Source organism: Phragmites australis, chromosome 11 (assembly GCF_958298935.1).
Source record: "Phragmites australis chromosome 11, lpPhrAust1.1, whole genome shotgun sequence".
In the NCBI taxonomy this organism is placed as follows: Eukaryota; Viridiplantae; Streptophyta; class Magnoliopsida; order Poales; family Poaceae; genus Phragmites; species Phragmites australis.
The window spans coordinates 9,559,389-9,631,477 of NC_084931.1; the positions used below are offsets into that span (position 1 = coordinate 9,559,389).

The following is a 72,089-nucleotide window of genomic DNA, read 5'->3' on the forward strand; positions in this document are numbered from 1 at the left end:
GATCACCGCCCATGAGATGACAATAAACATGGAGGTGAAAGCTCCTACCTCATCCAACACCAAGAATCTTGCCCTCATAGGTAAGCAAGCTCAATGCTCACACATAAAGGCAAAGATGAGTAGGCAAGAGCAAGAGTCAAGATCAAACAAAGATGATGGTGATTGAGATCAAGAGAGCGATGAAGAGAATGATCAAAGCACATCAAGTGATGAAGAAATTGATTCCAAGATGGCCAAGCTCTTCCCAAAGATAGAGAAGAATATGAAGAGGATCAATGGCAAGATTGATCATCCTATCTCCATTGAAGATTTGGTTAACACAATTGATCATATCAAGAAGGAGAAAAACACCAAGAACAAGAGGGAGATGGGGGAAGAGCCAAGGCATTTGCAAGCATAGGAGGATGGGTGAGCGACGATGAAAGCTTCACCATCCTCCCTTTCAAGAAGAGCTCTTCCTCAAGGTCATTATCATGCAAGTCGACACGCAAGCTATCTCAGAAGTGACTTATGGCCAAAGGTATGGATAGCAATATATGTGATGATGAATCCGATGAGGATTCTCCCTCCTATGATGAACTCCTTCATTTGATAAATGAGCAACAAAGGGCTCTTACGAAATAATCAAAAGAGCTTAAGAAATACAATGCACTTAATGACATTCATGCTACCTTTGTTTCTAATTATGAACAATTATTGAGCAAATTCAATTTGCTAAACAAGGAGCATGATGAGCTTAAGGTTAAATTTTAGTGCATTGAATCTCAAACTAAGGTCCCTTTGAAGCAATCCACCTCTCTATTTAATTTCAAGCCTAAGTTAGATGCTTATACTTCTTGCAATGATTTAATTGATATATCATGCTCACCCCTTTGCAATGAGAGATGCATTAAGAATATTTTTGTAGAACCATCTAATGACCTCATTGCGCAAGAAAATAATAAGTGCAAGAAGGACTTGGCAAGACTAAAGGGCAAGAATCATATCCAACCTCCTTAAGATAATCATTCAACCATGGTGAACAAGTTTGCGGAGGGGTCCACCATGACATGCTTAGAGTGCCACCAAGAAGGTCACAAGTCTTTCCAATACAAGCAAGTCAAGAAGGAGACCAAGGAGAAGAAGAAGACAACGAACATCTCCAACAAGAGCTCCAACCTCTACACCAAGCCCAACTACAAGGTCAAGACCAAGAGCAACCACTAGAAGCTCAAGAAGAAGGAAAATGGCAAGGTGTTTGCACACATGATTGGGAGAAAGTATCGGAGGTGGAACCAACCCATTTGGGTGCCCAAGGAAGTCGTCACCAACATGAAGGGACCCCAATCGGTTTGGGTTCCAAAGACGACTTGAAGTCCAAAGCGGCTATGGGGATTTGGAGGCTTGGCTTACAAAATGAAGTGAAGATTCAAGAAAAGAAGCCAAGTATACAAGATGGGCACATTGATGAAGATTATGATCATCACATATCAAAATCCCCATCCAAAGGTAAAGAAAAGTAAGTGTAGCTAGATTCTTGTTCATGTATTTTATTTTGCTTCTAGCTCATTTGCCTTGTCTAGGATTGCATATTCTTATTTCAATCTAGTGCAATGCCTAGTGTAGGTTTTCATATGGTAGGTTGCTTGTGTTTATCTCTAACCCATGAACAACCTTCATGGTTTATTATTTTAGATCCCTTACATGGCACTAGTTTTACATTTGGTATCTTTTATGTGCCATGATCCAATCTATAGGATAAATCCCCATTGTTATCAATAACAAGTGTATATGTCTCGCAAGTATTCAATACTTGTATGCACACATTCAGAGGGAGTATATCCTATAGGTTGTGATTTTGAGACTAGCATGTATTGCAAGTTATATCTTTTATAGTTTCATGGAGCAATCTACAAGTCTCTGGAGGTATGCAATGCATAAAGGCTTCAATTGGTATCATTCTCAAATCATTATGTTCATTTAAGCTAGTTCAATGCATAATATAGCTTAAACTTCCTATCTTGACATATTGTCTAGTTGTGCATATGTTTCTTTCTTATCATGTGTATGAACACATATAGGGGGAGTTTAGACTATATTATGCGAGTTTTCATGAATTGTGATCTATGTTCTTTTCATTTCAATTAGTATCATTACAATTGGTATTATTTTTATTGGATCATGATTTATGAAGCTCTCTCCCATTTGCTCTAATGTTTTTCCTTGAGTTCAACATGTGCTTATAACCATTTTGGGAGATTGTTGACAAAGGAGGAGAATTTTGACGATCAAAGCAAGATGAACAATGTGGGGGAGATTGTAGCAACAAGCAAGATGCCTAGGAATGCTGAAGTTGAAAAAGGGGGCGAAGAAGAAGATGCTAGAAACAACATAAGGTGCCTAGATTAACAAAAGAGAAGCTCTTGCATAGGTCGATCAAGGGAGATAGTGGCATTGGACAAAGGGGGAGCCACAACAAAAGGGGACTATACGGTAAGAACATGCATCCAAGAAATGTGGTAAGACTTTGTGCTCTTTTATGATCTTGTCAATTGGTATCATTTATCATTTTCCACTTGCTTTGGTTGTGTTGTCATCAATTACCAAAAAGGGGAAGATTTTATGAAAATAGCCCTATTAGGCCATGATTGTGATTTTGGTGATTAATGACAACATAGTCAATGAGACTAACATGTTTGTCATGAATATATATTCGTAGGTCTCATGGATGCAATACATGAAGAAGCCACCATAGGCGCGACAAAGTTTGATTGAATTGGAGATGTCCTAGGAGATTTGCCTCACCAGACGGTTTGATGCAAAGGAGTTTGCACTCACCGGAGCATTATGTCCAGAGGCTGTTAGCCTCATCGGATAGTCCGGTGCTCAGCGTGTTGCACTCACTAGAGCATTTCCTGCAAAGAAGCCTGTAGTTATTAAAGATTGAAGAGCAACCCACCGCATGGTCCAGTGATTTTCTTGTGCGCACCGGAGGATCACACCGAAGCATTTCTACCAAAGAAGTTGCAGACGTTGAAGCAAATGGATGAAATGACCGTATAGTCTGGTGATTACAGAGATAGTTACATCGGAGCATTTCCAGGGAAAAAAGAGAAGATCCTACTGCCGGATAGTCCGGTGATGAGGAAGAACAACACACCGGAGAATTTCTTGCAGAGGCGTTTCCGAGTGCTGAAGGATGAAGAACAACGGATCAGATAGTCTGATGATCATATTGTGTACACCAAAGCCCTATCACTGGAACAATTCTTGAGAAGATGTGAGCTGTTGAAGTTTAAAGCTCAACCCACCAGATGTTCCAGTGATGTAGTTGAAGAATACATCGGAGTATCTGATGTTCAGGATGACTTTGAGTGGAATCCAATGGCTAGTTTCTAATGAAGTACTCATCGGATTGTCCAGTGTTGTACTACTATTCTCACCGGACAATCCGGTGTTGACAACTTTTTTGAGCTGTTGGAAAAACGACTAGATGATTGGTTTGAAGATATAAATACCCCTCTACTCAGTCATTTGAAGTGGGGGCATGTTGCTGGAGTTCAGAGAATCCCATATACACTTGAGAAAACATCCAAGCCACCAAAGTTCTTAAAGTGATCATCCAAGGTGATTAAGCAAAAGATTAGTAGGTGATTAGTGCTTATCGGCCTAGAGAGAGTGTTTCTAGGTGATTACTACCTAGCGAGTGGATCAAGAAGTGATCCAATCGTGTACCGAGAGGTACACCAGCACCTTGGAGTCTTGGTGACTCACCGGTAACTTGTTGACACTCCAACTCGGTGTGGAGCGGCGGCAAGACACGTGTATGGGGATGCGGAGACCCTTGGCTTGGTGGCTCAAGCTCCGAAGTTATAACGGCAGCAGGAGACCGAAAGAGATGTTTGCGGTGAGGACTTGCCTTGGTGGCTTGGTGCCTCATCCGGGTTGAGACCTTGTCTTTGTGACTTGGTGGTTCAATAGCCGTGACCGGGTGACGACTGGGAGCATATCCTTGGTAGAACTCCAACATGGACTAGGGGTAGCATTCATGCCATCAATACCACGGGAAAAAAATTCTTGTGCCAAGTTTTCTCTCTCTACCTTATTTACATTTCCACATTTACTTACTTGCAATTTAACTTCTTAGATAGGTTGCACATACTTTGATCAGTAGAGTAGACATACTAGATAAACTTAGAGCATATTTAGCTAGAAATTGATATAGGTTTATCTTGTGTTATTTTCGGAACCGAATAGTTTCTAAGTGTCCTAATTCACCCCATGTTAGGACGTCACCGATCCTCACAGCAATCTCAGCCGAATGGCTGGAGGTGTGGGATGGTGCGGCTGCAGGAGGAAGAGGGGAGCCAGAGAGGGTGATCGGACGGTGTGAGAGGAGATGGCTGGCCCAGCTCAACCTGGGTAGCATGCAAGCGGGCCTGCAGTTGGCCAGCTGAGCGGCGCGGCGCGGTGATAGTGGCCAGGACGACATGCATGCTAGCGGGACAACAACATGCGCACAGCAGAGAGAAGTAGAGCATTGCAGGGATGCGCAGGAGGCCACAGGACTGTTGGTTTGGCGGCGCAGCCTGAGCACAGAACACGATGGCACGGCATGGTGCGTAGTCGAGCTGCAGCGCGGTGATGAACAGAGGCGGGGGCAAGAAGGGGGCAGTGGAAGGGGAGAACAACGCTTACCAAGGATGGACATCAATGGCACACATGATGACAGAGTGCAAGGTGATAGGTGCACGGCTGCGCACACGGAGGTTGTGCTGGCAGTTGCTTGCGCATGGCGACAGTGCATAGTGCACGACTGAGCTGCTGGTGTGCATAAAGGGGTGTGAAGAGGAGCATTGGGTGGCACTGGTGCTGCTGCTGTGTATGCCAAGCTGTGGATGCTTGTGTGTTTGGTTGTGTATGTGTAGGTGAAGGAGATAAGAAAAATGGGATGGACTCGCCAGTGCCAGGACATCTGTGCTATTGTATGCATGGCGTGGGGAGGTTGGTTTTTGCAAGCGGAGTGAAGAGAGAGGAACAGAGGAGAAGAAGATGTGATGCGCGTTTGCTCGATCTTCCGAAGGTAATATGATAAGTTGATTAGTGGAGTTTCGATGTTGATGATCCAAAGGATCCGATCAGAATAGATCAATAACTTTCGCAACCAGTACACCACTACTCTGTGGTTATCAACCGTGCCAAGACATGGTTGACCTCGCCAAGAAGGCTTTTTCTGCAAGCGAGTCGAGAACACAAGCAAGAACAGGTAGATGCAATCTGAATATTGCTAATTACCAATGAAGCACTTGAGTTTGGGGTTCAACAAACCGATAAATGGTGAAACTGTATTAAACAGAATAATCTAAGCTAAACCCAAGCCTAAACTACGATGGCTACTGTGTATATATAGGGTGGCATGAGGAGGTCGAACTAGGTTGTGCAACCGTGGAGAGAGGTGTGCACAACCTGGACTCTGACTCTGACACGATTACAAAACCCAGCAAGGTTCAAAACGGTGATGCATCAACTTATTCCTTCGACTCTGACTAAACCATAAGGAATATTTGGTTGAGCTCATATCCATTGGAAAGGGCTCGTTGTAAGCTTTCCAGAATGTCCAATATTGCCTAAAACGGACTTTGTATGAGAGAGTTATGTCTGTTTTACTGACGTGCTGTCCTGGAACTCGACTTTGACCATGACCACGACTTTGACCACGACCACGAGTAGAGCTCAGCCTTAAGTCTGAGTAGACTTGGTCTTCAAGGAGTAACATCCGAGTAAGGTTGTGGTGTTTCTCCCACGTTAATTTGTAATAAAACATCACAATAATTTAATAGTAATCCATCCAAGGAAACATGAATAGCAAAGAACGAGTTCACCAGGTGGTCTAATTATCGTGCATGTGCTCTTGTAATTGGATCTTGTATGATTTGAGGATTATTGGTGGTATTGATCATATCTGAAGGAGCCATGGGCTCATCATCCTCCCTCTCTTGAATTGGAGTCGTCCTCGACTCAAGCTCATCTTCTTCTCCCAAATATGGCTTGAAATCTAGAATGTTAAATGTAGGACTAACCCCAAAATCTGCAGGTAGGTCCATTTTGTATGCATTATCATTGATTTTCTCAATTATCTTAAATGGTCCATCAGCTCTAGACATCAACTTTGATTTTCTTAGTTCTGGAAACCTATCCTTCCTCAAATGCAACCAAACTAAATCACCCGGTTCAAATTTTATTTCCTTCCTACCTTTACTTCCAGCAATCTTATACTTTTCAGTCATGCTCTATATATTCTTTTTAGTTGTGTCATGCAACTTAAGAATAAACTCAGCACGCTTCTTAGTATCTAAATTAAGTCTTTGAGAAGTAGGCAAAGGTAGTAAATCAATAGGAGCACGAGGATTAAATTTATACACTACCTGAAACAGACTTACCTTGGTGGTGGAGTGTACCAACCTATTATAAGCAAATTCAATATGTGGTAAACACTCTTCCCACATCTTAAAATTCTTCTTTAGAACTACCCGCAACATGGTCGATAATGTGCTGTTGACTACCTCTGTTTGACCATCAGTTTGGGGATGACATATAGTAGAAAATAGCAGCATTGTCCCCAATTTATTCCAAAGTGATCTCCAAAAGTGACTCAAAAATTTTGTGTCACGATCCGAGATGATAGTATTCGGCACTCCATATAGTCGAATGATTTCCCTGAAAAACAAATCAGCTATGTTTGTAGCATCATCGCTTTTGTGACAAGGTATAACATGTGCCATTTTAGAGAATCGATCCACAACTACAAATATGATATCCCCCCCCCCTCATTTTCTTAGGCAATCCTAAAATAAAATCCATAGAAATATCCTCCTAAGGTACACTAGGAACAGCCATGTGGATTTAAGCGAGACTTAGCTTTATTGCAAGTGGTGCGATGCGACACGTAGCGCTCGACATCACATCTCATCTTTTGCCAAAAGAAATAAGCAGCCAGTACATCTTCAGTCGTCTTTGCTCCAAAATGTGTCATCAATCCTCCTCCATGCGCCTCCTACAACAACAAAAGAAGAACGGAGCTAGCTAGAATGCATAACTTGTTAGCACGATAGAGCAATCTGTCATTCTACACATATTTATTCCATGCTTTTCCTTTCTTATGTTTTATGACATATGAAAATGTCTCGATAAATTCTATCCATTTAGCATGTCGTTTATTCATTTTAGCTTGACTTCTAATATGTTTTAGCGATTCATGATTCAGAATGTATAACAAATTCTTTGGGCCATAGATAATGTTGCCAAGTTTTAAGAACACGAACTAAAGTATACAATTCTTTATCATAAGCGGAATAATTCAGACTTAGCCCACTTAATTTCTCACTAAAATAAGCAACAGGTTTACCTTCTTGAATTAGCACACCTCCAATTCCAATCCCACTAGCATCACATTCTAGTTCAAAGGTCTTACCAAAATCAGGGAGTTGGAGCAATGCATGGGTAAGTTTCTCTTTCAACAGCTTGAATGCTTTTTCTTGTGCAGGTCCCCATTTGAAAATTACTCCTTTCTTTGTCAACTCGTTTAATGGAGCAGCAATGGTGCTGAAATCCCGCACAAATCATCGAAAGAAACCCGCAAGACCATGAAAGCTTCTTTCTTGAGTACAATCTCAGGGGTGGGCCAACTCTTTATGGCTTCGATTTTTGCTTCATCCACCTCTATTCGTTCTGGAGTAACAACATAGCTAAGAAAAAGAAACTCGATCCGTGCAAAAGGTGCACTTTTCGAGGTTGCTGAACAAACGTTCATCTCTCAAAGTATTAAAAATAGCACATAAATGATCAAAGTGGTGTTCTTGTGACTTGCTATAAATCAAGATATCATCAAAATAAACCACCACAAATCTTCTAATGAAACCACGTAAAACTTCATTCATCAATCGCATGAAAGTACTAGATGCATTAGTTAACCCAAAAGGCATTACTAACTATTCATACAAACCAAACTTAGTTTTAAATGTAGTCTTCCATTCATCTCCAAGTTTCATTCTACTCTGGTCGTATCCGCTTCGCAAGTCAACTTTAGTGAAAATTATAGAACCACTCAATTCATCAAGCATGTCATCTAACCTAGGGATAAGGTGACGATATCTGATAGTAATATTATTGATGCCTCTACAATCAAGACACATAAGCCAACTACCATCTTTCTTAGGAACCAAAAGAACGGGAATAGCACAAGGGCAAAGACTTTCTCGTACATACCCGTGGTCCAAAAGGTCTTGGACTTGTCGCTGAATTTCCTTATTCTCTTCCGGATTGATCCTATATGCAGCACGGTTTGGCAAAGCTGTTCCCGGAATCAAATCAATTTGATGCTCAATCCCTCGAATAGGTGGTAATCCCAGGGGTACCTCAGCTGGAAATACATCCACAAACTCCTTCTAAAGGTTAGCAACAACATGAGGCAAAGAGGTAGATATATCCTCAAGTGAAACTAAATCATCTTTGTATATCAAAGCATAGCATGGTAGCTCATTATCAAAAATTTCAGCAAGGTCAGATTTAGTGGCAAGCATAACACACCCTTTCAGTTTAATTTCATTAGACTTAGAAGTTGTTGTTGCTTTCTCCTTTTTGAGTGGAAGAACTTTTTTCGCTACTTGCTGATTTTCATATTCATTCTCAAGCTCTTTTCTCTTATTTTCAGCTATCACTTGTTCACATTTCACAATTTTAACAGAGGTTAAAGGTAGAAAAGTTATTTTCTTTCCTTTATGCATAAGAGTGTACTTATTACTTCTACCATGATGTGTTGCATCAGTACCAAACTCCCATGGTCATCCTAGCAAAAGAGAGCATACTTGCATGGAACTACATCGAAATCAGCACACTCATGGTATGAACCAATAGAAAAATGCACCTCTGTTTGCATTACCTTCACCTTACCGCTATTGTTGAACTATTGAATGTGGTATGGATGACGATGTATTCATATCGGTAAGGAAAGTTTCTTGATCAAATCTGAACTTACTAAATTATTACAGCTTCCTCCATCAATAATGACTCGAACATGAAAGTCCTTGACTTTGAGGAACATCTGAAATAGATTATGGCGTTGTAACTGTTCCGCTTGCTCCATTTGAGTACTTAACATTTGCTGCACAATGAGTGTCCTATAATTCTCCGTAGCAGCTGCACTCAATTCTTCCTCATGATTATTATCCATCTCGAGTTCATGCTCTTTACCTGCAAGGTTAGCTGCAAGAGCATATTCATCCTCAACATCATTAGCACTTACATATCCACCATCCTCTGTTGCAATGTATGCTCGCTGACTTGGGCAATCCTTCATGATGTGGCCCATTCCCTTGCATCGGTGGCATACAATCCCGGTCAATCGGCCTATAGAGGCAACCAAAGAAGAGCTCTTGGTTGGACCCTACACACTTACAGATTTGCTTACCTCAGGAGTGTGTGACGGTGTTGAGGGTACTGCTGAATGCGCCCTACTTGAGAAGGGGGCAGTAGACCGTGAAGCTAAATGTGGGGTGTTTTATCCTGACCTGGCATTGATTTTGAAGAAGTCGAGCTTCCAAAATTGTTCCTCGGCCTCTGTTGCTATCCCTGCAATTCTTTTTCTGCCAAACACGAAAGTTGGAACAATCTAGGAACACTATCATATTCTTTGTAATCAACTGTGTCCTGAATTTCATGCCTTAACCCTCCATAAAAGTGTGCCATTGTAGCCTCTTCATCCTCAATAATATCACAACGCAATATACTAATTTGTAACTCCTAATAAGATTCTTCTACGGATCTATCACCTTGGTTTAAGCGCTGCAATTTCTTACACAAATCACATTTAAAAGAGGGTGGAACAAATCTGTTACGCATAGCAACCTTTAAAGCATTTCATGTCGTAGGCACTAATCCATCGATGCAAACTCTATTCCACCAGGTGATTGCAAAATCTTTAAATTCACTAGTGGCTTGCCTAACTCTATGCACTTCAGGAATCAAATGAGCATTAAACTTCTGTTTGACCGTCATCTCCTAATCTAAATACTTTTTAGCATCATAAGCACCCATAAAAGATAGTATAGTAAATTTAAATTTAGCAAATGGATCATCATTAATACGTGGGTTATGTTGCTGAAAATCATTACCTCTCATACCTTGATGGCTGAAGTTCAATCAATGCCATTGTCGTGCATCACAGGCTTCACGTTCTTGCCTCAAAATTTCTTCATCCACAACGGACTCCTCTTGTTCATGAGCTGCAACATGAGGATCCAATCGACCATTGTTCGGTGGCAAATTAACCAATCGATCAAAGCGTGTATTGAGTATTGCAATGCTTTCATTGAGTCATTGCAATGCGGTATTGGTTTCCGCAAGCTTCTTGTCAATGTCATCACTAATAGTTTGCTGACGATCATCCAACAACATGGTGAGTTCTTCTCTCAAAACACACTCTTTCGCGTTCGATGTTTCATCTACCATGGTTAGTAGTAGACAGAAGATAACAAAAGATATTATCCCTATCGACTACTTGGTGGTGGAGGTGGAGTCACACTCTCAAGCATCTTACCACACTCTTGCAAGTGTTCTTAACATACACAGTCGTTGGCACAACTAGTGGCTGGTTCATGATACCGTATTGTGTGCGAGTGAGGTAGTTGCAAGGGGAGAAACCGTTCTAATCGAGAGAAGGTGTAGCTTGGATAGAAAATATTTAGTAGCAAGGAATAGCAATAATTGAAATCAGTTTAGCAAAGCTGAATAAAAGTCTACAATACTCGTCACAGTTGCTGGCCCGAACACGTTCCTAGAACTAGCTCAAGCAAGCCGAAAACTGTAACAGACACCAGCACAATGGAACAAAATTCGTAATGCAAACTGATTCCTTTATTTTTAATTCTCTCTCTTTTTTGGCACTCTTTTCTTCTTCTCTTTTTTTTCTTTGCTTCTTGCTTTCTTTTCTTTTCTTTCTTTTTTTTGCGAATGTGACATAAACTCAAAACTCTTCTACTGTCTTTTCTAAGACCAGTGAGGTATGTGGGTCACAAATTTTTTTTTTGAGAGTAGGGGTATAAAGGTAATAAAAAGACACTGACTAAGTGGTGGGTCTCCCTCTAAACCCTGGCTACCTCTGTTTTGGCTATGATGGTCAGATCCAAGAATGTGGACGGCTCTGACTAAGTGATCGGATCCGAGAAGGTCGACGGAGTTACTGGTCGGACAATGAGTGGATGGTCGGAGTGACTGGTCGGACCCCGAGTGGTTGGTCGGAGTGACTTGTGGGTGGTCGGAGTGATTGGTCGGGACCTCGAGTGAGTGGTCAGAGTGAGTGGTAGGGACCTGAGGGGTGGTCAGAGTGACTGGTCGAAGTGAGTGGTCAGGACCCGAGGGGTGGTCGGAGTGACTGGTCGGGACCCTGAGTGGGACACAAACTCGGCTATAGCAAACTAGGCAAGTCGAGTAACTCGACAACTAAATTAGCAAAGACTCGACGCTAGAAACTAGAACACGATGACTCGACCAGCAACAAGGCACCGACAATGGACTCAAACTCAACAACGCAAAAAATGAAAACAAAATTGTGAAAGGCACAAAGTGGTTTGGACAACGGAAAACTAAGATCTAAATCCTTTTTTGTGGGGTAATTTTCTGGACTCTGGGTAAAGGAACTCGACGAAACAAAAGGAATAACTGAGATTAGCTAACGGGCAACTGAGGCTCTGATACCAGTTGATGCACGTTTGCCCGATCTTCTGAAGGTAATATGATAAGTCGATTAGCGGAGTTTCGACGTTGATGATCCAAAGGCTCCGATCAGAACAGATTAAGAACTCTCGTAACCACTACACCACTACTCCGTGGTTATCAATCATGCTAAGACACGGTTGACCTCACTAAGAAAGCTTTTCCTGCAAGTGAATGGATAACACAAGCAAGAATAGGTAGATGCAATCTGAATATTGCTAATTACCAATGAAGCACTCGAGTTTGGAGTTCAACAAACCGATAAACGGTGATACTGTATTAAACAGAATAATCTAAGCTAAACCCAAGCATAAACTACGATGTCTACTATGTATATATAGGGGGGCGTGAGGAGGTTGACCTAGGGTTGTGCAATCATGGAGAGAGGCGTGGACAACCTGGACTCCGACTCCGACGCGATTACAAAACCCAGCAGGGTTCAAAATGGTGATACAACACCTTATTCCTTTGACTCTGACTAAACTATAATGAATATTTGTTCGAGCTCATATCCATTGGAAAGGGATCATCGTAAGCTTTCCAGAATGTTCAAGATTTCCTAAAACGGACTCTGTATGAGAGAATTATGCCCATTTTACTGACGTGTTGTCTTAGAACTCAACTTCGACCACGACCACGACCACGACTAGAGCTCAGCCTTAAGTCTGAGTAGAGTTGGCCTTCGAGGAGTGACGTCCGAGTAAGATTGTGGTGCTTCTCCCACGTTCCTATGCAATAAAACATCACAACAATTTAGTAGTAATCCATCCAAGGAAACATGAACAGCAAGGAACGAGTTCACCTGGTGGTCTAATTGCCGTGCAGTGCTCTTGTAATTAGACCTTGTATGATTTGAGGATTATTGGTGGTATTAATCGTATCCAAAGGAACCATGGGCTCATCAAGATGGGTTTTCTCTTCCCGGTAAAAAGAGCAGAGGGAGGGAGATGATGGCCGGTGCTGTTTCTATGGTGTGAATGGGAGGTAGAGTGTTAGCGGTGGCAGGAGGTGGTCGGCTGCTTTCTTTTTGCTGAGAGAGAGGGAGAGAGATGAAATATTTGAATGACTCTTCAAATGTATGTAATCAAATTTGAACTGGATTTGTAATGATTCAATTTGAATAAATTGCATTTGAATTCAAAATGGATTCATGATAATTCAAATTAAATAACTTGAATTTGAATTGGAATTTGACATTATTTAGAAAAGAGGATTCAAATTATGGGATTTGAATTTGAACCAAAATTTGACTTGAATTGAATTGGATTCATGAAGCGATTGAACTGGAATTATTTGAATATATCTCGAGCAAATTGAATTCGCATTAGAATATGAAATCGACGAAGATATTTATGAATCTAGATTTGGATAGGATTTGAGATTGATTCAAAAAGAATATTTGATGCTGGATTTGAAATTGAGTTTGGCATTAATGTAAATAAGGGTATTTGAATTAGGAAAAAGATTTGAACTTGAAGCCTCACGATTTGAGGGATGTTTGAATTTAAAAGGAATTGAATTTGATTGGATTTCCGCTGAATTGAATATAGGAAATAGATTTGAATTCGAGAGACATTCAAATTCAAAACTCAACTCAAAGAACCATGAAAACAAAATAAACCAAAAAGCATATGATTCAAATTATTGTAGTGATTAAATTATAAATTAATTTGGTGCTCTCTGGAACACTTTCCAAATAATATATTAGGATATATACATACAAGCTAGTATATATATATATTCAAATATATATTTCCTTGATTTTATGTTATTTTATATAATTAATTTTTTTAAAAAAGGAGTGAATTTTGGCTATTTTCTAAATGCTAAAACTCGAGATGTTACATCGGCCAAGCTGCCTTAGCCTGCGAAGCTAGTCGGCCCGACCCTAGTGGGTCGGCCACTGTGCAACCCACTATTCAGAGAGGGTTAAGTAAGTTGCCAGATATCCAGAAAAACTTCATAGTCTATTGTGATGCATCCCGCTAAGCGTTAGGCTGTGTTCTGATGCTAGACGGCAAGGTTGTGGCTTATGCATCCATGCAACTGAAACAACATGAACAAAATTATCCAACCCATGATCTTGAATTAGCAGCAGTTGTGCATGCACTTAAGATGTGGAGACACTATCTTATTGGAAATAAATACGAAATCTATACATATCACAAGAACCTTAAGTATATATATTCACTCAATAAGATTTGAATTTGAGGCAACGAAGATGGATAGAATTGATAAAGGATTACAATCTAAGTATCCAATATCACTTGGGCAAGGCTAACATTGTAGCTGATGGCCTGAGCAGGAAAAGTCACTTCCATAATCTACAGGTCCAGGAATCAAGGCCAGAAATATTTGCAGAAATGCAACAATAGAACTTGCACCTGGAAGCACAAGGACAAGTTCACACTCTAGTGGTAAATCCAACACTAGAGGATAAAATCCGTGAAGCCCAGTTAGAGGACCACGAGATTCAAGAAATCAAGGAGAAACTCAGTTTAGATAAAGCACCATAGTTTAAAACAGATCCGCAAAGAACTGTGTGGTACAAGGATCGGTTATGTGTACCGGATCGGGAGAATATAATGGAATTAATCATGGATGAAGCCCATCACTCACTCTATTCTATTCATCCCGTATGTACTAAGATGTTCACATATCTAAGGACCAAATATTGGTGGTTAGGAATGAAGGTTGACATAGTAGGATTTGTCACTCGATGTGACACTTGTCAAAAGGGTCTTACACGTGGTTTGTAACATTCTGAGTTTTAGCATTTTGATTTTAATAAATTCACTCCTTTTTCAAAAAATTATAATTATTAAAACAACTTAAAATCAAGGAAATATATAATTGATTATATATACTTGTATGTATATATTCAAATATATTATTTTGGCTAAGTATTCCAAAGAGCACCAAATTAATTTTTAAATCTAAACTTGCAATAATTTGAATCATATGTATTTTGGTTTAATTGTTCTTATGGTTCTTTGAGTGGAGATTTCAATTTGAATGTCTCTCAAATTCAAATATATTCTTAGATTCAATTCAGCTGAAATCCAATTTAATTCAAATATTTTGAATTCAAACCACCCTCAAATTCCAATGCTTCAAATTCGAAACCTTTGTCCTAATTCAAATAAATGCCAAATTGAAATTCAATTCGAAATCCAAATTTAAATTTCCCAATTGAATTTAATCCCAAAACCATTTGCTTTTTCTTTTCTCTCCCAGGCCCATTACTTTTCTCCCCTGGGCCTAGCCTCTCTCTTCTCACCTATGCGCAGCCCAGCCGTCCTAGCGTCTTTCCCTCCCATTGCACACACATAGGCAACCGCGACTCGCCCTGGCCTAGCACCCGCGCTTGCCTGGACCAACAACCGTGTGCTCGCGTTAGCTCGTAGTAGCGCACGCTAGCTCGCTCGTGCTCGCCCTCGTTGGCATGCGGTTCCTGTAACACCCTAATTTTTCAAATTTTGCCAATTTATAAAATTTGCTTAAATTTACATAAAAAGAGAAAATGCTATTTTCATAAAAAGAGAATCTAATTTTGACATAGGAAATATTTGCCTAAGTGCATTCATGCTGTTATTAGGCATTTAGGGTTTATTTGGTTTGTTTGGATTTGATTTTGTGGCTTGAATTTGAATCTCTCTGCTTTGGATTTGAATTCAAAAGGCTTTTAGAAAAGAAATGAAAAGGAAAATCCTAAAACCTCCTGCGCCAACCCGCATCCCCACACCAGCCGCTCTGTTGGGCCGCGCCCTCGCACCGAGTTGGCCCACCCTACCCACGCGCCTCGGTCCATGCTGCCGCCGCCGCCGCCTGCTCCTAAAGATGCCCCAGCGCTTTGCCATTTCCACCGAGTGTCACCGCCGTGTGAGGCCTGCTCATCAGAGCCATCTTCTCCGACTCCAAGCTGGACCGCGCCGCCGGAGTTCCGAGAGCCTTCGCCTGCCTATATAGGTCCGCCTCCACCCCTTGATTTCCCCATCAAGCCAACCCGTCGAGTGCTGATCCCAATCTCGCCGAGTTCAAGCTCCCTGTCGCCATTAGCGCCACTGCTCGGTTGCCCTCGCCGTCGAGCCATCCTAGCTCCGTTGAGCTTCATCCAAGCTGCCTAATAGAACCACCGCCACCTGCCGAAGCTCCTCCCGTCGTCGCCTTGGTTCCCCAGCCACTGGAGACCCCTTCCCGATGAGATCCCGAGTCCTCGGCCGCCCCTTCCATCGTCGAGCCCCTTCCAGTGCCGCCCTGCTCAAGGTAAGCTCCAAATCGGACTCGCCATTTTCTCCTCTTCGAGATCCGCTGCTCACCATTGTTGCCAACTAGCTAGAACGCCGTCCGGCGTTTTCTCCGATCGTGCACCGTTGTGTTTCCACCAGGCGCCGCCAACTCGTTCCCTTCCGGCCACCCGATCTCCTCTGAGCCGTCGAATCCGAAACCAGTGGCCCAGATTAGATTAGAGGATACCCCTTCAGCAGCCTATAGCAAGTTGCCATGTGTCGCTCCTTAATCCGAGTTAGCAATCCTTTGCCATGTCACTTGCCAACTTAGCGCCACATCAACAGTTTCGCTTACATGTCAAATCCAGTCAGCGACTACGCATTAACTCAAGGTTTTTTAGTATAAAAATAATTCAAGAATTCCCAGAAATTGGTAACTTTGCAATCTAGCCCCTAAACTTCTCTGTAATTACAAAAAGAGCCCTATCTTTTTAAACTTAGGTCCCTAAACTTTTCTAAAATTACATATAGGTCCTTTTATTTTTATAAAAAGGTCCCTAGGCTTTCTGTTATTTACAAATAGGTCCTTTTCTTTTTAAGATAAACCCTAATCTTGTTTTTAGCATATCTTTTTCGTCGTAGCTCCGTTTTAAGCGATTCTCGTGTCGTTAGATTCATTTTTTAGAGCTCTATCTTCCTAGATAGGTTTTATCTTATTGTTCTTTTGTTTTGTGTTTTATTCTTAGTGTATTTTGTTTGCGTGCTTTACCGGTATTTGTGTGATTAGTCGACAATGCCCCGGATCAATTTGAGGAACATCAAGACCAGGAGCAAGAATACACTGAGCAGCAGCAAAGAGAAGGCTAGTGTCTTTGATCATCTTGTACCTATGTTTTTAAATGTTTTATTTTACAAATAGTATGCCATGTCAGTCAATATGATGGGTAGTAACCTATGTTAGGGTTTTCCTTAGTTTTCCCTTACCATCCTTTGAAACCTAGATAGGTTATGGTTATGTGTCCTTTATGGGTAGATTTGCTTAGTCATGCTTTTCAGATGTTGGGAAGTGTCATATACCTGATTAATGGACTTATGCAATGGTGATAATGAACTTGAAATAGTAACATGGAACCCTACGACTTGGGTAAAGAGTTGGTTTGATGATGGTGGTTTATGTGGTGGGCTTGTGGATATGTTCCAAGCAGTGGTGTTAAGTTTTTTTGGTTGGTTATTTTCCCCTATTGGATAGTCTTTGCCCAAGTATCACCTATAAGGACCGGTTCATGGAGCGACAACCCAAGAAATACCGTACCAAACACGAGGCTGATATGGGTAAGGCTTAGCATATTGGTTAGACACCTGGTTGGCATTTGTTGGAGTAGCAGGACCTAATCAATAGATAATGCTTCGTAGTGATCTCCTGGCGGCACATCACTGGCATGTGTTAAGTGTGTCATGAACACGGTAACATGGAAATCACGACTCATGACTAAAAGTTGGACAACCTCTACAGAGTATAAAACTATTATAATAGCCGTGCTCACGATTATGAGAGACTTAGATCCTCACATGATTAGTGGGTTGTGGTTATGAGTTTGGTTCTGGTACAGGGAGTACTAGATGGTTGTGGTTTTGGTTATAATACAGGGAGTACTAGACAATTATGGTATGCAAGGTGAGGAGCCTTGTATGCTGGGTGTTAGACTGTATGGGTTACTTTCACTTAATAATTGTTTAATGCTTTTTTAGCCCAAATATGTTTTTATTACTCAAAAACCGTCTGTGATAGTGTTTAACAACCGTCTGTAATAACCCGTTTTGAGGGAGTGTAATAATTTCGAATATGTTGGCTAATGCTATCAAATCGTATGTTGATGTCATTTTTTGTGTCACGACTATTGCTATGAGATTGTATATCATTTATGTCCTTTGGGATGATTCACTTATATTTATTTCACTTACTGGCTGATTATAAACAGGTCATCATAGGCTCCATCAAATCCTATTGCAAAATATTTCAATATTTGTACTCCAAATGCAAACATACTTTCTGCTGAAAATAAACTTGTAGTGCGCTATAGCCCGTGACATTGGGTTTCTTGAAATGTTCTTTCTTGTTCTCATCAAGTTTCTTGGCCATGGATGGTATAAGACACATATGTTGGACAATATATGTTTCTACAACATTATTTATGATATGTGAACTCATTTTCCCGGTCAGCATTTATTGTTAAACTTCTCGTTTATTTCTATGCTTAAGAACTACCACTACTGCTAAAAGGCATAATAGTGCCGGTTGAAAAATGGCTTCAGTTCCGGTTGAAAAACCGACTCTCTTTACTCGGTACTAATACTCGGCTAGTATCAGTGCCGGGTTTGGAACCGGCACTAAAAATTCTTTTCAATGCCGGTTCATGCCCACAACTGGCACTAAAATTGGTTCTTGAGCCAAAAAAATAAACGAGCCAGCTCGAAAGAGTTGGCTTGGCTGCCGCTCCTGCCGCCACCACCATCGCCATGCTCTTGCCGCCACCACTGCCGTCGTATGCTCAAATCGACTCATCCCATCCATACAAACTGTGAGGACCCGTCCAAACAGTATTCAAATTAATCATCAGGTGGATCATTATTCATAATCCAACCTCGACGATTAACCCGAATACCATTCCGGCAGTCCCAGCACGTGTTTTGTGCCCAAGGATCGGAACACATGCCTCCAACATAGTGCATCACAACATAGCTTAATAAAGAGCAAGTAATAAACATTTGTATTACAAAAGTTAAGCATGCAACTGATTTCAACAGTTTTACAACAAAAGCGAGCTAGGAGACAAAACCCCTCAACTCCTAACCAACAAAAGACCTACGCAGTAAACTATACAACAAAAGGATATGGAGCCACATGCCCTTAGGCTCTATACTAAGAGCACCGAGTCCGGAGTAGAATGTGCTACTCCTGCCCGTCACCCTGATCGGCAGACACAAAGTAGCCAAACACCGCCTCTTCCTCACCGACCTGTGAACCTGCATCAACTTAAGGGCAGCACCCTGAGTACGAAGGTACTCGCAAGTCTTACACAATATAGGTATATAATATCCCGACTCCAAGGATTATGCATTGAGCTGTTAGCAAGAGTAGGCCACAAGGTTAAGTAAAACATATGCGGTAAGCAACCTAGACATATGTGTGAGCAACTAACTTAACCAACATATATGAAATTACCCTGCAACTACCAACTGATCATATGAAACTGAAACCACATTAGTATCAATGTATAACGAGTACCATCTCGACCACCTCTCACATATTCGAACCACAAACCACATATCCGAACCATACAACCGAACCAACCACGAGAACTCTACGACCAGGTGCAAATGAAACAATAGCATGCTCATGATCGAGAGCGCGGCAGTTCGAACTGTTTATACACCCTGCAGGGGAATACTCCTAGACCCATACGACTCGGGGACCATACGGCTTGTGCCACCCGCTAAAGTGCACACAAGGGGGTACCCATGTCAACCTTTCCCAACCAGCCCCAACCGTGTGCGACATGCAACACTCGGCATGGCGGTACCAGAACTACTCCCAGAGCAAACTAGTACCGCTTACAAGCCCGCCCGCTCACACCGTCGTTGTTCAAGCCCCACAAAGCCACAGTTGCGAAGGTATTCGGCTCGCCTTACCATTAGATCGGCATGTGGTGAGTAAGGTAAGTGCTAAAGCCAACTACCCCGACGATCGGCCTTAAACGATGCAAGCGGTCTACGGTGTTCGGTCTTCCTCTACCGGCCTACCTAGGGGAACTCCACATCTGGGCAGGACAAAACACCATCCTAGCACTGCCCACATCTCGTCTCATACTCACCACTCATACAACCAACACCAACAACCCAACATTGTAATCATTGTGAAGGTAATTAACCTACAGCTCGCGAACGATGGGACGTTCCACCGCTCGACTTCTACCGAGGACCTATGCATTGCTAAGCATCTCGCATTACTTTTAAGTTAGACCTTAACATGATTAAACCCAGGCTACAAGGATATGGATCAACAATACATCAAGGTAGAGACAATGCAATTCAACATAGGATCTACCCATCAAAACCAACATTGACTTCCTATACATGCAAACCTATACATAAGCATAATTTATCAATATTTAGACTCCATTCAACTGATAGGGTTCAATATGATAGATGCTTGCCTTGATACACTGGTTCACAAAGGTGCGGTGCCTCAGGATCGACCTTGCTTGCCGGGATCGTTGGTTCGGCGATCTCTAAAAAGAATAACGCGTGCAATACAATGAGTATGAATGAAGTGCAAATATATGCCACAATATGCATATAATAGATGAAAACATTTTTCCTAGATATAACAAGTCATAAGGAAACTAGCAAAATTGGATTCATCAATTTTAGACTTATGATGAATTAACGGTGAATTAATGAATCTTTAACCTAATTAATTAATCTCAGAAATTTAATTCATTATTTCATGGCTGAGGATATTTTTAATAGGTAGAGTAGGTTATTATGAAACCAACAAAATTTGTTTCATAATTTTTGGAGCTGCAGAGAATTTATTATGAATTTTACAAGTTTCAGCAAGCAGTAACTGTGCTGTCTGGGTATACAGCGGTCAGACCGAGGTATACTGGCGGTCAGACCGCCAAGACTCACGGTTAGACCACCGAAAACGCGGTAAGACCGCCCCCGTACAATGAGTTTTGGCCCCTGACGGTTTGACCGACCTTGGGGTGGTGGTCTAACCGCTGGGGGTCGCCGGAGGCACTTTGGGAGCTCACCGGTGACGATTCCAGCGACATTTGGAGTGGGGACTTGGACCTAGAGCATCACATTGACTTCCTCTACCGCAAAGGATAACATGCATACGCCGAAATCGACCAAAACTCGACTATTGCTTCCAATTCATCAAGAACTCATGAACTTCAAACCCATAGCTCAAAATTTGAAATCCAACCATCCAAAAGGTGGATTCTTGCCATGGGAGTTTAGTGGACTCACCCAAAGTCCTTTACCAAGGTTGTGGACCGTCGATTGAAGGAGGAAACGGAGGGAAAAGCTCGGGAGACGAAGAAATCCGGTGTTCTTCACATTTCAACCCTAACACCAAAAGACACCAAATCCGGCTCAAATCCTCCGGGAAAACGAAAATAAATTGGGGGAATGGATAGCTCATGAGCTTGTGATCGCAATGGTACCACATACTCACCTCAAATCCCTCTCTTGAGCTCGGATTTTGGAAGAAAAGAGAGAGGAAGTGAGAGGGAGAGGGAGAGGGGAGGGGAGCACGGGTGGGGCGTGGGGGAGAGTGAGGAGGGAGCAGGTGAGCTGCTGCCCACATGAGAGAGAGGATGGGTGAGGAGTGGGTCCACATGTGGGGCCCACAGGTAAGTGAAAAGGGTTCATTTTTGCTGCGAAAACAATCCTTTTCTCTCCCGAATTTCTTTCTCTCATCCAAATGATCTCAAACGAATTCCATTAGTAATCCGAATTATAATTATGCAAATTTAAACATAATGTTTAAAAGCATGATTATGCTTAATTGCGTGATTAAGAATTTGGGACGTGACACAAACACATCTCACAATCAAATCGACTCATCTCAGACTCAAATCTTCTCATCTCATCCATACGAACAAATCAACTCAAGAACACAACACAAGAACAAATCAATTTCATGTTATTTTGAACATTTCAGTACTCTATCTCATGCATTAGAACAAATCAACACAAGAACTGGACGTCTCTGTCTCCAAATCGGGCCCAACCCCCTCGAACGTATCTCCAGTGACGCCTTCTGCCACACAGCCCTCCTCTGCACCTCCCCGTGCCCCCTTCTTCCCTACTCGTTGAACAAGAAGAAGAATCCACTCACAGGAAGTAGTTGTCCGCGCGCTAGTGTTGCGCCTGCAACACCATCCACGCATAAACACACATGCGCGTTGCCCATCAAGAATCCATCAAAAAACAAGCCGAGAAAAGATCTAAATGGAACACAGCAACCTTGTGGGAAAAAAATCAAGGGAACTCAAGACACTTTGTACATTCATCTGGTGTGATACCTTGAGCTGCTGAAACAAGGAAACTCGAGACGAAGATGGCCAGAACCACCAGCCCGTGCCAAAGACAGCGCCAGCCACGCTTGGCCTGAGGATCCCCCACAGCAACGCTAGGTTGTCATGGCCGCTACCTCTCCTCCCCAAATCCACCCACCAAGCAATCTCCTCACTTGCTCCCGTCTCCCTTTAGGAGCAGCAGCAGTGAGGCAAGAGTGAGGGAGGGAGAGAGAGAGAGGAAGAGATAAGGTGAAGAGAGATGAGGACTGAGGAGTGAGGACGCGAGGTGAGAGACCGAAAGAATAAGGCCAAGTCCAGCCGTGACCAAACCGAGCAGACGCCACGATCCAAAATTCTATTGCGTAGAAATTTCGGGTCCGAACACATCTATGCCGGTTGTGCTTGGAACCGGCACTGAAAATTAACTATCAATGCCGGTTCTTAGCGCCTCAGCCATTGTTCGCACGTGGGGTTTAAACAACCAGCACTAATACATCTCCAGTCGCGGTTTCTGCATAACCGGCACTGATAGGGTGTTATTTATGGTCTGTTCTATAGTAGTGTACTGTAATGTGTTTGTATACGTTGAAATATTTTAAGATTTGAGACATCATATATGTTTGTGATTTTCTTATAGGCCTGTAATCATACGACAAGTATGGTTAACACTCAATTCCACGGTGCGAACAAATAAAAACTTGGCCATCGAGAAAGGGGATTGTCACATATCTACCAGCTCAGGGAACACGCCATCGCCATCCATTAGGGTGTTAGGATAAAAAAAATCTCCAAGAGAAATATAGGCTGGTCAATTCAATCATTTTATTCTAGGGGAAATGACTTTGATGCCCTTACTTTATGCAATATACAAATGCACAAAGCTGGGATAGAATTCTCCTCTCCTCCTCTTCTAGGAATGGACACCATAGGAGTACAAAGAGATCATGATCTCCCTTATTTTTGGTACACACTTTCTCTCACGTGTGCTCTCTAGCTACTTTTTCTCTCTACAACTCATTTTGTAGCAAGCCTCGAAGAGCACTCACAGGGGTGAGCACACTGTCCCTTCTGTTAGTTGACAGTCATTCTGCAATAACACAACCAAAAGTAGGTGACACGGAAGCATTTGGCGCCCGCAGCATTCTTAAATGTGTGACACAAGTGCCAGATCCGAACTATTCCTTCCTGTTCAAAATAAGTGTGGTTTTAGATATCGACACAGTTTCTAAAATATAAGTTTGACTATTACTTTTTTTAATATATTAATAAAATATAGTAAAAATATATTATTATAAAATTACTTTTCGAAACAAATCTACCCGTATCATTTTTAAGTATCCTAATACAATATATAGCCATAGTTTGAAATGTTTGACTGCACGCAACCCAAAATGATAATTATTTTGGACTAGAAGGAGTACAAGATAATGTTCCACCATTGAGAAATATCCCAAAGCAACAATTGCTAAAAGAATAGTAGCGTGCAGCTGGAAAACTTGGAGCATCTAGATTGAAAGAACGAGACGAAAGAAAAAAAAAAGAATAAGCCCGGTTTTAGCTACTCAACTCTTGTGTTTGTCTAATTTCTACTTTCAACTCCAAACCGTCTAAACCTGACACCCAAAGTATCAAGACGGGCTCAATTTATACCTAATGCCAATTTCGAGTGGTTTTTTCACATGACATGTCAATGGTTTTGCCACATGGACCATGACATGGATAGCCCCACTATCCTCCTCCTTTCTTTTTTTTTTCTGGCCGAATTAGGCCAGTTGCTGCAATTGCAGCATCCAACTCTATCAGCTGTAGGCACCTCTTAACATCCCGGATTTCTATAAACACAGATGCTACCAGCTCTCATCTAAAATTCCACTAAGTCCGAAAACTGTCTCTTTTCTTGACAAGCAAAAACACATGATTTCCACAGGCATAACATTTATAAGCCAAAAGAGTAACATCACAACCAAAAACCTAGGGCCATATACAACTCATGGACCCGATACAGACGACCAACTCAACCCTATAGTTGTTTAACCGACCAAAATAGTGGCTACAGTTGTTATGCATTATTAAGAAGTCTAAGTATTTATATAAATGTGCTGAAATATGATACTACTCCATTCTATACATGCCACGATCATTTGGTACCTAAAACCAAATAAAACAAATGTGTGAGTATAAACACTCAGCAAGTATAATATATAATTGGAAGAACATATAAAACAACAGGAATCCATAGAAAACCAGATCAGAGGTAAAAATTCTCTTCTAGTGAGAAACCTCAGAAATAGTAGTTTCTGTCTGGAACGGACTACACCTGAATATATGCTTAACATTTACCAGGAAAGTTGAGCAAGTGGGGAAACACTTACTCACAGGGATATGAATATAAGGACCAAACTGTACAACCATGGATTGGATTAACCCATGGAACATGAACGATATAAAAGGAATAATATGATGAAACTTGAATGATTAACATGAACAACAATATGAAAATTTTAATTAAAGCACCACATGAACACATAAATCATGAAGGAATAAAAAGGACAGTACTACATAAAAGGTTATCCATGCCTCCTTTTACTGTCGGTTCTCATAAAAAACCAGTAGTAATAGCCCATTCAGCAAAAATCGGCAATAATAATCAAGTACCACAGCAGGTTCAATTAAAACCACTTCATGATATGAACCAACAGTGATACTTAATTATCACTGCCAGTTCTAGCCATGAACTAACAGTGATAATGGAGGCATTAAAATTGTCAGTTTATTATATTAACCGACAGAGACAATAAAATGCAGCACATCTTCAAAAATTCATAACTTTTTCATACGGAATTGGATGAAGACAAATTGTAGCTCTCAACGAGATCTACAACTTTGTAGTTGATAAATTGTTTATTTGAAGCCATATAAATGTTTAAATAATCATCTAAAGACTATCAAATGAAAATCACACACTAGACCACAAAGTAAATTGCTAGATCTGATGTAATACAAGTAGGAATGATTGAAAATGCCACACATAGGGCCACAAAGTTGAAACTGCAACTTCAAAGATTTTATCACGAGTTTGTAACTCGAATTGATAAACTATTGCGTAGCACTAGCTTTCAGATGTAGCACTATGTCTTCAAAAAATTTCAGACAAACTAGATAAGGTAAATTTTTGACCAAAAACTTCAGAGGTCCTGTTGACAATCTTCTGAACTTTTTTTGGGTCAAGAAAGTTACAAGTGTAAATACGTGTATTTTTCTCAGATGGGCCTCCTCGTTAGCTTCGAAAGTAGAGGTCGAACGTCGAAATCCGACTCCATATGCAAAAGTTATGTCTGTTTTACCGAACAGTGCTTGGATTGGAGACAACTTTTTCATACTGAGTCAAATAGATTTAAACTTGATATGAATATTGTAGATTTTGATGAGATGTACAACTTAGTAGTTGATAATTTTTTCACTTAAAATAATATAGATGTCGAAATAATCATCCAAAGATTTTAGCAGGAAAGGTCAAAAGAACAAATTACCCTATAGCCATAAGGTAAGACTGTGAGATGAGATGGTAAGGAAGCTTCGTGCGAGGGGTGAAGTCATGGGTTCAACTCCTATAAACTGCTCAAGCGCGTAATTTGCTATATTCGCAGGTTCGACTCCTACGTAAACTATGGGGTTCGTCACAAGCTTTTAGGTAAGGAGAGCTTGAAATAGAACTAAGAAGCAGAAGTTGCCTCCCATCAGCTTATGTCACAAGTTGGATTCTACGGAAAGCAGAAGCTTTGCCATGTTAGAAAGAGGGGAGGAGTATGAAGTGTGTTAGCTTGTATTGAACAGAACAGGCCTAAAGGGGCATATATATAGTACATGAGACATGAGGCAAAGCCCAAACCCTAAACTAGAGTACAATGACCACTTTACCCTAGCATGCCAAACCAAAAGTGCTATTTTGACGACAACAGGCAGCACCTCGTCTAGTGGAAGGGCGACGCACCATGCAATGCTACCACGTCTCATCACCGAATACCCTCAACATGCAACATGATGCCAAAATGTGGAAGCTCCCCAACCACTCAATGTGAGGAGAGCTCGTGCTAGACTTCTCCAAGCCTCGGCTCTCTCTTGCACCCCTTGGTAAACTCATATATTTTCTCCTCGTCTTCCTGCATTGCTGCGAGGCGCCAAACGTGAGCATGGTAGCAAGGAGACGCCCCCACCCCCCGGCTCACACTGTCACACACCTCAGATGTGTTCCCCCTGCGTAAACGATTTCCCCAAATCAGAAGTTCATTGGCCTAAACATGAATCTTTTAAATTTAAATCAAAAGTTTCCGGCCATGAACCGGAAGTTTTCCATCCCAAACCAAAAATTCGAAAGTTCTTGGTTCTGAATCCGAACGTAGTTTTTGGCTTGAATCAAATGTTTGGGGCCTTGAATCCAAAGCTTTTAGCAATTAATCTAAAGTTACTGCTCACGAATTGGGGGGTAGAGAAGAGCAAAGATTGGCCTAGCTACTAGGGCGGCAGGCAGAGCTACAAAGTATATGGGTTGGAACAGGGTGACACATGGGGGGGCATAAAGGGACTAGGGTGTCAGATCATTAGACCGCGATGCTATGAGATTTTGTTAAGAATCCATTTGGAGTGAAAAATAATGAAGCTTTCAAAATGGAAACATGGTGAATAAATTCTTTCAACTATGCAAAATAAGCAAACTCCAATGGAGAAAAAGTCTATGGGCATTACCGGATTTCGAGACTTTGCCGTGTGCCTAGGGCACACGGCGAAGGCCTTAAAACACTCGGCAACATGTTTGCCGAGTGTAACACTCGGCATATCACTGTCGGCATATACAGTGCCGGCAAACTACTGTTTGCCGAGTGTTTTATATCGTGCACTCGGCAAACATATTTGCCGAGAGCCAAATACGACACTCGGCAAAAAAAAAGTGACCTAACGGTGCCAATGCGTTAACGGCCTCTTTGCTGAGTGTCTCAGGGATACACTCGGCAAACACGAGGACACTTTGCCGAGTGTCCGTGTATACACTCGGCAAAGTGAGCACAGAATAGCACCCAAATAGCACAGTTTGGCGACACGTGCCACGCATTGCTGAGTGTATCCCGTGGACACTCAGCAAAGCGGCATCCAAAATGCCAGATTGAACAGCCTTGTGACACGTGTCCGTTTTGCCGAGTGTAACACTCGGCATAGCCTTGTTTGCCGAGTGTTACACTCGGCAAAATGTTATTTAGCAGGTCGATAATTGATCCATACCAGATTCAAAACTGTCACTGCAATTCAAAACAATATACATATATTTCACAGATTACCACCTTCACATAAACATCGCATATTACGCAAACATCACATAAAGCGTCGCATAAACATCGCATATTACGCAAACATCACATAAAGCATCGCATAAACATCACATATTACACAAACATCACATAAAGCGTCGCATAAACATCGCATATTACACAAACATCACATAAACCGTCGCAAGTGACACAAACATGACAAATTGTCGTGACAAGATAGCAAAACATAGTCCAAACAAAAAGAAAATGTAGCAGGCCGTAACGGACTCAACACTTGATTACCACCTTAACCTGCATCAATTAAGGAGCAAAAACGCTAATTAAGAAGTATGCATTTGACAGTAAACAGAAATGGTAAGTATGGATATAGGGTTACAAAAGTAAGTTTTCAAAGTGAGGAGAACAAACCAAAATGAGGTGGAGTACCAAAGTGCGAACCTCCAGCTCCAGGCGTATTCGATCCCTCTGATGGATACTGCACAAAGTAGATAGTTAGCACAACACTCTATGGTTGTAAGAATGGTAATAATGGTGATTACAAGGTTATAAACTAACTCACAGGAGTGTTTGGAGCCTGTGGAGCAAGTGGACGAGAAGGGGTTGGCATCGGTGGCGGAGTTTGACCCATTGCAGCATAAAGGGGCGTCATCATCGCATACCACTGGGATCGTTCTGCCGCCAGTGTTTGGAGCCTGTGGAGCAAGTGGACGAGAAGGGGTTGGCATCAGTGGCGGAGTTTGACCCATTGCAGCATAAAGGGGCGTCATCATCGCATACCACTGGGATCGTTCTGCCGCCATCCTCTCCTCGAACGATCTCTCTAATTCGTGCCGGAGCCTCTTTTCTTCATCCAGCTGGGCCTACAGTATGTCATCGCAATCTCATCATCGTTCCAATGCAAAGCATGTAAAGATAGTGGAGGATGAATGAAACAGAACTAACCTGCATTTCGTTCATCGCAATCCGTGTAGGCTCTGGGCGAGGGCGTATACCCGGACCTGAGCTCGTGCTCTGAGCTCTAAGCTGAGAGAGAGAGGGAGTGGTGGCCGTATCGAGTGTGCCGTCGCCAATCCAGAACCGGCCATGTTTCTTGCCTCCTCCCGCCCTCATAACCACTTCCCCATCAAGATCCTGCTCGCTCGGATCAAAGTCTGGGCCGTGGACCTCCTTTGCCATCGATGTGTATCCATCCAGGCGAGCCTTGACGTTCTTGTTGGTGTACGCTGAGGCCGGGTCATTCGGGTCATAAGCAACCCCGTGCATCGCCTTTGACTTATGGGCCAAAGCATAAGCCTTGAACTGGGAGAGAGGCTGACCATCATTTTTTGCCGACTGCAACAGAAAAGCAATAACATTCATAAAGGGGACGCCCGCACAGAAATTAAGGAGAACTGAGCTTGGGAACAACAGATGCTATTGCATACCCATCTAGCCGCGAAACCAGTCAGGCTGAGGTTGCCTTGATGGTGTGGCGCGCCAGGCATCAACAATCGCCTTTCCCGGCAAGCATTGTGACTCTCCTCCCACTCGGGAGCGCACCACTTGTCCACGATCACAAACCAGCACGGAAGGTCTCCGGCGCACCACCCCGGAGGCACCTAAATAATCAAGTGCATGATATATAAGAAGAAGAAATTAAGTGTTAGTAATCTAAGGAACAATAAGCTTTATTGTACTTTACCTTCAGGTACTGCTCCCGGGTCAGAGATATGGTCCTAGCGTCTTTTTTGTCACCTTCGCTCCAAGGTGTTCCGCGTGAAATTTGATCACGGCCTGGACGCGCGCCTCATAGTGCATATCCTTAACAAGTTTCTTGGCAGCTTTGTCGATGACAGCAGCTGCCCTAGCCTCCAAGCCCGGCTCGCATCTAAAAAAATCCTGCATATAGACGCGACGGATCCAGTCATTAGTTAAATAATTTCCATGCGATTAGTATTGACTAATGTAGTGCGAACGAAACTTACCCACAGCTCGGCCTTCACCCGCTCGGCTCTATTGGGAAACACCCTTCCCTCCCGGTCACGGGCGTCCGGCGCGGCTGCATAGTGGGCCCATGTGTATGCCGGCTCGGTTACTCCGCCCAAAGTAACCATGCCAGGGAACTTCTCCTTGATCAAAAGTCCAAGGATGCCGTTTACATGGCGTGAGTGGTCACCCTCTCCAACCCTCAGCCAGTTCCTGCACAAGTGTAAAGGCAATTTATTAGTATGTGTTGAAATATTGAAGATACAAAGGCAAAAAAATAATGAGAGTAGAGAGAGCCATTTACTTCTCTCCATCTGGTCGAATGAGCGGGCGTCTAGCCATTGGCACCGGTCGTCTCGGGAGGCTCGAAGGACCACGCAGCCACACATGAGAAGAAGTAGAGCTAGAGGTACCCCCCTGGTCAACCTGCTCCTCCTCATCCCCAGACTGAGTCGCAGCCGTAGGTATAGGCGAGTCAGACTCAGACTCAGCCGCACCTAGAGGTGACTCAGTCTCCTCCTCAACAGCAGGTATAGAAGCACCTCCTCCACCCCTGCCTCCGCCTCTCGGCCTTCCTGGAGGTCTTCCCCAGGGTCTCTTTCCGGACCCGTCACCTGCATCCGTGGCTTTCCCCGTCGCCTTTTTGTATAGCGACGTTAACTTCCTCATACCGCCCACCATGCTATGAGAACAAGTAAACCAATTAGTACGGATGTTACAACTTGATGTAAATAAATGAAGCATACTAAAAAAAACATGCTATGAGAAAGAATAAGTCATACAGTTATTACAAATAAACATACAGTTATTAGAAATAATCATCATCATCGGGATCAGCTGGATCATAAGTCTCATCATCACTATCACGCGTGTCGAAATAATCATCCTGATGCTCGGGAGGAGGAATGGCGTCATCACTGTCATTGTCTAAATGTAACCGCTCAAGTAATTCCAAGTCCCTTGTATTCTCAACCTCGTCTTCTTCGTCCTCGTCAGCACCAGTTTCATTGTCTACTTCCATGCCCTGAGCTTCCGTCAAGTCGATCTCAAAATTCCCTGCGAGCCCATCTTCTTGAAAGAATTCTCCATCATATGTGTTGGGGTCTATGTTGTAATCTTCATTGTTTGGGACTGGTAGTTTACCGTGTGGCGGTACCTTGTACACAACATCCCAACCCTTAAGACGCTCAACGGTTTTGCACGGGTACGAGAGATAATAAACTTGCGTGGCCTGTTGAGCCACAATATAGACATCGTCTCCTGGTAAGACGGTTGATTGTCGAATTTTGACTAGCCCAAGATTAGGGGTCCGTCTCACTACTTCTGGATCGAACCAATGGCATTTGAATATGACGGGATTCAGAGGTTTGCTCCCATCAAAATTCAGTTCGTATATTTCTTCAATTCTTCCGTAGTACTCAGCCCCATCTAAGCCTGGAGTAAAAACTCTGGTATTTGTTGTTCTACGATTGGGCCGACTCTGCTCGTGGCTTGCTGTGTGGAAGCGATATCCATTCACATCGTAAGCCTTAAATGACCTGACCCTATAGGCACAACCATCCGCAACTTGTCTCAAGTCGGCACTCATAGACTCGTCGGTTGTTCCCTACAAGTTTAAGCAGGATAGCTTGGTGTATTAGTCGCATGTAAGAAATGAAATCAAGTTAGAAATGAAATCAAGTTGGTGTAATAGCCAAGTTAGAAAGTACTTTCTGTTTGAACCAAGAAATGAAATCGGGCATGTCATTTCCCACACCATCTCTAAGAAGGGCCGAAGCTTCCTCGAGGGTAGGTTCCCTTGATTCATGCCAGAATTGCTCATTGAATTCCCTATAGCAATGAGAAGAAGCGGAGTTGGACACAAACTTGTGACTAGTTGAGAAATAATGTATTGAGCACTTACTGCATGTACGGCTCCACTTCGGATAGGTTGCTCAAGACATACAACATAATAGTGCGCCACTCTTCATGTTGCAAGGTCTTGTTAGTCGCACCACTTGCACTGCCAAGTTGCCCTCTAAAGATGCTAAGCTTTGATTCATCTTCGGGGTTTCCAACATTGTAACGAGGGGGTGGATTATGCACACTAGGAAGATTGTCAGCATAGTATTTTGTTGTGAAGTTTGACACCTCCTCCAGGATGTATGCCTCAGCTATGGATGCTTCAATTTTGCATTTATTTTTACATTTATTTTGAAGAATCTTTTGGAATCTCTCAATTGAGTAGCACCAGCGGCCCTGCACGGGCCCCCCCATTCGTGCTTCATACGGGAGGTGCAAAATCATATGTTGCATCGGATTAAAGAAGCCGGGTGGAAAGATCTTCTCCAACTTGCAGAGCAACACAGGCGCCAGTCTTTCCATGTCTGCTACCACAGTATGAGATAACTCTTTGGCACAAAGCTGGCGGAAGAAATTGCTCAACTCCGCAAGCACTAGCCAAACATCCTCGGGGACATAGCCTCGAATCATCACCGGCAGTAGCCGCTCAAGCCATATGTGATAGTCATGACTCTTGAGCCCGTTGATTCGCAAAGTAGCTAAATTCACTCCCCTCTTCAGGTTCACTGCATACCCATCAGGGAACATCAAGGTTTGGAACCACTCAAGTACTTCCCTCCTTTGGGCCCTTGTAAGAACGAAATTGGCCTTTGCCTTCGTCCACGATTTCCCGCCTTTGGGAGGAGCCATGTCTAGCTGTGGTCTATTGCATAATCTCGTTTGATCGACTCTAGCCTTAACGTTATCCTTCGTCTTCTCAGGAATGTCCATGATTGTGCCAAAAATGGCCTCAGCGACATTCTTTTCAGTGTGCATTATATCAATGTTATGTGGAAGAAGAAGATCATCGAAGTAGGGGAGATTCCACAAGCATGGCTTGTGAGTCCAGGCGTGTTGCTCACCATATCCCAGAAATCCATCTCCTTGGGCATTGGACTCGAGAGCGTCTAACTGAGCACGAACCGCGGCACCGGTCATCTTAGGTGGTGCTGAGCCTTCGACAACTACATCTTTCGTAAAGTTCTTCACGTCTTGTCTAAATGGATGGTCAAGAGGAAGGAATTGTCGATGCTTGTCGAAGGAAGAATATTTGCCACCCTTTGTCAACCAAATGAACATCAGAGCCGCCCTGCATACTGGGCATGGGAACTTCCCATGCACACACCAACCACAGAATATCCCATACGCCGGTAGATCATGCAGGGAGTACTGGTACCAAACATGCATTTTGAAATTTGTCTTCGTAGCTCGGTCGTATGTCCAGACCCCATCCTCCCAAGCACGGACCAAATCATCCATCAGCGGCTCCATGTACACACTCATATTCTTCCCCGGGTATTCAGGCCCCGGAATTATCAGCGACAGGAATATGTTCTGTCGTTGAAAGATGACGCCGGGGGGGGGGGGGAGATTGAGGGGAATAACAAACATGGGCCAACAACTGTATGAGGCACAAGTCATACCATATGGATTGAACCCATCAGTTGCGAGCGCAATTCGTACATTACGAGCCTCTAGAGCTTTTTCACGATGAATCAGATCGAACGTCTTCCATGCTTCACCATTTGATGGATGTACCAGCTTGTCAGGATTGTATCGACGCCCATCTTTGTGCCATGTCATCTGTTTAGCAGATTCCACAGTCATATACAGCCGTTGGATTCTCGGTACGAATGGAAGATACCGAAGGATCTTCACGGGGATTGCGAGCTGCCTCTTCTGACCATCACCAGAGTCTACCTCAAGATACCTAGAGGAATTGCACTTCACACAGTACTTTGCTTCCGCGTGTTCTTTCCTAAATAAGATGCATCCCTTTGGACAAGCATGTATCTGCTCATATGGCATCTTAAGTGCACGGAGGACTTTCTTCGACTCGTACATGCTCTTTGGCAGAATGTGACCTTCCGGGAGAAGGCTACCAACAACTGTCAGCATTGCATCGAAGGATTCTCGGCTGCAGCTAAACTGGGACTTGATAGCCATTAGGCGTCCGATGGCATCCAGTTGAGAAACCTTGCAATGCCCGTGAAGGGGTTGCTGCGCCGTAGACAACATATCATAAAAGGCCTTTGCGGTTGACTCCGGCACGTCCTCCATACTAGCTTCATTAAAATGTGCGTCATGGAAGTCATCTAGCGTGTCTCCGACCCCGACATCATAGTCATTGGTGCGTTGACGCACCACCTCCTCTCTGGCACGTTCGGACTCACCATGGTAGGTCCACCGGGTATAGTGTGGCATAAACCCATTCTTACAAAGGTGTTGACCCATGACCTCCTTTGTTTGTTGACGCGTGTTTGCACAAATACTGCAGGGGCACCAAGTTCCACGAGGTCCCTTAGGCCTAGCAAATGCTAATTCCAAGAATGCATCGGTCTTCTGGATCCATTCATCGGTCAAAAAACCCTGACTAGAGCGGCCAGTGTACATCCACTCACGATCATCCATCCTCTAACAGATTGGGAAACATACACATATCATATTTTTTATTCAGCAAGTAATATAAAAATCAAATATTTGTGTTTGACCATAAGAGGGAATCGGCATGCATCAAACTATCTAATAGGTAAAGATAGGTCCTAATCCCACCTGACGATGTGTAGATTGGGCCGTTTCCATGCTCTACTCCGATCCGAGACAGAATTTCGGCAGCACCTCCCCGCTGTTCTCCAAATACACGTCTCGGCAACAAAGCCAAGAGAACGCGTATCCGGAGAACAACGGGGAGACGCTGCCGAAACTTTGTCTCGGATCGGAGTAGAGCATTGAAACGAACCCAATCTACACATCCTCGGGCTGTCCAAAAAACGTGGACAATTTGAAACAGTTACGGTTATAGATATGCAAAGACTTGCATATTTGTAACCATAACTCTTTCAAACGGGAGACGCATAGGTTACGCGACATGCACATCCTAAAGCCTAAATTAGCCAAAATTCAAAATTTCGACGGCACCTCCTTTGTAATAAATAGCACAACTCAACCCTGAAGTTAGCAAACACTAACTAGGGTCATTATAAAAAATCTGACTATCGATAATAACAGGTTAGTAGCTTTGTCTAAAAAATGGTTACTAGCTAATCTGGTAAGGATACTTGCCCATGAGTAAGTAGTCGATTGTAGATAATAAAAAAAATCACAAGATCATTCAGAAGAGTAGTTCTTAGAATATATGAATTCAAAAGAGTAATTTCTGTATGAAAAGATGTTACAGAACAATACAATTCACTATTTTGCTAAAGAAACATGTCTACTCAACAATTAGAACGTACCGTTACAAGTACTCTTATTGTTTGTCTTCTTACAGGGATCAGAGATGGACATGTGTTGTGATTTGGGTGGACATTCTGAATTTAAAGCAATCACTACAACTATATCTAATATTTAAACTCCAAAGGGTACACAATAAAAGAAGTGGGGGAGGGGAGGGGGGCATAGCCCTGTTTGGCCTTAAGTAAGCTCCGCCAGTGAACACAGCAATATCTCACCATTCCTCAACCAATGCATTGGTTACTATCCATGAACTATTAGTTAAATCGCTCGATAAGGTTATAAAAATTGAAGGGAAAAAGTAACATTCTGAACATGTCATCCCTCTTCAATTTTGTCAAAGTGGCAGTTTTTTAGAAGAAAATCTGAAAACAGTGGATAATATCTTTAGCTGTTTTTCAGTGCCATTATCTTCAATATGGGGTTCTGCAATTACATCTTCAGAGTTTTCTCTAACACGAAGCAAAATTCCATCATAAATTAGAACTTAGCCTGATCACCATGCAGGCACACCAGCTGAGTTAGCATGCTTATGCTCAATGGCAACTGTTCAATGCAAGTCCTCTGAAAGGTTAGTGTCTGAAGAAACTTCAGAACACCTATTTCTTTTGGGAGTTCACGGATATGCGTACCATCTAGCCCGAGGTACCTCAAGTGAATTAAATCTCCAAGATGCATGAGATGATAACCTTCAATGAACTGACACCCTTCCAAGTCTAGTACACGTAGAACTCGAAGGCTCGGAAGTGGGAACATGACACCAAGATCACACCAATATGCAATAAACAATCTCACTTTTGTGCTAACCATCTGTGCAATAAACGATCTCACTTTCGTCCAATACAGTCACAAAATTCCATCATAAATTAGAACTTAGAACAAAAGAAATTAGTTCGTGCCATTATTGCCTATACTGTAAGATCAAATAAGAAGTATGTTTTCACCAAAGGGGTCATTTTTGGTTGTTACCTTGCTCTTCTTCTCCTTTCTTCTGTTGCCTGCTCCTGTTCTGATTGGCTGGCCAGCAGCAGCCGAGAGCACGGCTACAGGACGGCTGCGGAAGAGAGGGCCGGGCGTCGGAGGGGGGTGGCGCGGGGTGGTGCTGGCCGGCGCGGGGGAGGCGGCGTCGGGCAGCGCGCGGCAGCCGCGGCGGAGGGCCGTAGGCGCAGCGTGGCGGAGGGCCGCGGCGGAGGGCCAGCGGGCCGAGGGCCGAGGCGACGGACGGGCGCGGCGGCGGAGGGGCGGCGGCGGGCCGAGGCGGCGCTGGCGGCGGAGGGGCGCGGCGTGGGATGGGCGCGGGGGCGCTGGCGAAGGAGGCGGGGCGCTGGCGCTGGCGGGGGGGGGGGGGGGGGGGGCGAGGCGGCGGTGGCGGCGGTAGGCCCAGGCGGTGGCGGACGGGGGGCGGGGGCGGGGGCGGGCCGAGGTGTCGGCGGCAGGAGGGGAGTCGCGCGCGGGACAGTTTTCGATCTATCCCCGCGCGGGGGGTCGGGAAACCCTATATTCGCTGCTTTGCCGAGTGTTATATCTTTGCCGAGTGTCAAATCTAGAACACTTGGCAAACCATGTTTGCCGAGTGTAAAGCATAGACACTCGGCAAACACCTGAAATTTTTTTTTTACTACATATTCACTAAATGAATTAGAAATAGCAAACGGACCCAGAAAAATAGCAAATTTTAACATCGAATATGCTATGTTGTATGTTGAGTGTAGAAAAAGTTTCAAGGTCAAACGACGATTCAAACGTCACTTCGGGTTCAAACCTAATCCGTTCCGTCTCGAAACCACAATTCCTCCTGGGAAATGCTTCAATTTCTAAGCATCGTACGTGACAACTTTTGCGAAACCTTCTCAATTTTTTATCTCAGCCTCTACGTATTATATCATGCCACTATGGCAAGTCTCATGTTTTTCTGACTTCGTTTGCTTTTTTTAGAATTAAAAACCAATGAGCTAAATGTTGCTGGTCGAGTGTTGCCGCCCAGATGTTTCAAATTTCTTTTCATTTCTTGGTTAAGGCCTAAAAATAGACTCAAAAACATGAATATGATTTTTCTACACATTTTTGTTCATTATTTCATGTACTTGCAGATCAAATTTGACTTATATCCATTAAAAGCCTAGAAATGCACTTAATGAATTAAAAATAGCAAACTGACCCAGAAAAATGCCAAATTTTAACATCGAATATGCTATGTTGTATGTTGAGTGTAAAAAAAGTTTCAAGGTCAAACGACAATTCAAACGTCACTTCGGGTTCAAATCTGATCCGTTCCCTCTCGAAACCACGATTCTTCCTCGGAGATGCTTCGGTTTCTAAGCATCGTACGTGACAACTTTTGCGAAACCTTCTCAATTTTTTATCTCGGCCTCTACGTATCATATCATGACACTATGGCAAGTCTCATATTTTTCTACCCATTTTTGTTCGTTATTTTATGTACTTGCAGATCAAATTTGACTTATATCTATCAAATAATTTCTTATGAAAAAGAGTTGTCCATAAAGTTAGATTTCGATGGAACATAGCAAACATGTTATCCATCCAAGAATCACCAAATGAAGTCGCTTTTTTGTTCCACCACTACTCACTATGCTACCAGCTACCTCCTCTGATGCACTTAACGATGAACCAAGCAAAACCCATAGATCAGAAGGGCAGCTTAGTGTGTCAAGTTAATCTGCTTTTGCTTCTTCCACTTGGCAAGCATTGAAAATTCCTTTTTTAAGGCAAGGAAGAAGAATTGTTATTCTCTTACAGAGCACAACTGATTCCAAGGGCCGCTCCCAGGAGTCCACATCTGCTGCATCTCAATCTTGAAGCACGACTGAATTCTAACTCCAAGTTTATAATAATATCATTCTTAAATCATACTGTAGTAGTATCGGAATCGATGTGGCGGCCTTTGGTTGGTTGTTATTACGAGAAAGAAAAGAGAACAAAAGGAAACCGAAAAGGAAATAAATAAAAAAAGGTTTGCCGAGTGCTTAATATCGAGCAATGTTTGCCGAGTGTCCGTTAGACGACACTCGGCAAAGGGGTGACTCGCCGTCAGCCGCCGAACGGAGGGCCACGTGGCGCGCTGTTTGCCGAGTGCCCTAATTCGCCGAGTGTTTGTTCTCAATTTTGCCGAGTGCTATGGTTTACCGAGTGTTTTTTGATGTATTTACCGAGTGCCTATTTGTTTGCCGAGTGCTTTCGTCCGGCACTCGGCGTAGGTGGTTGTTTGCCGAGTGCCCGATATATAGCACTCGGCATACATGTAGGCACTCGGTATACACATCGTTTCCGGTAGTGGGGGTTCGCAGCTGGTCTTCTACCATACAGAACAAAAGATCCAATCTACACCATTGGCACTTAAACACATATAATAAAACTATACACGTCTTCTCGCTAGCAGACGGGGCGTCGCAACACACGCCACCGGAACTATGACTTCGTCTTATCTTGCCGTGCCGACCGCCGAGTTACTCGTTGGTGTCGACCGTTTCCACCGCCACAACTTTCGCCGGACCGAACCAGCCAAGCCCTGTCGCGGCCGGAACAAGCACCTTTCTCGCAGCCGCCGGACGAACTCCGCTGTCGCTGTTCTTGCCCTTGACCTCAAGTGCTGGATCGCAAGTATCAACTGTGGCCTTAGCAGAAACGGCAGCGCCGTCCTTCTTGCCGCTGTGATCGACGACGCGATCCTTCTGTACAGGTTTAGAATCGCAGGGTATCATATCTCTCGGAGGCAAGAAGCATTCCGTGGACAGACCCACGATGTTGAAGTCGACCTCCTCGATGCTCCAAGTCTCCTCCATGCACGCGCACGTCCTCTTACTGCGCGCGTCCGCATCGGCATCCTCCTCACCGAACTGGGACAGCGAGACGACGGTGCGGCCGGCGTGTGCGATGTTAATGCTGTCGACGGTGCGGTAGTCGCCGATAGACGACTCCATGGAGGTCTCCCAGTACACGCTCTCGGCGGCCTCGCCGTGCACGCGGATGCGCACAAGATGGCTATCCTCGAGGTGGACCAGCAGCCCCGTCCTCTGGCTAAAATAGCCCAGGACGGCGTGCCGGACGACCTCGACGTCGGCGCTGCTCCGGGCGTGCAGAGCCGAGGGGTCGGCGTCGACGCGGAGCACGAAGCAGTCGTCGCCGTCTATGCATTTCTCGCCGACCCACGCGGCGCTGGAGAAGAGGTCCGCCGTCGACTTTGGGTCCAGACCCTGCAGCACATGTGATTGACGAGTTAATTACGCTGTAGGAGATAAGGCACATGGATGCACATGGGCGCACGTTCCACCGGCCAGTTGCTCAATGTATGGAACTAAGCACATCGTGCATGCTCAATTGTTAGTTTTGTTTGTCTTGTTTAATATATTTGCGTATTAGGAAGGAAATTATGATTATGATGACGAAGCAATTGCTACCTGAACGCATCGGCGGAGAGGTCTTGGGGGGCCACGGGAGGCGTGAGCTTGCTGCCAGGGCGTCTGACGCCAGGCGACCTTGCCGTCGCTGCCGGCGCTAATCTTGGTGCCGCAGGCCACCACCATCTCCACGCACCACAGCTCTGGCCTCTTCTGCCACACCACAAAACCGCCGGCAACCTCGCCGCCATTGACAACGCCCATTCCGGTCTTGGCCTTCCGCCCCTTGGTCGTCCTCATCCGCACCTTCCCCATCGCGTACATGCTCGTCGCCGCGCTAAGCGCCGGCTCGCCTCCAGCCGCTGCGACGTACTGCTCCACGATGTACTTCGCCTTGGACACCTCCTGCAATTTTAAACACAATCTTATTAGTCATATGGCAATCACAAATTAATCAACATGTCAGTGCGATCAAGTTGATTAGCACTACTTACAAGGGGCTCCTCCTTGATGACTTGTCCGGATATGGCTTTCCTCGCCTCCACGGGCTGCGGCACTAGTGGCGCGCCGATCACGCCGAGCATGAGCTGCACGTCCGCCCGGGAAGGCGGCGCACCTTCGCGCCTGTGAAGCTGCTCCATATGTGACCGCACCCACGCCTTGACCGTGCGGCGCCGGCGCCGGCTGCGGCCCCAGGGCTCGTGGTGGAGCTCCGGGACGGGCACCTCGAGCACGGTGTCCAGGGCGTCTTCCCGGTCTAGGTTAGGGCACACCTTCCTCATGGTGAACTATACCGATCAATCTTCTTGAGCGGGTGATCGACTACTTGACTGGCTAATTGAGCAATGGAAGAGAGAGCTGGTGTCCACGACGATGAGTTTGGTGATATATATGGCTGCACCTTGTATGTGGCTGCACGTTCTGGTCCCTTTACTTTAGCCAACCAATCACATTTTTATATACTTTTAATAATATGCATCACATCCAATTTTGCGAGGGACCAAGTATGTATGGGTTTAAGATGAAACTAATTAAAATAGCTTACGCCCTAGAGCTGGTGATGAACCAATCATTTGAATTGTGGCATCGACATGCTCATTTCATTTGCTTTTGTGAGGGGCAAATTGTTAGGTCAAATGGCGACACCACAGAGACATTCTACATGACAGAGCGATGACGGGCTGCAAAAGGACAAGTCGACAATGGCACATGAAAATATTGGCGAATCTGCACGCATGTGCACCGGCACTACCAATTATGCCTGAAATTAAGTAGTCAACCGAAATTTGATATGCCTTGTTAATTATCTAGCCCGACAATAAAATAAACAGGAGATGACGATCAATCAGTGTTGATTTGGGAACCCAACAATATATTTGAAAAGATGTTTTTATTCTCTTTCATTAAAAAACCTATTTTTCTGAAAGTACTATCGTATACAGATATTAAGAAAAAATGTTATGATGTATCATAAGATACAGACAGATATTAACAAAAATCATCTATGTCTAGCTATATTACAGACAGAGTGTTACCCGTCTGTGACAAGCTTGATATCACAAATAATTTTGCACGGACGGAAACTAAACCCATCTGTGATAGTGTTTAACAATTGTCTGTAATAACCCGTTTTGAGGGAGTGTCATAATTTTGAATATGTTGGTTGATGCTATCAAATCGTATGATTCAATTGTGTTAACTGTCTGGTCAACAATATGATCTGATCATAAACTCTCTGGTCGAGATAGCCATCGATAGTCAATCTGCATTACATGCGGCGAGATCTTGGTAGATGGCATACACGCACACATATCGTCTCAACAGAGCTAGCGCAGCACCCCACTAATCCTGCGCAAACATAATCCATTCCAGTATTTAGCCACAAACCAAGTCAATGGCCGGTGGTGGTCAGCTAGCTACACGAAGTCAACGATGCAATGCTCATGCACGTCAGAGGCACACAAATAATGTCAGTATATTACAGATGACCTTCCTCAAAAAAATGCCCCAAATTACATATCGTTCTCACTAAAAAAAGTTAACTTCTTAAACATGGAGACGGCCACTGCAAAACACAACTTTAACCATCGATTTCAACTAAAATATATTACTATGTCCACATTTATAAGGTGTATTTTGACTTGAAAACGTCAAAATTTGTATGATTTAACCAAAAGCACGTCAAATTATATAAATATTTAGTGTACAAAAAGTTTTATCAGTAGATTCATATTTCAATGTGCTTGTAGTATTTTGCCGATTTTCTAGCAATTGACAATGTATTGTAAGAGAAATTGAAAGTCAAAATTTGCTTTTTGGATACTTTTTAATACCAAAATACGCCTTAAAAAATAAACAAACAAAGTTATTTTTAAGCTAAATAAAACTATGGTAATATAATAGTGTTTCTCGGAGACTAATTTTCACATATGGAAATATAATACATGTGAAGGTATTGCAGGTCATGTTTTGAATTGGTTCGCTATAACCTCTTTTTTCCTTTTTGGTCGTCTCCTCAAGATCAAGCCAGCTCTAAAACACACGCCCTACATCGTAACATCGTGTCCAATGATGCCCGCTGCACCGTAAGGGATTGCTTACACTCAAAACATTCTGGCTATATAAAAAACCAGGTGAAACTCTTCATGTTTGTTGAAAGATTTTTTTTAATATATATCAACTATATATGGATCACACCACGTGTAGAGAGATACGATAAATCCGCTGCTCTGTTCCCAATGGAACAAAGAACAATGTCTTATATGAGACACCATTTGCTAGAGTGATATATGAAGGCAAAACAAGCAAACCAAAAGTCATGTCCACCTGTATGCGAGCGTATACGGTTTATGAAGCATACAAATGATTGCTAAGCAAGACGACTGCAGACATGTTAGTTGGTCACACCGATAGAAGTTCAAAAAGCAGGTTATTATGTGTATAAGTAAAAAAATAATATCTAGATGCATATAGGTGTCAACGGTACATGCAGTGTGCACACGCCATAATTCAAATCGTCGACAAAGCAACGTTGTGCAAAGAAACTCTACTGCATACATCAGAACAGTTCACATTTTTTTTTTTAGGTAAAAGAACCAATTATATTATAATCCGGGATACTGATGATGCTTTCGAGGTGGGTGCATGCTATGGTTGTGGTTTATTTGGTCATCTTATTAGTGATTGTCTCGCTAAGATTAGATGGGTTGTTGTGGGACGAAGGGTCATAGTTTCAGACTGTGCCCTGAGAAAAATTTGTGGGAATTTATTGCTCCTATGTGCGGTGCACGGAGTGAGGGTCAGACTTTATTTTCATTGAACATGTACCTAATGCCACTACTGTTAAAGAAAGAGCTAGTCTACCAGTGATTATAGTGGTTAAAAGGGTTACAACTACTCAACAGATTGAGCAAGAATTCAAAGATCTCTTTGGCTCTGCTTGGAGATGTCATGCAAAGAAATGGTTAGGCAACCAATTTAGTATGAGATTTCCTAATGGACATAAAATTGAAGAGTGGGCTCACTTTACTACTATAGGGATACGTAGGGCTAAGGTAGAGATTAGAGTCTCTCAGTAGGACCCAACAATAGGGGCTAAAGGTGTGTTTCAGTTCACCTAGTTCAGAGTTAGGCATATTCCTCATAAGTGTAGATCTAAACCTGCTCTTGCTTATATAGGATCTTTGGTTGTCCTCGCTCTTGAGATTGACAAGAACAACATGTTTAAACAAGATTTTGTTAGGATCAAAATTGGATGTAGAAATGTGTCTAAGGTTCTGTCTTGCTATGCAAGATGATTACTACTTTTATGATATTCTCTTTTAAAGAGACTGCATTTAACTACTGCTTCCAATCCTGATTCTGTGGCTATCACAGTAAATGAGAGAAAGAACAAACAACCATCCAAAGCTGGTCTTAATGAGAGATCTTCTAAGAAAGCTAGATTGCATAGTACCTCTGGGGATTCATCCTCTTTTGTGTTTAGGAGTTGTGGTAAGACTTATTTGTAAAGTGCTTCTACTCTAAGGCTCGTATCTAAAAGTTCCAAATATGCCCCTCCAAAGATGGATGCTGGGGGTCATAAGTCTCAATCTGTTACTAAGATTCTGGAGACTTGTGGTTCTGAAGCAAGTTGTGGCCTTCATAACCCTGTGTTGTTACCCAAAAGATGGGATGAAATACCTCTTGTTCCTGAGAAAGAGAAAATTGATGCTCTAAAGGATATTGAGCCAACTGATGATGAAGAAGATTTCCTTTCCGATGATCATGAGTCTGGTATGATAAAGCTAGCTCCCCTGCCCAATGAAGGTAACCCAATCATTGGGTTGGGTAGGTGCTCTATGTTGGATTACCAGAAGCAGACAGAGAAGGATGCCCCCTCACTGTTACCTCTGTAAGAGAACAACAAAGATCTTGATTCCAGTCTGTTTCAAGTGCTTGAAGAGAAGAATCCTACTGATGAAGATCTCTACCAACTTCAACACCATCAAGAGAAACCTGCTGATGAAAATTTTCATGTGAAGCTTTTTGCCCCTGCCCCTACCAGAAACAATAAGAGGTGTGCTCACCTGGTGAGCTCCACTATAGAGGAAGCTGCTATCTAGAGGGCCAAAAAGAGAAACTTAGAAAGTACTCTTACTACTCCCACATGCCATTATAAGAATTTTTTTGTTGTTATCTCTTGTGATGATATCATAGCTAGAGCTTCTGACATGGGTGTTATTATTAACCATAATGACTATAAAGTTATCAATCTGATTAAAACCATAGAAGATGCTAAGTGTGCTTTAGTAGCCAAATCTAATCCCCCTCCCATTCCTGCTGATTCTATGGTTCTTATAGAAGAAATTTCCTCTCTAAAACTAGCAGACCATGACATTCAAGTGGGCATGAATGCTCGTTCCTCTAAAAAAAACTAAATCTAGACAGACTATGAGAATTGCCTCTATGAGTAATTAAAAGAAAAAAGTTCTGAGTGTAAGAACTTTTGATTGAAAAAATCCCCAAATCATAGAGACTTGTGAGTGAAACAAGAAAAAAATCCGAAAATAATAACAAAGGAATTAATTCTTTTTTGAAAGATGTCATTATTTCTCATCATCTAGACTTTATCTGTCTTTAAAATCTACGAAAAAGTATTTATCTCTGTTTGATCTTAGTAAATTTGATCCTACTTCTAGATTTTTATGGCATTAGATTCCTATCAATGGAAAATTTGGGGCCTTGTTGAGTGGTATAAATCCTGATTCCTTTGATATTAGTCAAGTGAAGTATGGAAAGCATATTCTCAAAAAGGAGTAGATGTTGTTGAATGTTTATGGGCATGCTGATGATGAACTCAAAATTGAGTTTCTATGTGAATTGTCTCACTTCTGCTCTCTCCCCCAAAAACCTATGGCGGTGGGGGGTCGGGAGATTTCAATATCATTAAATACACAAATGAAAAGAATAAGCTCACTAGCTTATCTAGAAGCTCTTCTTTATTCACTGATATTATACATACTCATGATTTTAGAGAACTACATATGATTGGTTGCAAGTTTACTTGGACCAACAATAGAAAAAATCCAACTCATAAAAAATTGGATAGAATTCTGGTCAATAATGAGTGAGAGGCTTTTTACCCTTTGGTGACTATTAAGAAAATTGCCAGAGAGAGATCTAATCATAATTTGCTTGTGATATCTTCTAATGTTGATAAAAAGATCTCAAATAACTAGTTTCACTTTAAGCTAAATTAGTTGGACGATGACAATTTTAAGTTGGAAGTTCAAAAAGTTTGGAACAAACCTATTCATAGCAATAATATGTTTGATGTGATCATTACTAAGATCATGAATCCGAAAACCCACATCAAAGGTTGCGGTGGCCATGTAAAAGGCCTAGCTAGAAAAAAGAGAAACATTCTTAGAGAAGAGCTTTCTCAAATTGAATTGGTGGAGGAAGAAAATTTGCTTGATGCAATAAAGCTAGCAGAAACGTTCAAATTCAGGTTGAGTTGGAAAAAATTATTACTGGATGAGGAAATGTATTGGTTCAAGAGATCCCATTCTCCTTGGCTTTTGTAGGGTGATAATACTATAAAGTTTTTTTTTCACAGTGCAGCAAATGATAGAGAAAAGAAAAAATACTATTTTTCCTTTTACTCATGAGAGGTCCAAAATTTTTGGTGATGAAAATGTATTACTTCATGCTGCATGTTATTAAAAAGAGTTATTTGACCTTGCTAGGGATAGCTTTATCAATTTTGACCAACTAGTGTGGGATGATGATGAGAAATTGAATGACAATGATAATGAATCTTTAGGTAAACCTTTTGATGAAGAGAAAATAAAAAATGCTTTATTCCAGATGGAGGCAAATAAAGTAGCTGGTTCTGATGGCTTGCCTGCTAGATTTTTTTTCAGCTTTCTTGTGAGATCATTAAGGGTAATTTTTTGGTCCTTTTGCAAATATTTCATGAAGGTGTGATTGCTATTACTTGGCTGAATTACAAGGTGATCACCCTTTTGCCTAAGTTCATGTTGCTGAAAGAATTCAATAGTACATACCCATTTGGTTGTTGAATTGCTCCTATAAATGGATAAACAAGGCTCCTACTTTAAGAATTGAATCTTGTATAGATAAAGTCATTAATAAATATTAGAATGCCTTTATAAAAAATAGAAATATCACGGATGGAATTCTATCCTTGCATGAAATCCTGCATGAGAGAAAAAGGCATCATCAAATTGGTATGCTCTTATGATAAAGTGAATTGAGAATTCTTGTTTCAGTGCTTAGTCATCAAAGGTTTCATTAATAAATGGACTCATTGGATAAAGAGTGTTGTCAAAGGGAAACCTTAAGTGCTAAGTTAAATAATCAAATGAGCACTATTTTACTAGTCATAAGGGGGTGAGACAGTGAGATCCCTTAGCACCTTTCTCATTCAAATTTACTACTCATTGTTTAGCTAAAATGATTCACCTGGCCCAAGAAAAAGATGATATTGTTAGTTTGGTCCCTTATTTGTTTGAATGAGGTATTGCAATCTTACAATATGCTGATGACACTATCCTTTGCATTCAACATGATATTGCCAAAGAAAATAACCTCAAGCATCTTTTATATCTTTATGAGATAATGTCTAGATGGAAAATTAACTTCTAAAAGAGTGAAGTCATTTGCTTGGTGTGATGATTTGATTACAGCTGAGTATGCTGACCTTTTCACTGTCAGATTGGTCATTTTCATATAAAATACTTAGGGGTTTATGTTAGTCCTAGTAGGCTACATGGTGCTTATTGGACCCTAGTAGAGAAAAAAAATAATGAAAAAGCTTGATGTTTGGACTGGTGGTCTCTTATCCATTGGGGAAGAGTGACTTTGATTAACACAAGCCTTTCTATGTCAGTTTACCTTCTTCCTAAGAGCATATTGATGCAGATAGGAGGAAATTCTTCTGGAAGAGTGGAGGTACTAAAAAAAATACCATCTTGTTGCTTAGGATAAAATCTGTAAACCCAAATAAATGGGAGGCCTGGGTATTAAAGACTTGACTAAAATGAATTATGCTCTGATGTGTAAATGGTGGTGAAGGTTGAAAAATCTGATGGTCTTTGGCAAAACATTGTTAGAAAGAATACCTCAGTAATATATCCATTGCTCTAGTCAAACATAAGTTTGATGACTCTCCTTGCTGGGCTGATCTTTTGAAGGTCAAACCAAATCTTCTTGGTAGCAAATGTATTGTTGGTAATGGTTTTAAAACTAGATTTTGGGAGGATGTTTAGATCCAAGACAAACCTTTATCTACCCTCTTCCCTACTCTGTATAGTATTTGCTTGAATAAAAACTCCTCAGTTTATGAGGTTGCTATGAACCAATAACATCTCTATTTCAAAAGATGGTTAATTGGTGATATACATGACCAATGGTAGTTGATCCTAAGCTGGATCTCCCAATATCAGATATCAAATGATGATAATATAGTGATTTGGCATTTTAATTTTAGTGGTAAATTCACTATCAAATTTATATACAACTGGTTGATGAGAGATAATCTCAACCAGCCTTACAAACACATTTGGAAGGCTAAAATCCTTGAAAAGATAAATTTTTTTGTCTAGATCCTTGAACAAAATGTGTTTTGATAGAAGATAGTATGATTAAGAGGAGATGGACTAGTGATGGCACCTGTTACTTTTGTACTCAACCTGAGAGCTGCAGACAACTTGTCTTTCTTTGCCATTGATAAGGCAGTCTAGGGTTTAGTGGCTAACTGGTTAGAAGCTAGAACTATTCCTAGCTCTAGAACATTTTACACAATGGGTTTTCTACCATATGTTGGGTTATTTGGAAAGCCAGGAATAGTGCATGTTTTGAGAAAAAATTAATTCGTCACCCTAGTGAAATCATCTTTGATGCTTGCTCCTCACTAACTCCTTTGGCAGATTTCCTTAAAGATATGAGCAAGGAGGTTTGATCCGCGGTGCCTACAACTTGCTGCAATGTATGTTCCAGATGTTGGCTCAGCATCAACTACCCCAGGCTCCTCCTAGTTGTCACCTGTTGCTTATGCAAGATGAATATCCGTTTGGCAACAACTAGGAGAATGAGTTAGAGGAGTGACTGGGTGCTTATGTAGTTTGTGTGGTTTTCTAGCTACTTTGGTTATGCTATGATCTGTTAGTGATGGTCTATCACTTAGCATGCATGTTTCTATATCACGATGCATGTTGCCTTTCATTTCTCTCTTCTGAATGATCTTTTAGCTTCTTGCTTCGTAACTCAAGTTATAAACTTTGTACGGTGGATCATTCCATTACTCTGTTAATAAAATGGGTTCCCTGCTCTCGAAAAATATAGTAAGTAAAAAAATCAACATTGTTAGTATCAGAGAATTATAATGAACATAAAATCTAGCCGTGAAATGATATGCACTATTCCACAATTCCGCACTACCAGCAACTAGAGTGAAAATAACAAGAAGAGAAGAGAGAAATTAAGAAGCACGAACAAAATTCAGAACTGACAGGATCACACACCACGTGTAGAAAAATCCAAAGAATCCACTCGTATATGCAAAGAACAAACGTCAGTGTCTTACACGAGACATGCCATTTGCTGGATGGATTCATGAAGACAAAATTAAACAAGCAATCCACGGGACAGGTCCATCTGAGAATGTGTATACGATCTATCATTTCCCAGTTACCAAACGTATCAAAATTATTGCCAATCAAGACGACGCCAGACATGTTCGTTAGTTACACCAACGGATGTCCACACGTGTCCATGCTACATGCAGTGCGCATACGCCGCGACGCAGTGACACTGCCACGTCGCGGATTCTCGCTTGGTTTTGTATCTAGCGTACGTGGGATCCATGTCTATAATATACGTATCTGCTTTATTTACGGACGGATATCAAGGTGCCATGTATGGACGTGGCTACGTGTTACGGTTACCACTCATGATGGCTGCTAGCGCCGGCCGGCCGGGTGCAGAAACCGCCGCGCGCACATGCCCACGCGCGCGCCGTGCAGACGAAGCAGAAAAGTAGCAAGCTCGCGACGTGTCCATCGGCGGCATCCGTCCATGCGTTGCATATATGCGTGGCTGTCAAATCTTATCCGCGCCACCGTGCGTGCGTTCATGCATCTCCGCAGGTCGGCGCCTGCAGAGCTAGATTACCTATACATCGGAAGCGAAGCCGAGGATTGAGGTGCGCTAATTCCACCTATGTTAATGACATTACATATATATATATATATATATATATATATATATATATATATATGTTAGTATCGGTTCGATAATAATCGGCATTGAAGACGTATCAGTACCGGTTCTTAAACTTTTACGTGCGAAAAATAGCCGAGAAGATAAGAACCAGTACTGATACAATCAGTATCAGTACCGGTTCTAGCCACGAACCGGCACAGCTAGTTACGAACAGATACTGATAATTATTACTGCCACAGCTCATCTTAAAAAATTCATAACTTTTTCACACGAAGTCAGATGAGAAAAAATGTTATATGAAAATTATAGCTCTCGATGAGATCTATAACTTTGCAGTTGAAAACTTTTTAATTTGATTTCATTTAAATGTCCAAATAATATAATAAAGTTGCAGCTGTCGTCGATGATAGCTCACATTAAAAAAATTCATAACTTTTTCAGGCTATATCAGATGGGGAAAAACTTTATATGAAAATTGTATCTCTTGATGAGATCAAAACTTTGTAGTTGATAACTTTTTATTTGAGACCATTTAGATATCCAAATAGCTATTCAAATGTGTACGCACATACTGTAAGGTCTTGAGTTCGAGTCTTTGTTGCCGTATGCGAGTGAATATCACGTGATTTTGCTAATATTGGGCATGGTTGGGTGGGTAGCCTCTGGTTTGGTGCCTCTGGTTGTGAACGCACATACGGTTGGAGCTACCAACTGGCACTGATAGTGATTTTCAGTACCGGTTCCATACCCGGTATTGATAGTCAGTGTTGAGTAAATAGTGTCGGTTTAAAACCTATCACTGTTGATGATATTGAACTGGAACTGATGAGGTGTTTTGGTGTATGTGATGTTTTGAGCTAATTCCACCCTTTTGCTAAAGAGGTGTCATCGTAGATTTGAATCATGATCACATGAAAATAGGTGTGCAAGTTTAATTTTTTTTTGTCGATCCAAAACCCAATCAATTGAACTAATTCCATTTCGGTCTGATTGCTAGTTTAAATTTTTCCTAGAATTTAGAGATGGAATTGCCTAGAATAGTGACCTAGTTACCCATTAGTTGGCCCTAGAGCTGGAAAAAACTCGAGACTTGCAAGTTAGCTTGGCTCGTTCCCAGGCTCGGGCCACTCGATTCGCTGTTAGGCTCAATAAATAAGATAATCTCAAACCCTGAGTTCAACAGTTAAAGTGATTTTGTTACGTTTGGCAAAGCTCAACTTGTCATCCAATCTAAAAGCCAAGCATAGTATTCGAAAAATCTATATTAAGTGTTGGTAATTTTCTAAATGTAGTCATGGGTTATCATCTTATATATTATTAACATACTTACACATTGTTAAAGTGATTAATCTCATATTGGTTTTTTATGTTGAAGTTGATCTATCCCTGTCTAGTAAGCCCAAATGAGCCAGCTCAAGCTTTGTAACGAACAGAGCTGAACTCCCTTTTTAGCTCGTTAGTCTTAATGAGCCGAGCCGACTAGCTCGTTGTCGAAACGAGCCTTAACAAAATATGTTCACACCGGCCTTAACAAAATAGATACACTACTCGTTAGTCTTAATGAGCCGAGCCGACTAGCTTGTTGTCGAAACGAGCCTTCCTGTTGGTGGAACGCTCCAACCTTGAGATAATCAGATGATGCACTGTAGCATTACTGTAGAGATCATAATATTTTAAGGGGCCAGTGGTAATCTCCTCCACTTCTTCTCCCTATAAATAGGTCCCATAGGGGCAGATAGACAGAGACACCCCGAGGAGACCCCAGGAAGGATTTTTCTCCTCTCATTAGATACCAGTACTCTCTGTAACCAGTTGATAAAAATCATATGAGAAGATACAGGATGTAGAGATGTTATCCTAAGGGAGACCTGAACCTGGATAACCCTGTGTGTTCTTGAGACCCCCAGAGGTCTTTTCCCATGACACAGAAACACACCTCTTCTCTCGTTCTCTCCTCTCAGCTCATTGCTGTCCCTAAGCTTGAGCTTCCTCATTAGAAGAGGCTCTCGCCGTACTCTGTTGGGGGAAAGATAAGATTTGCTCCAACAACGCGCCGTCCGTGGCGATGCAGATACAAAAAGCCATGAGAGGAAAGAGGTTGAGAAGACATCAAGAGAGCAGAACATGCCATCGGGTCTGTAGGCCGAGATGACACCTCCGAACACAGCTCCATCCAAAGCGTGACTGGAGGCTGCCGAAGCCACCCTCCACCGTTCCACAGTCATTAGCATCTTACGAGTGAAGAAGCTGCAGTTGCATCATACGTACATACTTACCTACGTACATATACACATGCTTACAGTTGGTATAACCGTCTTAGAAGCTTCCCTACCTTGACTAAGGTCATGATAATAGTGCTAATATAACGTGCCCTCCACCCACTCGCGGTCAAAAGGCGCGAGGAGGGCCGGGGAGTTTGGGAGCCAGAAGGCTCGGTCGATCCTGCACAAGTTGCAGAATTTTGCTATTCCCTATCAAAGCATATTATGTTTGAAAGTAAAACCCTCCGGCATCTTGAAGGCAAAGCCTCCATGCCGGAGAGGTAGAAAACCCTCCAGCATCTTGAAGGAAAAGCCTCCATACTGGAGAGGTAATTATTCTCCAGACAATTACAGGCACAATACAGGAGCAAAAATTCCAACAAACATGAGTGAGACTCGGAGTATGCAAGCTCCGGATGGCTCCACCTCAGTTACGCCCCTCAGCTTCACCGATGATTCCACTTCCGGCATCTACCACTGAGGGGGTAACAGGCTGCCTCCCGTAGCCCCATCGTCGACTCTGTCTCTAGGCTTCCACCGCTGGGGGCTTCGGGCAGCTCCGCCTCCGTTACACCCCTCAGCTTCGCTAATGACTCCACTTGTAGCATCTACCATTGAGGGGGTAACGGGCTACCTCCGGCAGCTCCGTCGTCGACTCCGTCCCTTGGTTCCACCGCCGGGGGCTCCGGACGGCTCCACCTCCGTTACGTCCCGTAGCTTCGCCGATGACTCCACTTCCGGCACCTACCGTTGAGGGGGTAACAGGCTGCCTCCCGCAGTCCTGTCATCGACTCCGTCTCCGGCTTCCACCTCTAGGGGCTTTGGACGGCTTCGCCTCCATTACGCTCCTCAGCTTCACCGATGACTCCACTGTCGGCATCTACCGCTGAGGGGATAACGGGCTGCCTGCCGTAGCCTCGTCATCAGCTCCGCCTCCATTACACCCCTCAGCTTCGCCGATGACTCCACTTCCGACATCTACCATTGAGGGGGTAACGGGCTACCTCCCACAGCACCATCATCGACTCCACCTCTTTTACTCCCCTCTGCTTTGCCAATAACTCTACTTTTGGCATCTACCATTGGGGGCAGGGGTAACGGGCTACCTCCCGCAGCACCGTCATCGACTCCGCCTCCATTACACCCCTCAGCTTCTCCCATGACTCCACTTCTGGCATCGACTGCTGAGGGGGTAACGGGCTGCCTCCCGCAGCCCCATCGTTGACTCCATCTCTAGGTTTCCACCGCTGGGGCCTCCGGACGGCTCCACCACCGTTATGCCCTTCAGCTTCACCGATGACTCCACTTCCAGTATCTACTGCTAAGGGGGTAACAAGCTGCCTCCTGCAGCACCATCATCGGCTCCGCCTCCGTTACACCCCTTAGCTTCGCTAATGACTCCATTTTCATCATCTACCATTAAGGGGGTAACGAGCTGCCTCCCATAGCACTGTCATCGACTCGATCTCCAGCTTCCACCGCCAGGGTATTTGGACGGCTCCACCTCCATTACGCCCCTCAGCTTCGCCGATGACTCAACATCTGGCATCTACCACTGAGGTGGTAACGGGCTACCTTCCACGGCCCCATCATTGACTCCATCTCTGGCTCACAACTCTAGGCACTGGACGGTCCAGCCTCCGACGAGCCCCACCGCGCTTAACACTGAGGGGGTGGCATCCTGCTCCCCTCGGCCTCGCCATTGACTCCGTCTCTGGCTTCACCACAACGCTCCGGCAGACCTCTCCCATGTCGAGCGTCATCACGGGCTCTGGACCATGTTGCCTCCATCGAACCTCATCGCCAGCGGCGATTGCCAAGAGCTTTTTACATGGACGGGGAGCAATCCGGGATAGCCTGACTTCAAAGGGGCTGGAGCTAGTTCTATTTACATCTGTTCGCCCCTCGAGACCTCAGAACTAGCGGATGAGGGGGTACCGTTGGGGGAATGCTCCAACTTTGAGATATTTAGATGATGTACCATAGCATTACTGTAGAGACTATAATATCTTAAGGGGCCGGGCGGTAATCTCCCCCACTTCTTCTCTCTATAAATAGGTCCCATAGGGGCAGATAGACAAGAGACACACCGAGGAGACCTCAGGAAGGATTTTTCTCCTCTTTTTAGATACGAGTACTCTATGTAACCAGTTGATAAAAACCATATGAGAAGACACTGGACGTAGGGCTGTTATCCTAAGGGAGGCCTGAACCTGGATAACGCCGCGTGTTCTTGAGACCCCTAGAGGTCTTTTCCCATGACACAGAAACATACCCCTTCTCTCACTCTCTCCTCTCAGCTCACTGTTGTCCCTAAGCTTGAGCTTCCTCGTTAGAAGAGGCTCTCGCCGCACTCTGTTGGGGGAAAGACAAGATTTGCTCCAATAGCCCCTCGAGTTGGGGGTGGGGGAGGGGTATTTATAGCACATACCACCCCTTAGGTTATTACTAAGACACCCTCGTATGAAAACACATTCTAAGGTTGCAATAGTCATTCATCAACACTATCTTTGCCCTCCTTACATCATTCTAATCTCTGAATTCTCTCCTTCAAGATGGTTTGATCGATGTTGTCTTTGTGTAGCTTTGAATGGCTCCTTGGGTATCCCAAAGCGTGGATACGACAGGCTTCTCGTTCACTCCAATGATCACTTTGAAGTCCCTTGATGGCTTCGTGTAATCTGCAGAGTCGGTATCTTCTCTTGGACTTCATTCGTGTTCGACCAGTTTAAGCACTTGTGGACAGCAAACAAAACAAGCTCGTCATCCACTTAACTTTATTAGGTTTATGCCAAAGGCCTTGTACATATATTATTTGATTTTTGGCTTTTCACCAATCTCCTAATACCACTTGCAAGTTTTCTGTTAAATAAGTAGACAATATCTTCAGTATCATATACCGCATATCCACTTATATATTATATGGTGTGTTGAGGGGGATATCCAAGCATTTCGTCAATGAATACATACACTCCACAACTAATCACGAATAAGATTAGGAAGATGTCTACACTACTACAGAATACCTCATCCTTGCCGGCCTATCACTACCGGTTCATAAGATCGAGTGGCCGATCAATGATTGATCTCTTATGAACCGCAGTGATACTAATTATAACTGCCAAATAGTGTTACGAACTGGTAGTGGTATCACTCTACACTAATACAGAATACCTCATCCTTGTTGGCCTATCATTGCCCGCTCATAAGGTCCAATGGCCAATCAATGATTGATCTATTATCAACCGGCAGTGATACTACTTATCACTGCTTGCTCGTATTACAAGCGAACAGTTATATAACTCTCAGCTTGTAACACAAGCCGACAGAGATAAGTGGTACCCCTGTCGGTTAATTATATAAACCGGTAGTGGTAAGTGTACAATATAAGCATCTATCTCCCCTTCCCCCCAAGCCCAAGTAGAACAGAGAGGAGCTCTGTTCTTGCTCGGTAGCGGCCACTTTTGGTGACCTTGTGCTTGGGGGCTTCAAAATTGGGAGGAATCCACATTCCCTAGGTGTTTCAAGGTTAGTAATTTAATCTACATATCATTTGTAGATGGATTTACTTGCTAGATTGCTCTAGGTTTTGAAATCCACATGCCCTAGGTCATTGAGTTCTACATCGACTATATAGATCTCAAATCGATATCACGCCATGAGGGGAGGCAATGAGGGAAATGGACGATAGGTGAGAAATTAGCAAGTATTAACGATAGTGTTTCATTCACACAAGTACATTTTGTAGTTATGCAACAATCAGTTGTAGTGGACCCGTATGTCGAGGTACACATGAACATGCTAGCCATTTCCTTTCCTTTTTGTGTCATTTCCTTTCCTTCGAGCCTGCTTTGCCATGATGTGCATCGGAGATTAGCTTGACCTCTAGCCATTTCCTTTCCTTTTTGTGTGATTTCCTTTCCCTGTGCAAAGATGGATATGCATTCGCCATCTTAAGTTGAGAAGTTTTAGGGATGTGTCCTTAGCCTTTTGTTTTTTCAATTATTTTTTCATGTGAATTTTTTGCCTCAGTCACAGTATTACTGTCACATGAGTATAACACGTGCGTGGTTGCTAGTGTTATCAAACAAACCAATGAATTTTCTATTAAAGGGGCAGATTGGAAAGAACTATCCATATTGAATGTCATTTCTTCTTTTTCAAAAGACTGTGTATATATCAGTTATGATACACATCTCTACTATATAAAACACGATGTTGGTGCAAGAAAATATCTTCCACGAACAAGTTTGGTGAGAGCCTATTCTAGAGAGGAGACTCAAGATTGGAGAGGAAGTGGAGATGAAGGAGTACTGATGTGTTCATCACCAAAAGATTGGTCGCCAGGCCTAATGGTCACGGGTCTGTATTTATAGTGCCATATCGGGTGTAAGTATACAAGTATGCCCCTTATAGAGATAGTGATATAGGTTATCACTATATCATAGAGACCTAGACCGGAAGAATTACACAACATCGATCTAGGTAGAATACCTTTACCCCTACCAAAAGATATTATCTACCATGGCAAATACAGTGGTGTAAACTAGCTCAAAGAGTGGGGCTCGACCGGTTGTAAACTGTGGCCCCTCATTGTCTCGGGTGTTAGAGTGGCCTCCACTTGCATTGGGATGCAGGGCAGCCACCTCTTGTATCAGCATTAACTGTTGGTCACTTTGTGTCAGCCCAATCGCAGTTGGTGTTCTTCTTTTGTAGATATTCCCTCCGGAGGCCAGCTACTTCTCCTTCGAGAGGCAGTGGAGCGGAGGGCCACCACGGTTCCGATGGAGGCAACGTGCTCCGGAGCCTAGGCGGAGGCCGGAGGTGTAGCCGATGTTGGAGCCGAGAGTCGTCGTAGTTTTGATGGAGGCAACGCGCTCCAAAGCCTATGCGGAGGTCGGAGGCGTAGCCGATGTTGGAGCCGAGGGCCACCGAGATTCTAACAGAGGCAACGAGCTAGCCCTTCGGCTCCTCTGGTGGCCAATCTTTTCGCCTCTTGAACCGTCATGATGGAGATTGTGTGCAGAGGCAAGATATTCTCCTTGTATTTTGGCACAATTACGTAATGACACACGGTGAAAGTAGCATGTCCAACGGGGTAATGTGCTGGTTCCCATGGGGTTTTGCGTCGGCTGCCCTTGCATGCGCCGAAAGGGGTTCAAGCAATAAATGCAACGGGATGTGTATGCAAAAAACTAGGGTGCTACCGCAAGAGTCACCACGTGTGCACGGATTTAACTGGGGCATGGCCACGACCCCCTGGAGCAACAATTGGGAAGGCCGTGGGATGGTACCCCTGGCAGTTTCGCTTTGTTCCTTAGGCATGCGGAAATAATTGGCCTGGCTATAAAAGCTAGGGTCTACTTAGTTGATCCTTCACCGCTGTGTAAGGGAGTGATTCTTCTTTGGTTTGATCAAGGCATCCTCTTCCTCAACACTGAAGATGTCGACGGTTTTGACTGGCTCAAAAGTGGTGGGGCCATCTCTGGTGCAGGCACCAGAACCGCTTGCTATGGTGCCTCCAGGGGCGAGCGGCCCCGCGGGCATGCTTGCAAGGTTGGAGCTAGTGGTTGCAAGGTTGGAGCCGGCAACCCTCGTGCTTCCATCCTTGCAGAGAGAGATGGCCCCCGTCACTCCATTTCGATCTTCCATCCGGTCGGTCACTCCAGTCAGGATTATCGATATTTCTAACCTTGAAGAGGAGGTCGACTCGGATCTCTTGGAGAAGGAGATCAACGAGGAGGAGAAGGTGGAAGCGAAGAAGGAGGTATCTCAGGCGGGGAATAGGAAGGTTAAGGAGGAGGGAGAGAAGGCTGTGGAGGAGTCCTCTTTTTCTTCGTCCTCATCCTCTGATAGCTCAGGGGCTGGCTACTGCATCAGCTTCTCCAGTGGTAGGCCACAGATGAAGCGCATACGCCGCTTCATGCGCCACTATGAGGGCTTATAGTTTTCTTCCCCATCTTTGTCAGTGCTTTATTTTCTTTCCCTAAGTAGTCCGGATACTAGGAACTTGGGAGGCATATGAGCATCTTTTGGATGTAAAATTTATAAACATAACTGAATCCTTGGAGCTGCATATTGTTTTTTATTCTGGTCAAAATGCATCACGATCCTCTGAACATGTAGCCTTTCATGTTTTTGTGTGCACCTAAGCCTCCGTGCCTCACCGTTCCCGACCTCCCCCCCCCCCCGCACGCTGCAGTTTTCTAGCAGCCAGAGGGTGTGATGGCTGGTATGACTGTAGGGTACTAGGTGCAATAGGAGTGACGAAGCCTCACACATATTTAGGCCTAAACATGACCGCGACAGGTGCTATCAAGGTGTGGAGGGTTTGGATACCGATGCCTTTGGCAGGGAAAATGGACCTTGTCGTTCTTGGCGGCGGAGTGTGCAGCTAATTGTGGAGGCATGAGATGAGTTCTTTGATGTAGGAGAGGTAGTCCCGGAGCCTAGTGGTGGTGGATGGAGGTGAAGCCGATGATTAAGGCCGAGGGAGGCAGTTTGCAACCCCCTCAGCCCTGTCTACCCCTTGGTTGCAGTATGATATGAACATTCTTCTGTCTGATGCCGGTACAGACGCCTTTCCAAATTTGTTCTAGATTTCTGACTCAAAGCAATTCATTCAGAGTCGGGTAGTAGTTGCGACCTAGGGAGGCAGTTGGCGATACCCCTCAGCCCTTAACATGCGGTGAGGCTCCGAAGGTAGAACCATCCAAAGCCTAACGGTGGTTGCTGGAGGTGACACTGATGGCTAGGTCGAGGGCGGCAGTTTGCGACCCTCTCAGCCCTTAACTATGGCGAGGCTCTGGAGACAGGGCCATCTGAAGCCCGGTGGCAGTTTGCCAGAGGTGATACCATTGGCTAGGCCGAGGGAGGCAGTTTGTGACCCCTCGGCCCTTAACCGCGGCGAGGCTCCTAAGGCAGGGCCATCTGGAGCCCAGCGGCAGTTGCTGGAGGTGACACTGATGGCTAGCCCGAGGGAGGCAATTCGTGACCCCCTCGGCCCTTAACCACGGTGAGGCTCCGGAGGCAGGGCCATCTGGAGCCCGATGGTGGCTTGCAGAGGTGACGATGATGGCTAGGCTGAGGGAGGCAATTCGTGATACCTCGGCCCTTAATTGCGGCGAGGCTCCAGAGGCAGGCCATCTGGAGCTCGGTGGTGGTTGCCGGAGGTGATGCCGATGGATAGACCGAGGGAGGCAGTCTGCGACCCCCTTGGCCCTTTCGTGCAGTGTGCATTGCACTTAACGTTATTCCCCCGACCCCCTTGTGTCTTATGGTTGCGAGCGGGCGGAGGGCGCATTCTAACAGTGGCATTATCATGTATGCCACGCATGTATATATGTGCACATGCATGTTTGTATGTGTGTATGAAATGAAGTAATTTTTGGATTAATCAATAAGCTGATTTGGATCTTAGAGGGTTTGGACCTCAACGGTACAGGGGTTTTCCCATTTTTCGGAGGGTTTAGACCTCGCCGGTACTGAGGCTATGCCCGTTCCTCGGAGGGTTTGGACCTCAATGGTACTCTGGCAACGCCCATTTCTTGGAGGGTTTGGACTTCGACGGTACTGAGGCTATGCCCGTTCCTCAGAGGGTTTGGAGCTAGACGGTACTGAGGCTATGCCCGTTCCTCGGAGGGTTTGGACCTCAATGGTACTGAGGCTTTGCCCGTTCCTCGGAGGTTTTGGTGTTGTGCACTTATATGACACTATTTGGGCAAGAATATGACTTTAAGTTTTACTATCTACTGTTGAACAAAGATGTAGCTTAAATTTTACTATCTATTATTGTTAACAAATAGTTATCTGTTGTACAGGACCTCAATAGCTAGGCTAACTACTTTCAAAGTCCGTTGCCCCTCTGTCTTGAAAATATAACCAGCTAGGCAAGCTATTGCTTGGTGGTCATGGGTGTACCTTTACCAAAATAAGGCCTCCCCACCAAGGTCAGAGGCCCGAAAACCCTCGTAGCTCCTAGGCGGGAAAAGGATTGGTCTCTCCAGCCTATGTCGTCCGCCAAAGGGTCTTGGCCTCGCAGTCCTTCTAGACACCCAGGGCCCTACTATCTGAGCCCTCGTCTTTTGTCATGACCAACTCACCTAGTATCAAATCCGACGTGGGAGGCACTTTAGAGGCCCTAACTACTCTAGCGATTCAGGCGGGGCCCCCTACACCGAGGGCTTACTGGCCTATGTTATGGTCAGGGTTGTTGGTGCGACTTAATCCTCATCGCTGGGGTATTGTACCATTAGTGGTGGATTAGGAGGAGGTAGAGCAAGCCAAGGGGGGCTTGGTAAGGTCCAGAGACCTACCTGGCAGCCCTTTCTGGTTTTACGACCCCTGGAATGCCTATTGCTGGCTCTTTCCCCTGCCGAGCATCCCGCCTGCCTCTCGAGGTACTCCGTCTTGGAGGCTATAAGGTTTCGGCAATTCTCGGTATTATGGCCACGCTAGGCTCCATACAGGATGCACCAGTACCCTTCCTGTGGTACTGAAGCATGTGGTCGGCATCGAAGGTGTTGGTGGGATCTTCACGTACCAGAACCGATGGTCTCTCCGAAGCCCCCTTTCATCAAGGGAGGTAGAGGAGGCTACCCTGCAGTCAGATTCTCAGAAGACGCCGGCTCAACAAAGGTGTCCTGGGCGCCGTCACAAGAGACACCGTGAGGGTGGACCCAGGCATGAGTGCCCCTAGGCTTGAGCGCCTAGAACCACTGAAGGGCGGCTTGCACAGCCACAGCCTCAACCGTAACCCTTGGGGTGTTTCTAGGTCCTCGCTACGCCATTTTTTGAAGGCCTCCGCACCGGCTGGAGCCTCCGTGCCAGCCCAGGCCATGGCCACCGCCAGGTCAACGGTGGCCGAAGGATCACTTTTCCATCCGGTGACGGAACTAGTGGGTGTACATAGCTTGCATAGTTGTAGTGATCGTGTGGCCCCTCGCACAGGCGCGGCCGGGGAGTCGACCACCTGTGTTGCGGCCTCGGTGGTCTTATTTTTGAATGGTATCCTACCTCTCTTTGTACTTCTATGTTTGAGTCCCCACGGATGGCTTGTTGTTAGTGAACGAAAATATCTTCCATGAACAAGTGCGGCGAGAGCCTCTTCTAGAGAGGAGATTCAAGCTTGGAAAAGAAGTGTAGAGGAAGTAATACCAATGTACTCATTACGAAAAGATTGGTCCCCATGCATGATGACCACGAGTCTGTATTTATACTACGTTACCCGGTGTAAGTATACAAGTATGCCCCTTATAGAGATAGTGACACAAGTTATCACTATATCACAGAGACCTAGACTGGTTGAATCACATACCATGGGTTTAGGTAGAATACTTTTACCCATATCTAAAGATATTATCTACCATGCTAAATACAGTGGTGTAAACTGACCCAAAGAGTGGGGCTCGGCAGGTCGTAAACTGCGGCGCCGCACTATTTCGGGTGTCAGAGTAGCCTCCACTTGCACTGGGATGTTAGGATAGCCACCACTTGCACTGGTATTAACTGTCGGTCACCTTGTGTCAGGCCCATCAAAGTTGGTGTTCTCCTTTTTGCGGATATTCCCTTCGGAGGCCAGCTACTTCTCCTATCTCGAGATGTAGTGGCCGGAGGGGTCCACGGCCTCCATGAACTTTTAGGTTCTTTAGGGAGTTCGAAGCCTGAGGGCTCCAGATGAGCTCTTTATGGCGTCTCCTTTGTGATGTATGTGGGTTGGGATATTTCCCTAACACACGAGTTGGTTCCCGTGTCACCTTTTCTCCCTATTCTCCTTCCATCTAATAAAAATCCCTAAAATTCAAATAATTTACCTACTTTTACTATTCATCATCGTCCTCCAGCCTCCTCGCCTCTTTATCGGTTACAAATATGTGACCTATTTTACTAATGAAAATAAATGATGAAATTTGGAGGAAAATTAGTAGATAATCTTCTCCTTCTTTTCCGAATCCTATTTGAAATCAAGCTACAGCACTGCTCCCGATGTATTCATTCTGCAGTACTCCCATGACGCATCTATATTTTCATACCTTAAGTTTATGTTTTATGTTACCGTATCCAATATTTATATTTTCATATAACGCACTGATAATTAGCTAGTGTACTGCGATTTAGGCCAAATTCCTCGTTTGTATACCCAAAATAGAGCTAGCAACCCTGTCGCCCTTCTCTCTCAGCCCACGAAACTCGCCCACCAATTTTTTTCGATTCCGCCCGCTCCTTATTCGCTCCCGACGATCAGCCACTGCCCACGGAAGCCTCTGACACTTGCACGCTACCACGCGATGCTGCCGGACAGCGGGAGGGGCGGAACCGCGTGCTTATGACACAGAGGCTAGCAGACGGTGCCTCACACCCCTAGGCGCAGCTACGGCCACACGTGCAGGGAGCGGCGGCGTCCGGGCGTGATGAACGGGCCTCAGGAGATCCGAGAAGACACAGGACGCCGCGGTGAGCAGGGGTTAGACCGGCAGCAGTACCGCAGCAGCAGGTGAATCCCATTCCCATTATCATCATCCCCAATCGGTCAACAAAGTTTTAGGAGCAGTGTGTCGTGTCGTTCTTTTGAATCTGTTATTAATTAGTGAATATTATCACAAAGTTAAATTGTAATTTTCCTTCAATATTTCGTTATTCCTCTAAATTATTTGCACGTCTCACCACTTTGTTTTAGAAAAAGAGAGTTTATTTCATTGAGCTAATGAAAATATCCCGTTCTCTACCTCCAAGGATGTATATGACCAAATCTTATTACAAAAGTTACACCTTTAGGGTAAACTCCTTCTACCCAAAAGCCAACACACAACACAACTTAAAAGGAGATTTAACCAAACAGACATGCTCAACATTAAACACTTATTCTATTGCTAAATGTCCACCCAAATTTTACAAAAATGTCCATCGAGATGGTCTCCAGACGACAACATCCTGCCCTCATCTATTCCCTGTCCTCCTCCTTTTGGAGTAATGACCAAAAGCAAATCCAGTATATGCTTCTGTATATAACCTGCATAGAAGAAAGTTTTGGTGCTTTGTCAAAAATAATATCATTTCGGTGAAGCCAAATTGCCCAACACATGACAGCTGCTCCAACCATAATTTGTTTCTTGAGATTTTTCCCAATTCCGCCATGACCCGAACATATTAGCAACATTTGTTGGCAGTCGTAAACCAAAAGAAATTTGGACAATCCTCCAAACGAATTAAGCAAAGTTACAATAAAAAAAAGAGATATTGAATTGTCTCATTGCAATTACAAAGACAACAGGCTTTCATTGCCTTGCCAATTTCATCTCTTTAAATTATCTTTTGTATGTATCAGCCCTCTATGTAAGTAAAAACAAATCTTTATCTTTAGTGGAACACGCAAACACCATAAGGAAGTATTGCTTTGCATAATGTTATCATTTAGCATTGCTTTGTATATTGAATGAATAAAAAATTGTTCATTATGGTGTAGAGACCAGCTAAAATGATCTGGTTTACCCGTAAGTTCGATATTGTGAACCTTAGCTATGAGAATATTCCTAGCTTCTAATATGTTCCCAATCAAATATCTTCGAAAAGATATATTGATTGGCTTGTAACTAAGAACCTCTGAGACTGTAACATGTTATCTATTAGCAACACTATATAAGATGGGATCTTGCTCACTCAAAGTGGATGAACCTAACCATATGTCCTCCCAAAAATAGATTTGAGTGTCATTTTGTAAATTAAATTTCTCATAGCTAAGTAAAATATGTTTGAACTTCATTAATCCAGACCAAAAATATGAATCCCCTGGTTGTTTCTCGACCTGAGATATAGTCTTATTACCTAGATATTTCTTTCTAAGTAATTTTTGCCATTGCCTATCTTCATTGATCTGTTTGAATAACCATTTTCTTAAAAGATATTTGTTGTGGACACCTAAATCTTGAATTCCCAGACCCCTTGGTCTTTTGATCTACATAGAATGTTCCACTTAGCAAGTCTAAACATTCTTTTATATCCATCACCTTGCCAGAAAAACATGGATCGATAGTAGTCTAATTTCTTGAGAACCTATTATGGAATCTCAAAAGAAGACATCATGAACATATCTAGACTGTTTAAGACAAAATTTATTAAGACTAAGCACCCCCCATAGGATAAATGTTTGCCCTTCCAACTGTTTAGTTTCTTTTCAAACCTCTGCTCTATTATCTTCCAATTGCTATTTCTTATTCTCCTATGATGCATCAGGATTCCCAAATATCTAAATGAATAGTCCCCAATCGCACACCCAAATAGTTGAGTGTATTCACTCTTATGGAAATTGGTCTTTCACATCTCTATAGAAAAATAATTCACTCTTATTGAAATTGATCTGTAAGCTAGATACCTATTCGAAAGCACAAAGCAAGAGCTTCATATTATTGGCTTGTTCAAGATATGTTCCATAAATAGGATTATATCATCTGCATATTGTAGAATAGAAAGACCATTATCTATTAAATGGGGAACCACGCCCCGTATCTGACCATCCACTTTAGCTCTCGCTATTAAAATTGCTAACATGTCAACAATCAAGTTAAACAAAATAGGAGATAGAGGATATTATCTTAGTCCTTTCTTGGTTTAGAAAAAGTGACCAATGTCATCGTTAACTTTGACCCCCGCACTTCCTTTTCTTATGAAATGTTCAATCCCATTGCACCATTGGGTTGAGAAGCCCTTCATCCTTAAAGTTTGTTGAAGAAAAGTCCATTTAACCTTATCACATGCCTTTTCAAAGTCAAGCTTGAGGATTATCCCATTTAATTTCTTCCAATTCATCTCATGGATTGTCTTATGTAGGATAACTACCCCTTCCATGAAATTCCTTCCTGACATAAACATAGTTTGTGAAGGTCTAATTAAATTTTCAGCCACACTAGAGATCCTATTTACCCCAACCTTAGTGAAGATCTTGAAGCTCGCATTAAGCAAGAAAATAGGTCTAAACTATTTTATTTGTGTCATATCTTTCAATTTGGGTAACAAGGTTATAATCCCAAAATTAAGGATGAAGAGAGGCTAAGTTCCTTTATGGAAGTCATGAAATAGTGCCATCAGGTCATTTTTAATGACTTCCCAAAACACCTAATAGAATTCCGCTGGAAAACTATCTAGTCCAGGTGCTTTGTTATGTTTCAATTGGAATATTGCTTCTTTCACCTCTTTTTCAGTAAAAACTGCAGTCAACATCTTGTTATCAGCATTAGAAACTTGGGGAATATCAGATGTATGATCTTCAACTATAGTAACATCAAAACTGTTAGATGGACCATAAAGGCCTTGATAGTACTGTGTTATGTATGATTTCAATGGTTCATCCCCTCTAATAGTTTGATCCCCATCTTCTAGTTGAAAAATCTAAGCCTTCCTATTCTCCCTGTTTGCTACCAACTGAAAATATTTTGTATTACAATCGCCTTCTAGCAAATTAGTTATTTTGACTCGCTGGTACCATTTATTTTTCTCCTCCCCTAGCAACTGAAACAATCTCTCTTTCAAGCATTGTTTTAGATCTATTTCATGAGGTTAGAGTAAAATTGTTTCCGCCTTCGTATCAAGGAAGTTAACCTTCTCCAGAAGTTCTTGCTTTTCTTTCTTATAAGTACCACTCACATTTTTTGCCCACCCTCTAAGGAATTGGCGAAGTCTTCTTACTTAGTTTTGCCATTCCTGCATAGTTGAACTACCCCTGTTCTCCTGTTGCCAAATCTCAGCCACTAGCTCATAGAATCCATCTCGGGTTAGCCAGCCAAGTTCAAATTTGAAACTATGCTTATTTTTTCCCCGATTTGCATCCCTCGAATAAAGCAATAAAGGAGTATGGTCAGAAATATCACGAGATAGAGCTTCAAACATTAATTTAGCATATTTGAGATCCAATTCCGTGGTGACTAGGATTCTATCAAGCTTTTCATAAGTCGGTGTTTGCATAGAACTTGCCCATGTGTATTTTCAACCAGACAACTGTAGTTCTCTCAAATCCAAGCTATGAATTAAAGCATTGAATAAAAAAGGCCTGATGGATGCAAATCTCCCTGTCATTACTTTTTTCGTCAGGGTTTCGGATTATATTAAAATCCCCACAATCATCATTGGTAATGACTCAATTGTGCAAGCATGGACCAGTTTTGTTAAAAAAAATCTTTATGCTCTTGTTGTGCAGCACCATACACCGCCATCAAAATCCATGGGAAACCATCTAGCCTATTTTTTAGACTGATCTTAACATAATAATCTCCCTGTTTTGTAGTTCCAACATAAAAAAGTCCAAATGAACTCCCACCAACATTCCACCTGATCTGCCATGAGGAGTTGACCAACTCCATAGCAAATTCGTTCCACCACAAAAGCAGCTTAATATCAGCATCAGAGAAATTATCTCTACCCGTTTATTTGATAGCAATAAAATCTAAGCGTTGTTCAATAGAATTATCATATAAGAAATTAAATTTAGCCAAGTCTCGAAGACATCTGCTATTCCAAAAAGATGCCCTTCATTTGGAACAATTAGATTTTTTCTTTACCGATACTCCTATTTGTTTTTTTTTCTGCTTCTTCTGTTATGAAGAAGTCTTTTTCCTTGGTTTTACTTTAAAGTCACCACTAAGGTGACTGTCATCATCATATATAACCTCCTCCATTACTTCACCACAAAGGTGACTAAGGGAAAGGTTATCGAAACCATCATCGCTATCAGAGTCAGACTGATATGTTAAAAAACCTATTTCATCTTCTTTAGCACTACCAGCTTATTTTTAGGAGTACAAGATAATTTTTCCCATTCTATATTCTTAAGATGATTAACCCTCACCCCCACTTCATCACTATTGTTACCAAGAGAAATGCCTAACTTATGAACATTGGAAGAAATGCGGGAATCTAAAAAGGACAAAATAGAATTTTCCATACCATTTGTTGTAGAGTCAAGATTGCGCCATGCCTTTAGTTTCTCCACGCTCTCGAGCGAATTTTCATCCATGGATGCCTCCCTGCTCTTGCTCCATCTGAGTGGGACTAGAGGCAGTGGCGGACCCAGGGCCCGGTGACCCTGGGCACCTGCCCGGGCTCCGCCCGTACCTGTCTCTGTACCTCTATATAGGCTATGAGGAAAATCGTGACTTGGATCGGTCAAATTTTGGGCAAAGCCCAACCTGCACGGGCACAGCTTGCACCTAGCCCAAGCTCCCTGAAATCTCTGGGTCCGCCACTGACTAGAGGTGTAGTCTTAGATTTTGGTGCTTAGCTCTTTTCTGAAATAGATATTTCCAAAGATTCTCCTACAGGTAGCTTGTGCTGCTCTTGGCGCCTGACCTGATGGATTGCCTCCGCACCCTCCAGTTTGTAGTCTGAAAGCAGGGCACTTTCGCCAGTCTGCAGCCACACCGCAGCCTGCAGAGCCTGGTCCAGCCCCTGCACCCCAGCTGCCTGCGCTTGAAGCATCTTCTGCCCTGCTGAGCAATCTTGGGCCAGATGGATTTCAGCCCCTGCTGCAACCGCATCAGATACAACTAGCCATTCTCCTTCTGAGAAAACCTCGTGCACCATCACCTCCTCTCTCACATAGCCATCCCCCATCAGACATCTACTAAGGCCTTGCAAAGACCAAGAGCCCAAAACAGTTGTGTTGTAACTACCACTGAAATTTGTACATGTTTTAGCATCACTATTTTCAGTTGTTTCCACATTCTTTGGTCTTTTTGCTTCCCTGTCTAACACATATTCCTCATTTATCTCTCCGTCCTCACCATCTCCTAGAGTATCATTTACCTCCATCTCTGTATCCTTGTCATCCTCAGTTTCCTGCTCTACCACCAAGTGGGCATCGAACTATATATCCCCAATCACTACATTTAGAGTTTTCAGAATTCGTTTTGGATCCAGTACAACCACCTTTATCCTACCGAACTCATTCTTCAATGTAGACTTCATATCAACCGATTGTGGTGCACCAATCATAGATCCCACGCCCCATAGCACTGGCATCTCTTCTCTAAGTTTTTTAGGAATATTGAATACTCTCACCCATACCTTTGGTAAAAAGTTTCCTTCATCAGGTTCTTGCCATTCCTCAAACTGTAGTTTTACTCCATGCACCTTTATCTCCGCACTTCCAAAGGCCACCATTCTCTATAGGTCTAGTTGCGAGGGAAACGAAACCAAGAAAGAGTTTTCACCATGTTCTTTTGGTTCCTAGACCCACTTTCCAGGTACCAATCTCTGCACTTGAGCTATGACCTGTGCGATGGACAATTGTTCGCCTAACACCGTCACTAAAGTGGACTTGTTTTCTTTCTTTGGCATTTGGATAGGAGCATGTGGGATCCAATAAAAACTCATTCCTTCTCCTGTGTAACCCATCACCTGTGCCATAGTCTCGGGCCCTTTTAAGTATGGTTACTTATGTGTTACATGGTCATTGCTATTGCAAACATCACAAACTAGTGCTGCCCGACATTCATTTGTAAGGTGTCCCTTGTGGATACAACGAAAGCAAAATTTCTCCTTGCCCTTTCTCTGATTACCACTGCCATCACCCAACTCAACACCACTTGCCGAGGTCCCAACGTTCTCCCCTTTAGATGTTGCTTGTCCATGAGTCGGCACTGACAGCTCTGGAGAGGAAGTGTTCTATTTAGCGAATGGCACCAAGGTATCTTGCCCAATCGGTGTAGCAACTGCCTCCATAATAGATGCAGTTGTGTTGTCACCTGCAGGTGGAAGCCCAGCATCAGCTATAGAATCTGGAGCAACACGTTGTGCAGGCGCCCCGCCAGCCCCATGGTGAGCAGGGACGGCTTTGTGCCTGCACAACCAAACAACTGCCATCCTCCACGATACGCTCCACATCCGCCACCATGCCGACCTCTTGCCTGGTATCATGGTGCTCCACGTCCTCCACGACGACCACCAAAACCACGGCTGTGTCTACCATACCCAGGATGGAAGTCTGTGGCTGCACCGTGGAAGCCACTATATCCTCCATAGTTGGAGCCATAGCCTTGGTCAAGGCCATCCCATTAAGCACGAACGCCTCACCCGGCGCCACTGTCAACATTGGCCCCTCCTCCATGCTCTTCGCCACATTCCATCACCCTTTTCACCTTCAGAGTAAGTTGGATGAGAGGAAGCAGCAGAGACTACTCTCCCCGAGACTACGATGTGTGGCGCTGGAACGAACGACGAAATCGATCGAGGAAGATTAGGGTTTCGCGATATAGAAGGTCATCCAGTACGAGCAAAAAAGCCTAGAAAACCTTCTGGCGGATGAAAACTAGCCCGATTCAGTCCATAAGGGGATGAAAATGATGGTGTTGCCGGTTTTGAAACAATGGGCCTCCTGGACTCAAGTATTGGCCCATGTAATTCTAATGTTGCACCCGTATTATCCTCTGAAACCTGGCCTAATACATGTTTAGTAATCGTATATTTAGGAAAACCAGCTACAAATTACGAAATCGAAACCGCGATCTCCGATCCGCTTTCTTCTCCTGAGGAAGATTCAAATTTTCAAAAAGAGAGTCGTTATTGCTCTCAGTCGTATTCGTTTTCTCCATCACCGGTGAAATCAATCGCTCCGGCACTACCGTCGTGGATGAATTTCGCTCGTTCCGCATCGTTGCAGTAGCACTGACTTAAACGATGTTGGAACAGATCGACAACCCTTACTATTTTTGTGATAGTCCTGAATAGCTGCATCACTGAGCGTTCTCAGAGGTGAAATATGAAGTTTTGGCTATGGACCATGCCATGGATTCTAGCAATGTTGCACTAAGACGATAACCATCTTACGGGCCATGGAATCACGACTGGTAGTCCCAGCACCCGAGTTAGATCCTTGAACTTCACTGTCCTCCAATATCATTTGTGCCCCTGCCTCTCACACTTGATTTACCGTGTAACCTGATTTGACTGTCGTGTGAAGAATCTCCAACTAAGTTGGTGAAGCATCATGGTTTGCATCATCCTCCGGCGATCTCTAGAACTTTGAGGTCCCATGCCGCCGATCAGCCAAAGGATCGGAATTGCCTCCAAGCCTTGGTTGCCCCTGAAAACATGAAACCGGTGTCCGTACCTTCGGTGACTGAGTGGTCACAAATGAGCTCTTGTCCATTCCTGTCCTTACCATTGACAAGTGGTCTCTCCTTGACAACACCCTTTACTAGAGCTTCCCCCACGAACGTCGATTCTTTCTTGGAGGCCGGTGCCACCCGTTCTTTCCTTCTTGGAAAAGGGGTTCATGGAGACTGGGAGCTTGCCAGGAAGAATATATGTCACGTCTCACCACTTTGTGAGCGGGATATTCATTTAACTTTGAATAAATTCCTATGTTCACCACCGCTTCCATTCCAAGAGTATATTTTCTTCTCGTGCAGCATATGTTCTCAGCCCTAAGGTATCATCCTCTAATACATGAGTCCAGGTTTTGCGACTAAAGGGAATGCTTTTAACATGAGGGAGGCACATTTAAGTTCACCTTGGAACATCTCATCCTACCATGGTTTCTTACTATATTTAGAACATGTACAATGGTGCCATTGTGGAAGTATAAGTGAATTGCCCATATTTTCCCATCAGCTTAGTCTTTTGATGAGTCGGTTGGTGCATGCAACTTAATATGGTATCAAAGCCAAATGCCTCAAGTTCGAATCCTGGCAGGTGCAATTAAACAAAAAAATTGCAGCCGACTTCTATCTCCATGTCTAGACCTGAGGGAGCCTTCTACATGAGAGGAGTGTTGAAGTATAAGTGAATTGCTCATTTTTTCTCATCAGCTTAGGCTTTTGGGTTTGTTGGTTGGTGCATGCAGCTCAATAGCCACCACTTCTAGGAATGGACACCATAGGGGCACAAAGAGGGCAGGATCACCCTTATTTTGCTACACACTTTCTCTCACGTGTGCTCTTTAGCTACTCTTTGTCTCTATAACTCATTTTATAGCAAGCATCGAAGAGCACCCACATGGGTGAGCCTCACTGACCCTTCTGTTTCTTATACATGGTTGGTTTCTTAGACATTAATTAAGTATCTACATAAACAAAAGGCTGATGCGGCAAGCTTATTTCTTATAAAAGAAACTAGTATTGGAAAATAAGGCACTTTATGTTTAATTTAATCCATAAATAAATCATGAGCGGAAACTGATAAACTGATATGATCATATCACCATATCATAATCTAGACATGTGTATGAAAGCACAACAAATGACTAGATCAACTATACTCGAAATTAGAAATCGCAGGAAATAAAATACGAGTAACATGATTTTTACGTACTCATCCTACCCTGTGGAGGTTGCTGAAGATGCTGGTTGCACCATGTTGATGGCACGATCGATCATGCTGACGATGCGCCGAAATTGTTGACGATGACACCGGGCAGAGCCAAAGCGACCAGAAAGATGAGCCGTGGTGAAGAACTTGAGCAGTCGCGTGGAGCGCTTCCTAAAAACCTTATTCGCCCTCTCCCAGTGTAAGATCTCAAGAGCGAGGGTTTCGGACACCTGCTCTCCCTGTTGCCGATGCATACCAACGCTGGGATGGAGTAAACTATAGCGGCAACACAACAGAAAGAGAAAGAGGCAAAAACCCTAACTCTTATATAGACTCACATAATGAGAGCATTCTCAATTTTAGGACTACTCTCAATTAGGAGTCTATGTTTTCGTGTACTCAAAGAGGTGGAGGTCCTTGCATATATATGGGGGAAAAAACTCTCACCTCCACCTCCATTAGCAATACGGTACTAATAGAGGGTGGATCTCAACTAGGCCACCTCTCTACAATACGGGCATTTGAGATTTATTAGGAAATATTACATGGGCCAGCCCCAATAATTCTAACAACTAGTTCTTTGAGCAATCCTAAATAATTATGAGATAATAAATTGCTTTGAGAGACTTTAAGAAATAAGTAACACACATGTATACATTGGAAGCTTATTTCTTAACACTAATTTCTTGCTCTCTCTATTCTAAGATATCACCTAAGAAACAAAACTTTAGGAGTGGCCTTGGTTGCCATTCATTCTATAATAACACAACCAAAAGTAGGTGGCACGAAAGCATTTGGGGCCCACAGCATTCTTACATGTGTGACATAAGTGCCAGATCTGAACTACTCCCTTCAATCTAAACTAAGTGAAATTTTGGATATTGACGCGGTCCCTAAAATACATGTTTAAGTACTATTTTTTGCTGTAATATATTGATAAAATATAGTAAAAGTATATTATTATGAAAATACTTTTCAAGGCAAATCTATCCATATTATTTTCAAGTATACAAACTATATACATAAAAAGTAATTTGTAGTCAAAGTTTAAAATATTTTACTGCACGCAACCCAAGATGATAGTTATTTTGGATTGGAGGGAGTACAAGATAATGTTCCACCATTGAGAAATATCCCAGAGCCACAATTGCTAAAAGAATGGTAGCGTGCAGCTGGAAAACTGGGGGCACCTAGATTGAAAGAACGACAAGAAAGAGAAAAAAAAGAATAAATATAACTTGGTCCCTGAACTCTTGTGTTTGTCTAATTTCTACCTTCAACTCCAAACCGTCTAAACCTAACATCCAAAGTATCAAGAACGGCTCAATTTACACCTCACGCCAATTTAGAGTGGCACTACTGTATAAACCCCCTTTCACTGCCAGCTCCAAAACCATCTTCACTGCCGGTTTTGGAGCCGGCAGTGGGCAACGGGTGCCAGTTAAATGTTTTAGCCGGTAGTGATAGTCGAGCGTCAAATCAATGTTTTTTGGGTAGGAAAAATTGAAAAAAAAATTGCGCCCGAGGAACCCCCACGCCAGCGTCGTCGCAAGTCACAAGTCACATGATTTTTTCGCGCGAAATACACGCGCGTGCAGTTCGTGGCACTCGAACCCGGAACCTCTCAACTCGCGTAATATGTCATTACCATGCCACCATAGAAGTACTAGTGATACCATTAGCATATGCAATCCTTTTGATATCTTCTGTCTGAAACTTCAAATGATTATTTGGATATCTAAATGACATAAAATGAAAAAAAAAATTCATCTACGAAGATGTAGATCTCGTCGAGGGCTACCATTTTTATATAAAGTTT

The 72,089-nt window shown here is 43.3% G+C and overlaps 1 protein-coding gene across 1 annotated transcript; it reads right to left on the minus strand.

The window, feature by feature from the left end:
* Positions 1-37,932: 37,932 nt before the first annotated feature.
* Positions 37,933-39,835, minus strand: LOC133885379 (uncharacterized). The gene is made up of 3 exons (XM_062325089.1): positions 39,482-39,835; positions 39,048-39,392; positions 37,933-38,843 (listed from the first exon to the last, which is right to left on the minus strand). The coding sequence occupies exons 1-3, from the start codon at positions 39,767-39,769 to the stop codon at positions 38,097-38,099; spliced, it is 1,380 nt and encodes a 459-aa protein (XP_062181073.1). The 5' UTR covers positions 39,770-39,835; the 3' UTR covers positions 37,933-38,096.
* Between the last annotated feature and the right edge of the window lie 32,254 nt (positions 39,836-72,089).

Coding starts and splice junctions, on each gene's coding strand:
- LOC133885379 (XM_062325089.1), bottom strand. CDS start 39,769: ATGAGGAAGGTGTGCCCTAACCTAGACCGGGAAGACGCCCTGGACACC. Junction 39,393..39,481: donor TCATCAAGGAGGAGCCCCTT/GTAAGTAGTGCT, acceptor TTAAAATTGCAG/GAGGTGTCCAAGGCGAAGTA. Junction 38,844..39,047: donor CTCTCCGCCGATGCGTTCAG/GTAGCAATTGCT, acceptor CATGTGCTGCAG/GGTCTGGACCCAAAGTCGAC.